Source organism: Rhipicephalus sanguineus, chromosome 4 (genome assembly GCF_013339695.2).
Source record: "Rhipicephalus sanguineus isolate Rsan-2018 chromosome 4, BIME_Rsan_1.4, whole genome shotgun sequence".
Lineage (NCBI taxonomy): Eukaryota > Metazoa > Arthropoda > Arachnida > Ixodida > Ixodidae > Rhipicephalus > Rhipicephalus sanguineus.
This window is the reverse complement of record NC_051179.1, coordinates 123,094,901-123,166,989: the sequence shown is the minus strand read 5'-3', so window position 1 is coordinate 123,166,989 and position 72,089 is coordinate 123,094,901. Positions and strand designations below refer to the sequence as shown.

Below are 72,089 nucleotides of genomic sequence, written 5' to 3'. Positions count from 1 at the left end.
GTACATGTTCCATCGTTTCCTTAGTTCCCCCGCAGCATGTACATTGTTCTTCTTCGTTACTGAATCTCGCTTTATAACTACGCGTTCTAAGGCAGCCCGACCTGGCTTCAAACAGTAAAGCGCTTCCCCTTGAATTATCATAAAACCTTTCCCTCCTTATTTCGTTTTTTCCCTTTCGGTAGTTACTCAGAGCCGGCTTCTTTTCCATCGCTGTCATCCAATAAGTCCTGTCCGCCTCTCTGACCTTCCGCCTAATGCTCCTTGTTGCCATATCGCCCGCACTGCTAGCCGTATATTTACTGGTGAGCCTCCTAGCTCTTCTTCTCCACTGCGTGTCAACGCTTTTTCTATACAAATACCTGAAAACCTTCTCTGCCCATCTACTCTTCTTCATTTTCCTCAGCCTCTCTTCGAATCTCATTTTGCTCTGAGCTTCCCTGACTTCAAAGCATGTCCATCCCATATCTCCCTTTACAGCCTCATTTGTCGTCTTTTCGTGAGCGCCCAACGCGAGGCGGCCCACCGTCCTTTGATTTACATCCATTCCTGATTGCACCTCTGACTTCATGCACACCACTGAGTTCCCAAATGTAAGCCCCGGGACCATCACACCCTTCCACAGCCCTCGAAGCACCTCGTACCTATTGTATCCCCATAAAGCTCTGTGCTTCATAATTGCAGCATTCCTCTTTCCCTTTGCTACCGATGCTTTCTTTTGTACCTCCATATATCTATCCCCCTCATTTACCCATACTCCGAGGTACTTGTACTCGCTTACCCTCGGTATTTTTTGGGCCCTGTATGAAGACCGCATGGTCTTCGTGATCATTGAATACCATCAATCCACATTTTGTTGCACTAAATCCTAGTCCTAGAGCCTCACTTCCCTTCCGCATATATCTGCCAGTCGCGGTATATTATCTTGACTGTCCGCAAATAAGACAATATCATCAGCATAAAATAGACCTGGAAGCTTCTGCTCAACCATCGTGCCGACCTGTTTGTGCAACAAATTAAATCCAATTTTGCTACCTTCTAGCGCTTTTTCCATCCTCACCATGTACAGCATGAATAACAGCGGGGACAAAGGACATCCCTGTCTCAGCCCCTTGCTAATTTCAACGCTGTCCTTGCTACGTATTCCTTCCCATTCTATACAAACTGTATTTTCTCGGTATATTTCCCTCAAAAGCTGTATACAGTCGTCCCCTATGCCCACTTCTTTCAATATATCCCACAAAATTTCCTGATTAGCGTTGTCATACGCCCCGGTGATATCTAGATAAACTACGTATAAGGGCCTGTTTTCTATTTTCGATATTTCTATACACTGGGTAAGAACAAACAGATTATCGTCTAACCGCCTGTCGATTCGAAATCCATTCTGAAGTTCTCCCAAAATATTTTGTTCTACCCACGCTTCTATTTTTAATTTTACTGCCTGCATCGCCAACCTGTATAGCACCGATGTAATGGTTAGCGGTCTATACGAGCGAATGTTATCCTTTTCTCCCCTGCCTTTATAGATTAAGTTCATTCTACTTTTTCGCCAACTGTCTGGTATTTCCCGCTCCTGTAAGCACTTTTCTACGGCTTTCAGCAGTGCTTCTTTAGTGTTATGTCCGAGTTCGTTAATGAGGCTGACGGGAACCCCATCTAAGCCCGGATTAGTGCGCTTAGGAATTTTTCCTTCGGCCTTCTTCCAATTGAAATTCTCTAGTACTACATCTTCGGCAGTTGCACTCCTTTGCGTACTTTTACTCACCGGGGGAATCCCCTGGGGGACCTTTTTAAACGAATAGGCTGTTATCTTTCGGATGCAACCTAGCGCTTCATGCCCTTCCAATTGATTTCCTCCTTCATCTACCAAACGTTGTTGCATTGTGACAGACTTCCTACCTAGCTCTTTTAGGTGGCTCTAAAATATCCTAGGCGCGGACTTCTTCTTTTCGCGAATCTCTGTCATCCAGCGTTCACTTTCACCTTTAATTTTTGCCTCGACTAATTTCTGCACAATAGATTTTTGCTCTAAATATATTTCCCATATTTGGTTGACTTCGTCCTGTGGCCGCTTCTCCTTTTTTGCCTGTCTGTGCTCCCGTGATGCCTCACGTCGCTTCTCGATCGCCTCCCGGATTTCTTTGTTCCACCAACTTTTTGGCTTTCTCTTTCCTTTCCAACAAATAGTTTTCTTCACTTTTTCCATTTCTTTCGTGATTACATGTAGCAGCTCACTATACTTCCAGTCTTTGCCTGGTAGTTCGTCTACTTTTTCCTCAACTCTTGCGGCTATATTTGTTATTTGTTTGTCATTTAGATACAAGCTGCCAAACTTTGATTCTATGTTCTTATTTTCAGTTTTATATCCCGTTTGTAATATTATGCGTTTATGATCACTACCCAAGCTGTTAATGCCTTTCTCGTCTATTCTCATCTCTCTAAGTTTGTCATATATTCCTTCTGTCATGAGAAAATAATCAGTGCTCGATTGCCTGTTTCCGACTTCCCACGTGATCTGCCCCTCACACTTAGGCCCCACGTTAACTATCTCAAGGCTATGTTGCTCGCAGAGATCTAGCAATAACTTGCCATTGGTGTCTGAATATCCGTCAAGGTCATGAATGTGAGCGTTCATGTCCCCTAGAAGGATTATTTCGGCATCATGACCAAATTCTTTAATATCGGTGCTTATGCATTTCACTATCTCCAGATTCTTTTCTCTGCAGTTATTCCCCGTCCACAAGTAAGCTACACCTAGCCACGTTTTCTTTCCACCTACTGTGCCCGAAACCCAGAGGTGCTCTGAACACGTCTGTTTCACTCTATCCCATTTTGTTCTGCTATGAATTAGCATTCCAACACCCCCACCTCTCCTTTCTGATGTGATCCTGTTACATCCTTCCCAAATATAATTGTCAATATGTGGTGGCTCTTCCAAGTCTCTAAGGTGTGTTTCTGTAACCGCATAAACACCTATCTGTTCCTTGTTTAACTGTCCCTCAATCTCTAACCATTTTGCCTTTTTTCTGCCACCCTGCATGTTAATGTAACTAATTGCAACACGCGCCTTCTTCCTTCTTTTACCTTTTCTCTGGTTTTTCCCTATACTGCCTGTCAAAGAGTCCCCCTGGTTGTTTTCCTCATTACAAGCTACCCCGGGCACCGAAGGGCCCGCGTGCCCCCCATAAAAGCTACTGCGCGTCCCGCAAGTCGCCAACCCACCTCATGACCAAGCCTCCTATCGAAGTGTATTCCGTCCCTTCGAGAACCACCCCACCTGTGCACCTAGCTCTCTGTTTATTTCCACTGCCTCGATGCCTTTCTCTCGACTCATCTGCCATATCTCTTTGTTTGCCTCGACAACCGCTCTTTGAAGGTTGCCGTCACGCACCGGTACCTCCGGTATTGTGCATACCACTATCTGCACCTGAGGGGAAATGGCGCGCATGTCATCTACCCCTTTCGCTAATGTGGTCGCTAGTTCGGCTGATTCTTCATTCAAGACGTCTTTAGACCTCCCGCGATTATCACGAGGTTACGTCCATTAGCCTTAGTTGCGAGTTTTGTGCTAGCTTGTCTCAAATACGGCTACGTTAAACTGCCAATAGACTGGACGCAGCGCCGCCCCGCGGCGGCCGCTTGCCGCGCGCAAAGCCACCCCATAGAGTTTCGGCGAAGCTTTACGATTAGTAAAAGTATTGAAAGACTCTGGCACTTATGAACCAGAAGTTCTATGAGTAGCGCTCCTGGTTTACATAGAAAAGCAGCTACAGTGGTGCCCTATTTCTAGGCATATTTCTTGGTATTATCCTCAACACTTCTTTGTCTTCATTCTTGACAACGTACTGGCGCGACCTGATTATCATAAAGATGCGGGAGACTGTGGCACGAAGGTCAGATCGACCGGTATAAATACCAACTCACGTGCAGTGCCACAACAAAAACCGGCCCATGAAAGAAGCAGCAACACCGTAGAGTTGATTAACTTCATCAAACTGCTTTCCAGCTATCAGTGGAAGGTAATCGAGAAAAGAAGAGGAGAAAGTATAAACCATTAAAATCGAGACAATATGTAACACCTGGACCATGTATTACCTATTTGTTTTAGTTCATAGAACGTAAATTGCTTCATCAGCTACAAATACGGCTACGTTAAACTTATGCGACGGACCCATCGCGTTTTATCTAAGAAATCACAAGGTTTTACTGCAGCAGTACATTCGATAGAGCAAGTTCGAGAGACTTATTGGGGTATCACTGTATATTAAAAAACTAACTCGAGCACACAACAATGTGGCGATCATCAAGGTGGCTTTCGTGCATTCACTGTATTTTCACGCTGTAATAATTATAGTTGTACAGACGGGTCCACTGTTAAAAGGAACACTTGCGTGCAGGGCATGTTTCGATTTCGCTCTCTTGCGGAAACATAGTTTCTTATATTTGCATAAAACTACTGGTGGTTCATAGTTCAGCCTCTTTCTGACAGACTGGTGCATTGTATGAACAATGTTTCCCTGTCCACTTCCTGTTAGATGGCAAGCAAAATGAAAGGTGCTCATTCGAGTGTTCCCTTTAACAGTGGACCGCACTGTACATGATGCTACATGGAGATACCTAAACCGTGACGATGGCTTCCGGGTTTATTAAGGCGAAAGCCTTATATGCCTCACTAAACACGCAATTTTACGTCGGGGACGAGTGGTGCAAAATATTATGATAACGTGATGACGTCACCATATAACCTCATCATGACGTCACAGATCACACAAATTTGTGACGTCATCATAACGTCACAAATCCTGGCGTGACATCATGTCACGTGACGCCACATAATGACACTCTAGTGCCCTCGTTTGGGCGGCGAACAAAACCAGAGAGCGCGCGACATCAAGAGAAGAAAACAAAGACGGTGCTTCGCAGTGTCACATGAATTCAGATCTTGCTTCCTCCCCCCTTAGGTGGCTAGGTGGGGGGGGGGGGTCAATGTATGGAGCAGATTTTGCGGTGACTAGCGTGACAATGCGGTGACAATGCATACGAGCGCGACGCGTATGCGTGTCGCAATAACCAGTCGACGAGCTGCGCTCTAGTGACGAAAGGAAAACTCCCTTCTTTATTGTGCCGGTTGATAATATACACTCCGGGCAACATCACGTGGTAAAGGTAGCTTGGCGCACACAGTTGTCGCCCCGCTATCTGTTCTGACGTCACACGCCGAACACGGGCAAGCGGTACCAGCACATCCCCCCTTTTTTTATTCCAAGCATCGGAACATGCGCACATACATGATAGAGAATATCTGTTGTACAAAACAAAACAGAATATATGTTATACAAAACAAAACACCAAACCACTACTCATCAATGACCAGTCGAATGGGCTTCTTTACCACTCTACCAAACCGCGTTACAGTGGGAGTGGGTTCATTATTGGCAACAACGCGAGTCGGAGGCACCGCTGAATCTGTTGCTGTCGAGCCATCTGGGCTATGAGCCATTTGTGCCGCGCTTGGCTGCTCCGAGTTTTCTGGAAATTCGTAAGTTTCCGTGTGCGCCCTTTCTTTTGGGAGACGGTTAAACATTCTCCTGTTTCGGCGGAGGACAACACAGTCGTCTGTTCGCACTACATATGACCGCGGTTTTGGTGCTGGTGCGAGGACTGTGGCCTTGGATTGCATGTCTGTCACCCAGACCAGGCCCCCTGCTTCTAGCTTGGAAAGCCGTCTGGCACGATGGCGTTGGTTGTAGTAGCGGCATTGCCGCTGCCTGACCTCCTGGTCGCGGGCCACGACTTCTTTCGGGCCGCTTTTTCCCGGATTTTGATGACGCGGTAGCATTGGAACTCTTGTCCTCAATCGCCTACCCATAAGTACTTCAGCAGGACTGACTCCAAGAATGCCTGGCGTCGCCCTGTAAGCCAGCAATGCCAGGTAAGGGTCTTTCGACTTTAGAATGAGGTGCTTAACCGTCTGAACCATTCGCTCTACTTCCCCGTTCCCCTGCGGGTACCTCGGACTCACGGTGACGTGGCGAAACCCGTATGACACAGCGAACTGTTCAAACTCGGTGGCCACGAACTGAGGACCGTTGTCGGTCACCACACACTCAGATATTCCTTGCCTAGCAAAAATATCTTTCAGTCTATCAATGACCGTTCCAGACTTTGTGGAGGCAAGATTGGCTACCTCAGGGTACCATGAAAGATAATCCACTGCGACAAGGTATGCCTGGCCGTTGATTACGCACAGATCTACTCCCACTCTCTCCCAAGGAAACGATGGCGTTGCGGTTGCTATCATGGGCTCGGCTAGTTGCTGAGCATGCTGTGCGCAAACAGTGCACTGATTCACGAACTGTGCCAGTTCGGTGCTCAACCTTGGCCACCAGACAGAACATTTAGCCACACTGCGACAACGCCCAATACCCTGATGGCCATTATGCAATCTGCGCAGCACATCTGTTCTTAGAGACAGTGGGATTACCAGCCTGGTTCTTTTCAGCAAGAGACCATCAATCATATTAAGGCATGATCTATCTTGCCAGTAAGGCATGATGAAAGAAGGAACATTCGGTTTCCTTGGCCAATTGGCCTTACACAGCCTGCGCAGGTGTTTACAAATGGGATCATTCATTTGACATTCTCTCACTCTAGACAAAAAATTGTCCCCCGTTTACAAGCCAAGCAAACATGCCTTAGAGTATGCTGTGACATCTGACACACTCAAGCCCTTTTCAAAATTGCTGCATGCAACTGGGGACCGCGAAAGGGTGTCGGCTGTGACTAGTGATTTGCCGGGAATGTACTGAACACTGAAAAGATAGAGCATTAGGCGAAGCCGGAAGCGTTGAATTCTCGGGGGCATATCATCAATGGCCATCTGGCCTAGTAAGGACACTAAGGGCTTGTGATCCGTTTCGAAGGTAACGTTTAGGCCACGGATGTACTCGTCAAATCTTTCGGCTGCCCACGTCAGTGCTAGCGCTTCTTTTTCTATCTGGGAGTATCGCCGTTCTGTGTTCGTGAGGGATCGAGATGCGAAAGCTATTGGTCTACGGTGACCGTCTTTCTGCGTTTGAAAAAGTACAGCTCCCAGTCCGAAAGAGGATGCGTCCGCTGAAAGGACGGTAGAAAGTGTTGCATCGTACACGACCATACACTGCGCAGAACAAATTGGCCCTTTCAGCTCGTTCAGCGCCTTTTTTTGGTCACACCCCCAGACCCATTGGCTATCTTTGTGCAAAAGAGCACGCATCGGAGCAGTAGTCTGCGCCAGGTGAGGCAAAAAGCGACCTACGTGATTAGCCATGCCGAGCAAGCTTCTCAGTTCGGTGACATTTTTCGGGGCGTTTAGATTCTTAACAGCGCTAACCTTCGCTGGATCAGGCTCATTTCCATTCTCATTCAGAATATGGCGCAGAAATTTCACTTTATTAACGCCAAACTGGCACTTTTCCTTGTTCAGAGTCACATTTGCGCTAGCTAGGCGTGACATAACCTCTGCTAAATGTTCGTCGTGCTGGGATTTCGTATCACCAAACACTAGAATGTCATCCATGACGTTGACAACACCTGGCAGGCCACATAGGATTTCGGACATCCTTTTCTGGAAATACTCCGGAGCGGACGTAATTCCGAACGGCAAATTTGACAACACCGAAAGCCTCTAAGGCTGGCAGCCCAAGAAGTACGTCGTGAAGAGGGCTAACGACATAGCACGTTTGACGGACAGTCCTCCCTTTCCACGCAATCAATGTGGTACGTACATTGAGAGCTGTGGCGAAGCGGTAGTCATCGAAGTGGTCGATCCACGCCGGCCACTCCGACGTTTTGTCGAAGTCCAGCGGTGGTGCCTGCTGGAGCCCCGGGATTACCGTTGTGGGTTTGTGCGCCTTTTTGTGGGAATGCTGCCGTCCACGGCCTCAGCGAGATAGTTGACCAGTCCACACTTCTGACACCGTGTCCACACTTCTGACACCATACGAGTGCGACGCGTACGCGTGTCGCAATAACCAGTCGACGAGCTGCGCTCTAGGTGACGAAAGGAAAACTCCCCTCTTTATTGTGCCGGTCGATAATATACACTACGGGGAACATCACGTGGTAAAGGTAGCTTGGCGCACACAGTTGTCACCCCGCTATCTGTTCTGACGTCACACGCCGAACACGGGCAAACGGTACCAGCACAGTCTGAGTATGCGTTGAACTTTACTTGCCTTTTATGAAGTGGCAGAACAAATCTACGCGCTCTTTGTGGGAATCCAATTTTGGCCGCCTGATCGCTGCAATCCAGGCGCTTTTTCTGACTTTATATGTCGGGAAACAAAACGTTTTGACTTGCTATAGCAAATTAGTTGTGGATCGCAGACTGCATCATGGCACTACACATCAGTGCCCGAGTTGCGAGCGCTTCATCGGAATAATTCTATCCGTAGAAAACATCGAAACAAAAGCAGCTGCGGCCAGCAACGCTGGCTAAAGCCACGCTAAAACAAGGTAAACAGGAAGTTTTTTAGGGAGCGTTTCCGGTGAGGGCACAATATTGCCAGAGAATGGTAAGCGCTGGTGAAACCGTCTATATACCCACAGCCATCGCAGTCAGAATCATGCCCCCGAGTTAGTAGCGTAACTCACTGGGCTGGATGGCTTTGAAATATCCTGTGTGAAAGCGCGAACGTCTCGCCAAGCGAGTTAACGAGAGTCTATACGGTGGTTTGGAAGCGAAGTGCGAAAAATTTTAGGGATTATTGGCAAAAGTTACCGTTGTGTAAACACGAAAATTCACACTTCACTCCCAATTGTTGTCATATGGAGCTGTGTACACAAAACGCTTGCCAACAAAATCAATTTGATAAATTCGCCGACCAGGGGGTGATTAGGTCAACTAACTTGTTACACGCACTATCGGCGCCGAATAAAACACCAGCAGTGGTGCGCGTGGCACAGTTCGCACCCTTATGATTAGAGATCAAGGACGTAGCCAGGGATGGGGGGGGGGGGGGGGGGGCGGGATAGGGTTAGGGGGTTCAATGCCCCCGAAATTTTCCGATTTTGCATGTTGTATATATACACACATATACAAGCGGAACAACGGAATTGAACCAGGGAGCAGGCATGGCAACCGAGCACGCGCAGCGCGATGTATCACACATTGCGATATAACGCAGACACGGAAGCCGAAGGCCAAACGGTGAAGTCAGTGCATGAAAATGGGCCGGAAAGTCATTTTGAGTGCGCCAAATCCATAGAACAGTCACGAAACAAATCCTCGCCACACATTCAGATGTACACATTGATAGCTAGCAGACGACGCCAGGAGCAACCGACACTGAGTGTGCTCCTGAAGGTAACTACGCTCATTTTCGCGGGGCATATTGCTTGAAAATTCAGTAAAAGTAGTTGTATGAACTTACCAATTAATGTTTCAATAAGTCGAGTAGGATATACTAAAAGGAAATGAGCGTGAGGAGGGGAGCGAGTAAAGCGTAACACAGACAGAATGAGAAAGAAATAGAGAGAAAGAGATAAGCTCAACGAAAGAGAGAGAAAGAAAGAAACAATGAGAGAGAAAAAAACATAGAAACAAGGAGGAAGCAAGCGTCGATTCGTCTAGCGACCAGATACCGCACCACCTGGCCAAGCCGCGCACGCGCAGTAGCTAACTCTAACCGAAGGAGACATCGCGCACAACCGACGCTCTACAATGCATAGCCCGGCTGCGCCCGATCGTGTCCAGAGAGTCATGGGGCGTCCTAAGAAAGTGCACGCTCCCGAGGAGGAAGCCGTACATCTCGAAGCTAGACGTGTCGGTCGAAGGGGAGCACGAGCAGCGACGGGCCCGTGCTTTACAGTGCCAAGCTTTGCGCTACTCAGTGCAAGCTTCGTGCATATGTTTTGCTATGTGCACGCGATGACATGGAAATTGGTTTTAAATCCAGAAGTATTGTTATCCGCGAATTAACTGCACTCGTTCGACTAAACGCTGTAGTTAAATCGTCCTCCTGAAAATCGATTTATGTTGAACCCACACAAAAATAGAGGTGTTTTTCTTTTCGCATATACGCTACGGCTTATACCAGACCCATCTGTTGAGCGCTCTGGCCGTACGTTATTTCCATTAAATAAGCTCTCATACTGGCAGGTTTTTACAGCGCGCAAACATAGGAAAAAAGGACAGAGTAGACAGAAAGAGCGCTGACTTCCAACTGACTTTAATTTCGCAAAGTGGCAAAACATATATGTGCGGAAAAGGAAGATAAAAAGCAAGCGTAACAGCCTAATCAACAAAAATAAGCACTAATTTATTGGAGCTGGAAAACTGAATTCCCTTTCCTATGTGAAACGCGCAGCAAGTGAATGTCTGGAAACAATCAGCCTATTAATGCTTGCATGAAGTAAAGCATAAGGTATATACTATTCCTGTTTAGTGTGCCTCATCTTTGTCCCGTTTTCGCGTGGTGTTCGCAGTAGTCTGTGTGCAATAGACCCGGATAACCATCATCTGGAGGGTAGTGGCGAGTTTTTCAAGGATCTTTACAAGAGCCTGACACGCACGCGGTTAGTTTGCTGTACCATAGTGTATGAGTCTGCAACTACCAAGATGCTCGGTCTTGCTCACCGTCTACGTACCTGCTTCGCAAGCGATGCCTTCCACAGAAGCCCAATGGGAAGTCTCGATGTATGATGAAACGAGTGCTTACACCATTTTCGGAGGGCTTATCGCCCTCTTATATTCGAAAATTTATTAAAGGTCTGACCATCCTTTATTTGTCATTAACGATCCAGCCTCCACATATTATGCGACGTGTATTGAGATAGCGCCGCTCAGTGCATGTGATTAAACACGCAAAACAATGGCTTTTCTGATCCCAAATGATCCTCATCGAACAGGTCCTTCAACGCTATTGCCGCCGTTTAAATGACAGCTTGTTAAATGTCGCAAATCGTTTTTGAATGTCAGGAATGTTCCATGAAGACATGCTCGTGTGTATTTTAATAAATATCAGGCGAAATACTATGCTGACGCATAGCGGTGAGCTGATTCAGCCGCCGTTCCATCAGTATCAGTATACGATGCGGTACACCGAATAGCAAGTACGTTTACTGCTGAGTTCCGCTTGAAATTATCAAATATGAATTACATGGATGAACTACAACAGGAAAATCTAATTATAACCTCATAAAGTGCCATGAGCGTTAAATGTCTCTACCAAAGCGTAAGGTTCGTAGAATTGGTTGAGCTTGTTAGCTAACGAGCACTATACACGCTACTAACGATGTCCTTGTGTGAGTCTTAATAATATAGCTTGCTTAGTCACTTGCTGCTCATTACCTGTATTAACGACTTAAAAGAAATAGACACTGTTAATCGATGCATTATATACGCAGACGACATGAGCTTGCTTTTGTCATGTACTAATGCGTGTGATGTAGTCAAACAAGCGAATAACATATTAGATTAGTTGCATTCTTGGTCTGTTAGCAATTCTCTTATTATTATTCTCAATAAAAGTAAAGCCACAATTTACAGAGCGAATATCAAGGTGTTATTTTTCAGTCAGCACAACCCTTACCTTCGAGGAAAGGCCATAGAAATTACGATCACCGTCAACACACTCGCAGTGTATTTCAGTGAAGTCATGTTCTAAGGCGCTTGCCCGTGTAACTTGTAAACTTGCCCGAGGTAATTTCACGATTCATTGCAACTAACAGGAAATCTTACGCACTACTGAACCGCATTTAATATATTCTGCTTTCGCATGGGGTAGTACAACACAGACTAACATGAGTAAGCTGTTAGTTATGCAGAAGAATGTGCTCAGAGTCATTGCTGACGTACCTTACAGAACGCATTCTGATTGACTGTTTACAGCCTAGAGGATCATTTATTTATACAACACGTACCCTCATCGTCTTGCACAGCTATTCGCAATGCCCACGAACTATAGGTGGCGCGCCGTGCTTTTCAAGATGGCGCCAGGAGGAGGGTCAACCCGTTTGTTAGCATAGGAACAGATAGGACGTGCGGACGTACGGATCGTGCCACTTTCACCGGATGAAGTCACGAGCTGCGCTGAAATGGATATGAGACTAAAATACTTTCCCAAACCATGGAAAGTGCTAAGTACTCGCCACCTAATTATTTGCTGCGAAGTGAAAGGTTATATTTCAGCTCCGTTATCGTGCATAACGATGCTTTGCGAAATCCTGTGCGTGCTATATACATAAACATGTATGAACTAGAATTGACGTATGAGCTGAACGGCACTCCGAGGTAGTACGTACCGAGCCTGCCTGACGGATTTGCCGCAGTAGTAGGCCGCCAGCGAGTAGCGCCATCGCTGCTGCGCGTGATGATGGCTTGCAAACATAAAAGTGTACCCCGTCGTCATTACTTGCGCAGTCGGAAACGTGGAGTTACGTCTTCAACGGAACACAAGCATTTAACATGCCATTCAGTAGCGCTTGTGTCACAGCCATGCTGAGACTCTAGCCGTGTGTACTTCACTCGCATGTTGCAGGTTCGATCAGCACGATCGAAACATGAATATCGAAAAGAACGCACACGTATGCTTTTCGCAACGTCGAAGAAGTTCGCCGAGAGGCGTGGATTGTGGCTGTGACTGCACGTTCCATCGCTCTAACCATTTCGCTTCGCTGGTCGAGCTCGAGCGTGTTGGCGGCATGCGGCGCTCCATAATATCCACAATAATTGTGATACATGCAATGCACAAGAGGAACATTGCTTTTATTTTGATCTCGCTCAAGGATATTATACATTAAATACAATCAAAGTGACTTACGAGCGTGAAAGAACATTAGCGCTCGAGGGGACGTGAAGTGCAACTCGCTCCTCGTGAGTTAGCAGCTGGTGGTTCATCGTCGCTGTCACTCTCGGTGCTTTCACAGTCTTTTACGTCCAGTGAAAAATCCTCGTCGTCAAGATGGTTTCTTTCAACATCACTGCTGAAAGCAATCTGAAGAATTTCCTCCGCCGAACGACTTCGACCACTCCGCGTCACCACGTTTACAATTAGAGAGACGTCTGGGCGCGGAGAACGTTTTGCCAGTTTTGCTCTCAGACCGGTCAACAAGCAAATCGCTTGCAGTGTGCTGCCACCTATCAACAAATGTACAAAAACAAGCGGCGCAGCGGTGGCTATGAAACCCAACACACTGGCGAACTACGGACGGCGTGGATGAAAAGCGTTCGCTCCATGAAAGGCGTCGAGCAGACGCGTCCTCGAATGATTGAAACGTCGCTCGCACGATTCGTAACAGCGCTTTGCTGACAAAGGATAGAGGCCCTATTTTCATGTACCGCCAACTTGAGATCGCTCAGTTATACATGAGCACATCGCGAGCCCGCGCGACCTCCCTCCCGCGTGCAGTGTTATGGGACTCATGCACTACAAGAAACACTGACCAATTATATATGCAAGTAAAACAGGGTGAGCTTCAACTGAATATGTCAGACGATAACATTTACCTTACCTACGTGGCTACAGAAAGCCTCGCGATGCTGATAGTATGCGTACACTGTGGGCTAGCATTGAAAGCGCGAGTTGCCACGTATTTTCACAAAAACTTCGCGTCTCGCAAGAACGAATCAGATTTCTCGTGTCGCGGAGGGCCCGGTTTATTCACTGATGCAGGGAACATGCAAAGTCGTAGTGTTCCTTTCTTGCCAACGCGTTAACACTGAGGCTAGCACAGCCGAACAAGGGAGCGACTGCATAGTGCCGCCATTTTGTCGTCTACTAACCCTCCTCGAGAGGACGCTCCTGAATTCCGCTCGGTGGCGCGACAGTCTATGGGCATTGCGAATACAAACCACCGACAGAACGCGGCATATTACCGTGAACTGAGGTCACTCAGCTCAAAGGCCAAAATTCACTACTACACTACACAACACCACAAGTATTGGGCTCCACCTCACCCATGTACTACGTTTTTCGAGCTAAATATACCTTGCCTACCTTACCAAACAAGTTTGGCATATCTCACTCCTTTAACCGTGAAGTTTCTTACACATCACTTCGAAACATATTTCGTTAACTGTACATTGCCCTGCCACTATTTTTGAGCATATTGCATCAACGTATCCTGTGATCACATTGTATTTGTTAAACTCCTCACCTTATGGTGCACCGCGTGCTTTCCGGTTGTGAGCTTTCATGCAATGTTTTTGGTGTGCGCTCTTCTCCTTCTCTGCCTACCGAAATACCGATTTATACTTCGACAAAGGCAGCACCGTCAGTCCGCAACTGGGTGGCTTCTTACAGCGAAAGCTTTTATGAGACCACAACAACAACCGATTTTGGCGGTGTCGTTGTCCGCCACTACCGCTTTCGGTAACCCATATCACACACAGTGAGAAAAAAAAACACGCATCTCCACAGAGTGGGCGAAGCTCCGGGTATCGTATGAGTGAGTAACCGAACGTTACCCGAGCGTTGCCCCATATAATTTAAATTGAGTTACAAACTGACATGAAATGACATAAAGAGTCAACGACAAAGCTAGGTCATAAGGTCCATAAGATCTACGTTGAAGTCGCCGACTAGTATAAAGGGTTTGTGCTTTTAGGTGTTTTATATTATTCTGTCACAATTATGATTGATGCTCGTCTATCGTAAACGTTTTTTATTCACAGGCACGCATATATCTTTCGACTATAGCAATGGTTTCCTATATACCATGACAGCGGACAGTGAGAGGCGACGACAAAGCTGCGTCCTAAGGTTCATAATATAAACGTTGAAGTCGCCGACTTGTATAAATGGTTTATGCTTGCAGGTATTTTATATTGTTTTGTCACAATTCTGATTGATGTTAGTCTATTGTTAAACCTGTTGTTAAAACCACGCATCTCCACGAAGTGAATCATTACGAGTGGGCGAGTAGGTGTGTAAGCACGAACGCCGACATGCGGATGGAAGGGCAGGCCTCGGCCTTAAGGTGCTTCGCCCCTAAAAAGATATTCAGGATCGGGAGCAATTTCAACAAAGGCCCTCTGCTTGGCAGTCTAGTACTCTACCACAGAGTCACGCTGGTGCTCGAAATTCCTTCGCAAAAAGACCTTATACAGGCGTCATGTCGGGCAGCGAATCACATTAACAGATATAATATGGCGTGGTAGAAGAGTAAAATAACAACGAGGCGTCACCCAATGCGAATTGCGTAACGAGAAGCTGGTTTAAAGCTTCCCACCCATTACAAAAAGCTCAGCCATTATAATTGATCTTCATCAGCCACAGCCAGTGGCGTAGTCAGGGGGGGGGGGGGCTGACCTGGCTACAGCACCCCGCCCCCCAAAATTTTTTCGTACTGTCATGCACCGCCGACCAAAACAGCCACCTGAGCCGGAGATTATCTGGATTTTTTTCTAGAGTTCTTTTCCACAGTCGAAAAGACACTTCTGTGCGAACATTGCTGATTTGGGCTGGCTGTCCTCGCTACGCCCCTGTATGTGGCTGCCAAAATGCTGTCTGCGCAGCGCATGACCGTCAGAAATAACCTGCAAACAGAGGTGCAGTGCCATGGATTGCCATTTTGCGACGTAGCGACACGCTAATTAACGGGTTCCGCTTCCACGCTGTGCCGTGCTACCGCGAATGGGTAACTATTGTTACTCGGGATTATTCTATAGAGAAGGTATTGCGAATACACCGTTGCGGCGGGGACATCTTGAGCTGAAAGGATTATATTGTGCTAGCGGAGGGCCTAAAAAGGGAGTGGTCATCTTTGACAGCTGTCCAGGGACGTGTCGTTCTCTTGGCCCTGTATGGAGAGTGGGGAGCCGTTTTCGAGCCTTCGTCTTTTTAACTACTGCCCCTCAAATGCGGGCGAAAACTACAGTACTTCACAGTACGCTCATTTTGTTGCTCTTAAGTACCCTTTGCAGAAAAGTTGAGCCGTTTACACACGGCACCGCACTAAATTAGTGGTTCGGGGCCCCCGTGATTAGTTTCTCAGATAAACGCCACAAAAAAAGAAAGAGTGACAGAAAAGAAAAAAAAGCCAGGTCTGCGCGGAAGGCGCAGCACAGTCACAGCGAAAGCTGGAAGAGCGGCATTTCTGGAGCCCGTTGTCAAATCTCTTGGGGCTACTAATACAAGTACACTAGCAAGGTACCCACTACGCCATAAATCACAATTTTTTTGAAGTTGGGAAGCACCTACTACGCCATTATTCGTCATTCTGTGGAGAAGCGAGGCCCTATAGCTACACATTTGTAAGGCATTATGTGCACTTCGTTCACGCGACGACTGATGACGACGAGAAATTATGGCTGAGTCCTTTGTAATGGGTTCCAAGCTTTCGACGGCCCACCAGTTGAGTAATTCGCATTGTGTGACAACCGGTCGCTATTTCACTCTCCCACCATGCTATATAAAATGCGTTGACGATAGAAAGGAAGAGAGAAAGGGGGGGAGGGGGGGGCAGAACGATATTGAGGCCCTGAGGAAATGGATCGTGGGCTTATGGGCTTCCTTGGCAACTAATACAAGGGGCACCTGCGAGGAACACACTACGCTATAAATCATCATAATTCTTGTGAAGTAGGGAAGCAGCCACTATGCCATTTTTCGTCATTCTACGGAGAGCAGTGGTACCCGGTAAACACATGTAAAACATTAAGCGTACTTTGTTGATGCTGTGCCTGATGACGATGAAGAAATATGGCAGAGCCCTTTGTAATGGGTCGGAGACATTCAACAACCTACTCGTTGCGCAATTCGCGTTGTGTGACGCCTGCTTGTTATTTTACTCTTCTACCACGCTATATTACATATAGTTATGCGGTTCCTTCCCGACATGGAGCCTGTACAGCGTCTTTTTGCAAGGCAGATTCAAGCACCAGCATGGCTCTGAGGTAAAATACTGGGCTCCCACGCAAAGGACCCAGGTTCGCGCCCTGTTCTATCCTGGAAATCTTTTCTTATTTCGTTTTTATTTCGCGCGATAGTGGTTACGGACACGGGCGGCGGCGGCGGCGGACAACTACGGCGACAAAAACGGCCATTGAAATGATCTCATAACAGCTTTCGCTATAAAAGACGCTCTGCTCGTTAGATCAGCAGGAGAGGAAACAATTTTTAAAAATACGCTGTTGTAGTGGCGGCTTTTGTTAACGGCCCCCACTGTGCATACTACGACGCACCACACTATTTACAAAGCAAATGACACTGCCGGTATTACATGACGGCGCTAGCGACTTGATGCGGGCGTAAGGGTGACGTCACTGCCTCTGCAGTGCATTTTCGGGGGGTCACGCATATTTACAACATCACAGAGGGGATTAGGCGACACCCACGAAGCTTTCGTTGAAAGGCTGCTTTGTTGAGGTGTGCACGTTGCGTGCGAGAGCACCCTTTACGTTCGAAAAGCCGATGCGAGATCTGCTTTCCCGAAAAGGAACATTGGTGGAAGGGAGCTACTCCTTTGCCGTGTGCCTGTCACGGATTGCGATTTTTGCGACCCGGCGCCACGCCGATTAACGGATGCCGCGCTCCCCCGCTGACCGGCGGGACCGCTTGACCACGAGAGGGTTGTCTTTAGAGCCGAAGGAGTATTCTTCTTCGAACGTTCGCCGCTGACGTTTGATCCATTGTACCTGTACCGGCGGCGACGGCGGGCTACAGGTGGCAGCACCGTCGCCCCGCTAGTGTAGATAGGCGGTTGTCGGCGCGTATACAAAAGTGCACAACAGCGCTTCGTTGTTGAGCGATGTCACCCGATTTCCGGCAAACAAAATGCGTTGACTGCAGCTTTCTGGTAATATGTGCGCTCTTCATTCTCGAATTAATGAACGAAGCACGCCGAACACTACAGTTACTTGTGAGAGAAGGTCATTCTGCCAACGAACGGGTTGCTCGCCTTCGGCGATAGTCGGCGTTTTTGCAATGGGTGACGTTTTCTTGTTGGTTTATTTCTACATGTTTACCTTGTGCTCCACCCACTACGCACTGCTGTATTGCGCGACTGAATTAACTATTTACTTCTTGTTCATTTGGATGCCCCTCAACAAAAAGAAAGCCCGTATTCCTGCACGATGAGTTGAAATAGCACTTTGTGCATTGCGTGCTCAAATATTCATTCGCATTTCTTATTCAGTTCTTCATGAAATATAGGACAGTAGATAGATTTCCTGAGGAAAGCTGCGTGGCTGACAGCACTTTAGCGCTACGGAGACGTTTAACACGCACACGCTTGTTTTTATTCTAGTAACATTACACAAAGGTAACTGTACAGCACGGAGATTTCTTCGATTGATTACTTGCATGACAGTAATGGAAAAAAAGGTCCGGTTGTTTCACGGGACCTAAGTACGTTTTTTCATACGAATAATGTCCGCTGCCTTCCGTCAATCTAAACAACGCAACACAAACGCTCAAGATAACGTAAAGAAAAAAAAGATGTGGCTTCGCGTAAAATTACTACGACATAAATGTAAACTACGCCGTTTGGATTAATTTTGACCATCAGCGCTCTTTAACACGCATCTTAATCTAAGTACACGGGTGTTTTTGTATGAATTTCGCCACAAGTTAAAATTGCGCAAGGCAACTAAGTTTTGCGATGTCCGTGTCATTTCATTTTCTCTTCTTTTTAGGGGACAATTTAAGTACCGAAGTGTCAGACGTGAGTTAACAGAAATATTTCTCTCTAGTGAGACCACACTCTAAGAAAAAAAAAAGCGTATACGTGCCTCTTTTCGGAGAGTTCTGACTTGCCACGTATACGACGCTCTTTAAAGAGTCACGGTGACTCTCTTGGTGGGTCAGTGTCGGCGCGCTCTAGGAGTCCCCTGACCCTCTAGGCAGAGTGGCAGGACTCTTATCCGAAGGATCACGTTACCACCTATAGGCAGTCAGACGACTCTTGCCGGTAACACTCCTACGGGGGTCAAGTGACCCATACCGAAGCGTCAAGCGACTCCACAACTATTTAAGCTACTCATTTGACCCTTGCTCTACTTTTGCGTGACTACTGTTGAAAATAGTGAAGTATTCATTTCAAGCAAATCGAATAATACTTACCGTTCTACCCAGCGACTGAAAAAAAGAATAGTTCAATTTTAGCATTATTTTAATAAAACTCGTCAAAACAACGCATATTTTCCAGCAAAGTTTTATAGAAAGCGCGAAAATATGGTCAGTGATTTCCAATTGAAGAGTTAAGGTATTCCTCATTTACAGTAAAACCTCGGTGATACGATCACGGCTCGTACGAATTTCGGGGTGATACGAATTTTTCTGTGGTCCCGGCCAAGGGCCAAGGCCCATTATCCTGCACTGTATTGGAGTACGGTTGTTGCGAACCGATTTCCACCTTGCGACATTTGATACGAACGTACGCTAGCGCACAGGTACGAACACGTGCTGCCCGCGCTGTCGCGGAAGACCCGGCAGTCACGCGCGGGCGCGGGCATGCGGGTTGCGCGACCATGAACGGTGCGTCGTTGCCTCCCAGACAGTGCGCGCATCTTGGAGGCCTTTAGGCGCCTTCGCGCTTAGGTTACATATGACGTTTTTTTTCCCCAACGCGTTGACTCGTGCTCCAGTGCTCGAGGCATTGTACTGTGTTAACACGTGCCTGCCACGTCGATGCAAGCCATGTCCCCGGAATCAGACGTTCTATGAAACAAGACTGAAACCTGGGCTGCGGGTCCGTCATGAAGTCCCATTAAAGGTGGACGAAGACCCCAAGAGAAGAAGCGCAGGGTCTTGGCGAAAGAGCTTGGCCTCCATCTATCGTGTGCAAAACGCTTCTTAAATCACTTTCGCCGCAGTACTCTGGTATCATGCGGAAAAGCGTAGTAAGATTAGGAAGGGGCTACTAACGGTCACGGGGTACAAGACATCTGGTTCATCAATTACACAAGCGCGCATGCACCGTACATTTACGAGTGCAACTATGATCGTCGACGTCTCAAAACTTTACTGGTAATCATTCAGAGCTGTTCATGACGTCGCTGTGGCCCTGGAAAACACTGAGTCAAAGCGTATGCCAACTTCCTTTTGTCGCATACTGATTTTCCATGTTTTCTGGTGATACGAATTTCGGATGATACGAATATTTTTGGCAACCCCGCGAGATTCGTATCACCGAGGTTTTACTGTACATGCTTGCATGAGTATAGCCAACTAAAATGTGTGACTGTGATGTGCACAGTGTCATGTGGTGCTAAATAAACAGCAGAAATCGGCATAATGTTTCCATATTTATTCTTTATGATTAAGAATAAATCAAAAAGTGGTGACGTCTGGAGGCATCAGACTTGTGACTTGCTAGGTTGTCGCTCCTCTTCAGCGTGAGCACCATGAAAAACGGTATCTGAAAAGCAGAACGTGACATTATGCGTCTTTGCAATTACAGACTTGTGATGTACAACTAAAAGAATGAAAATTGATTGGCAAACTAAACAGACCAAGGTGAACCATTATTGATTCACGAGCGGGTACCTTAACACTCGGGTGCGTCCAGGGCCGTACCCAGGAATTTTTTTCGGGGGGGGGGTTTGCGTGTAGAACGGCTGCCATTTTTTAAGATTTATACTGGCTTATTTTCGTGAATAAAACAAGTACATCGCTTACTTGTAATAATTCGATGGTACTTTTCAATTATTTGTACCCAAATAAAGAAATTGGTATGTCAACCTCAAATTCTGGTTAAAGCAAGAAATAAGTTTGGACAATAGCACCACCAAAGCCGGGGACACCGCGACCAACGGCTCCTGATGAAGTAACACAATGTAACCGCGGTACAAAAACGGTATGTATGTGTTACAAGCTGCCACTCTAGCGTCGCCAGCGCGAAGTCGGCGACGGGAATGGCAGCAGGTTAGGTCGTTCCGTACGTAAGCAGAGACAGTGAAGAGATCAGAGACGTGTGAAGGGAGGCGAACCAGAATGTGTAGGTGCCATGCCACTCACCTTCCTTGGGCATTGCCCAGTGGTAAAGGCGTCACTTTGCCCAGCGTTGACTGTAGAACAAAGGTCACTTGGAGTTGCACTGCGGCCACCATCATTTCCCGGCGGCGCATGGGTGTCCTGCTTGTGTTCGTTCTCAGGTGATTCATATAAACCGGTGCATTCTCCTGAGTCGCTACAGAAGTTCGGACGCGCTTGGCTTTCCACCAGTGCTGAGGAGGGCGAAGTTTTATCCTTCGAAGGAGGCGGTTCTTCTCCGTCCGCTTCATCGGTTCGAACTTTCTTGAAGTAAGACGCAAGACTCCTTTGCTTCGTTGTTGCAGAGTGTCTTTTCATTTTGCTGCCGCAATCCTGTGCACGCACACAGAAGTGGCCAGTGGCTCCAAAAAGACGTTTGCGACTGCTTCGACTGCCTGGCGTGAACGGCGGGCGATGTTTTCTTCCTCTCTTATCCACTTTACAGTGGCTAGAATGTAGAAGTGTGATGAACGCGCCGGCTCCCGCGTGGCGCATGTGTTTTCTGAACGCCGCTACAGCTGGTGTGCATGCAGGCCCATTATTGTACTCCAGCTGCAGCAAACTGGATTAACGCTACTTAAAGACCTTTTCACAGAAGACTCCATGGGCACTGCATACTCCCCTTAATATACGTGAACCCCCAAGAATGCACTGCCGAGACATTTGCACTCCCGTGGTACAGTCCAGAAAGGAGGTGTTGCTCCATTCCTGTGAAAAAGTCACCTTTTCACAGACGGCTCCCTGGGTGCCTGCATAATTCTCTCTGGGCTGCGCTAATTAAATAGCCGTGACCCCCCAAAAATGCACTTTGTAGGCTGTGACGTCAGCCTCTGTACTCCCGCGCATAGCCCAGCTTGGCGGCGTTTTTTCTCTCCTGTGAAAGTTGACCGCTGGTGCCGGATTGTGTGCCGGCTGTATCCTCGCTTTGTGCGCTTTGTAGGGAGGTGCATATACCTTCTGTGTACAGAAGAGGTAGATTTCCTTGCGTGTGGTTAAGGTTGTTCGAAGTTGCTCGGATATGCCAGTCTTTCAGTAGATGTCATCTTCGATGATTCGTTTCGGTGGCGAGGACTACAGTTTGAGAAAAGTTTACCCTGCAGCCTGCGTCCTCGGAATGCGCCGCTGAGTTTTTCCGCTTAGGGGTTTCGTTCCCTGGCAAATTTGCGCACGTCGTGTTGGTGTTGCCGTTGCTGTCGAACTGTTTACCTTCACAGAAGGAGATGCGCTTTTCGTAGGAACCCAAAGCCGACACGTGCGGTCCGCACAGATGGATAACTTCTCCAGCGGCAATGGACAAGGAAAGCATCTGGAATCGATAAAGGAGCTGCTACGGGGTGAAAGACGAAAAAAAAAAAAAAAAAGACTCGAAGGAACGCGAGGGCAAAGTGCAAAGCTGTAAAAATAGGGCAGGTGCGCGTGCGGGGGAGGGAGCGCTGAGGTGTTCTGGTAAAAGGGTAGGTTTGAAGAAAGGAAGAAGAGGGAAGCAATGCCAGGAAAGTTGCAGTGTAACTTTGGCAGCTGGTGGTCGCTGTGAAGGCGTGTAAATATTTTAGTATCACCCGAAAAGTTAAAGCATCAAAAAAATTTCGGGGGGGGTCAGAACCCCCTCAACCCCCCCCCCCCTAGTTACGGGCCTGGGTGCGTCGTGAAACAGTATGCTAGCTGTGCCAAGACTCTGTCGAACAGGGTGGTGACCCGTGGTTTCAGGAGGCGTTGCCCGTGGCGTTCAGTGTCTCAATAAATTGCATTCAGCAGTACGAAGATACATTCTCTTCTGTTTTGCTGACACCCCGTCAACCAAACATTCGCGATTAAATCATTATTCGGAAAATTGCAGAGTATAAATTTCCCCGCACAAAGTACTAGTAGTGGCAAAAAAATTCAATTCCAGCACTTGTCAAATGGGTGCCGCAGTGCCACCGTCGGACTGCCCAGGGGGGCCGGGCCCCTCCTTAAAAAATAGAGGGGGGGGAAGGCCCCCCCGGGGCCCCCCTGACTTTAAGCCCCGCCTGTTGTTTTCCTGGTGTGAGCGACGTATCCCACACTTACAAACGCAATTACAATGCGGAAACGCTAGGTTTTTCACGTTGTCAAACAGGCCCCAGACCCGGAAAGCAGTTCGCGAGTAAGGTGCCGCAATGGGATTTGTTATATATAGGTCCAGTGTGCGATTTCACCCCACAAAACCAGCACTAACAAAGCTGCAAAAGCACACGACTGAGGCAGGCGTCTCCCCGCATCCCAACCGATCTCAACGCTACGCTAGCGCCAGTCCCCCACGGTAGTGTAGCGGTAATTACGGTGCTCGGCTGCTGATCTGACCCGAAGGTCAGCAGCCGAGCACCGTAACCGGCTGCTCCTCGGGTCAACACGGCTGCTGACTCGAGAAATGCTAGTAGAGGCCCGTGTACTGCGCGATGTCAGTGCACGTTAAAGGAGCACTGACACAAAATTTAGAAGGCGAGATAACCTGTGGGATGGATTTGTGTGGACACACACGCATCATCTACGAAATGTCAACGGATAACATATTCTAGAACGTATGTAAAATCACGTTTTAAAGTGCGCGTCGCGCCACTCCACGCGAAACGCGCCTTTGGTGTTCTTGTAAACAACCAACCGCTACCACGGCCGGTCTGGAGGCGCGCGCTCCTCTAGACCGGCCGTGCCGCCAGAGAACACCCATGGTAGGGTGGCTAGAAGGGGAGGTGTGCTGAGCGCAGCGGCCAGCCATAGGAGAGGGTGGTCCTCTTTCGCGTGATCGCCGCTAGGGCACAACATAGCGCTACCGTCTGGGGCGCCGCAGAGCCGTCGATGGGGAGAGTCTGGCGAATGGGCGGGGCAGTGACGTCGCGGCGCGGCGATGACGCTGTTCACGTCACCGCCACGCCTCCGCTCCGGCGGCGTCCGCCATATATAGTCTTTCCGCGCGACGGGCGCACGGCTGAGGCTATGTACGCGCTGTTCATTCGTGAAATCTAGCGCTCCTAAACAAATTGCGAAAGCGAAATTTTGCAAGAACATTGTTATACAAGTTTAATGAAGAATATGGAGTGAATTAGACGTGTCCAAATCATCGTTAAACCGAGTTGTGCACGCCGATTCGAGTCCGCACTGTGCCTTTAGAGCGGTTAGGCGTCTGTTCCTGCGTTGTTCGGCATCGCCGTTGGCGTAGTCGGCGTAACCGATAGAGCGAACGAGGACGAAAGACAGCGAACGTGGATTCTGTCGATATCATGAGCCACTGGCCTCTAACATCGCTTTCTTCCTCCGTCATGCGTGCTGGCCCTTCGGTCGGAGCTCCTGCGCATGCAGGGCTGGTGGGTGCGCTGCTACTGTCTTGCTTCTCGTGACGGGGATGTTGATGCATGACGCCTGCAATGCACAGAGTGGCGTGCCTAGCACTCGAGCACTGGCAGTTTCTGTGGCAATATGTAACGAATGTTCCAATGCGCATAGCCAGGAATTCAAACACAGTTCGCGTTACCTCAACACAAAGCTGCGCTCAGAGTTCGCATGAGGGAGTATCGTGATCATCGGTGACTTTTCGAGCTATGGAGACCTTTGGGATTGCGTCTATCTTGGTTTTTTTGAAATGCGAAGCATTTCTTAGCGAACATCTGCGACTTTGAGCATATTTATCTGTCTATCTACCTATCTAGCCGGCTAGGACTTTGTGCTCTCCTGGCCGTTTCGTTCATGGGGTGTATGCCAAAATTGGTATGGCATAATGTGACTGTATGACAAACATAATTGACTGGTCATAACATGAAAATCATGACATGCATGTCATGTACAGCATGATTTACATGCCACAGTCTTGGTGCTCTTGCGGCCGTTTCGTTAATTTGATATATAACAAAATTGGTATGGCTTGACAAGAGTGTATGGCGAACATAAATAGCAGGAGTTATGAAAATCACGACACGCGTGCCATGTACAGCATGACTTACGTGCCACGCTCATGGTGCGCTGGCGGACGTTTCGCTAGCTTGATATACACCAAAATTGGTATTGCGTGACATGACTGTATGACGAACATAAATAAAGGGAGTTAATACGAAAATCATGACAAAAAATCATGACACGCGTGTCATGTACAGCATGACTTACGTGCCACGCTCATGGTGCGATGGCAGCCGTTCCGCCAGATTGATATACACAAAAATTGGTGTTGCGTGATGTGACCCTTTGACGAGCATATATAACAGGTGTGATTTTTGGAACATGTCACGTGACAAGTGTTACGTGAGAATCATTGCGTACCACGCCGGAAAAGTCTGTGCACGTGTTCTGGCAGCAAAGCAGAAGATAAAGAAGAGGACGGATTGCGTGCCGGTTCATGATGATGACAATTTTTATTCGCCACTAACGGGGATTCTCCAAGCTTAAACAGCTCTGCTTTTAAAAGAAACAGAGATACCAGCGCACGTAATTGTATTAAGGCCACAAAAGCGCAAAAGCGGGCGTACACAAGCGGCTTGGGGATCTCGAGCCCTAAAATTCCCTCTCAGAGAATTTTAGTGCCGGGACCCCAAAGTGCCTTGCGTACGTAAGCCCCTTACGTTCCTTTGTATAGTCCATGGGTGCAGCTGAGAGTACAAGGGAACGTAAGAGGGTGAATAAGGAAGCGGCTTGGAGTCCCCGGCATTAAACCTCTCTAATAAGAGAGAAAAACTCACAGGGTTCCTTATGCATTCGCCTAAGACCACTCGAAGGCGAAAGCCGTCTTCCTTTTCTTCAGTTGATGTATTGTTCCTCACGCCTCCCCCCCCCCTTGAAAGCTTTGTGACTTAACATTGTTTTGCACTGCCTCCAAGATCGGAGGCACTGCAAGCTTTCTACACCACATCTGGTCATGGGCTGACGTCATCGTGTGAAGTCACGTTATTCGGCGTCATGATGACGTCACAATCTTTGGTCGCATGGTCACGTCATTACGTGATGATTTTTTACATCCCTCATGTTGACGCCGCCGACGCCGCGGACGCCGGCGGTCAATTTTCGCGTTTCTAAGGTTTTCGTCAGAGCAGGTGCAGGGCCCCCAGTAGGCGCGTGTTAAATGAAAACAGTACCTCGTTTGGCTAGTCTGATAGCGGACATCCTGTTGGTTTACTTTTTTCTGCTCAACTTCTTCGCGCTCTATACTTCCTAATCACGAAATTTCATCGAGCACATAAGGGCCCCTTGCTATAATGGAAGAGCTTCCTGCACGAGCACAGACATCGTGCACTATACGTGCATGACTAAAAAGCGCAAGGCACATTCGCTTAGCAGAGGCACAGATTAATTTACATGCGCGAATTAAACGTGAAACTGGTAGCATGTACACAAGCGGCAACACAGCGGTAAATGACACCATAGGCTGACAGCCACAGAAACGCAGACCACATAACGCACAGCACATGCCAAGTAACCGCCGCAGCTGACGCGCGGCGGCACTAAGCTGCGATATCGAAATAAATCTTCCCCTCACAACATCACGGTAACATCCCAAGCTCGTGCTCGGAACGCGCGATAAATTACGTAAACGCAACACATCACGCTTGACACTTATAGCGTGATCGCTGCAAAATTTCAATCTGCCCAAGCGATCGAAACGCGAACCATAAAACTCCCTTTTTTTTTTTCAGCGTGACAAAATTATTTTTAAAGTTTGTGCGCCTGAAAGGGCCCCATTGCACAACCAATAATAAGATTGTGTTAATGGTACGCTGTTTATAATACCAGCAATATTCAAGCTAAATACTCAAGTACGTATCTCGCATAGCACGGAGCAGTCGGTCGGGGTGCATTTGCTGCGTTTGATGTTTCTGATCTAAAGGCGTCGTCGCTTCTTTTCCATCGGAAGCCTAAAAAGGCGGAAACCCTGCGCGCTGCTGTTTGAACAGCCAACCGCGCAACAGCAGCAACAGCAGCCCATCTCAAGCAACAAATTCACGCTTGAATGCGAGGAGCAGTCGCCATGAATACGCGCGGCTTCGCACAAGAGTTTCTTAACCTACGCGCGCTCCTCAGCGATGTGCGGCGCGCCAGCGTCTCTCCATCGCGGCAGCGCCGGACTCCGCGCCGCGCTGTCGCCACTGCCGCCCGCCGCCGCCGGCGAGGAGAGAGGGTTTACGTCACGAGAAGAGGGCGGCGCTGGGGCGGAGCTCGGAGAGCGGCGAGATGAAACAATCGCCAAACTCTCCCGAAGGGTATATATGGCTCTGGGGCGCCGTCAGCGTTTGCGCGGAGAGAGGCGAATCCGGCTGTCAACGCCTGGCCGGCGGTTTGTAGTTGTGTAATTTGCTGCGAACTGTTGGCGTGTGCTGTTGATTCATGAGTGCTGTGTGCTGGCAAAGATGCCGTCTGCCTCAAAGAAAAAAACTCAGCGTTGGTGCTTCGTGCCAGCGTGTGAAGTGTCCCTTTTAAATGCGAAGCATTTCTTAGCGAACTTCTGCGACTTTGACCGTATCTATCTATCTATCTATCTATCTATCTATCTATCTATCTATCTATCTATCTATCTATCTATCTATCTATCTATCTAGCCGCCTACGACTTCGTGCTCTCCTGGTCGCTTGGTTAATCGAATGTGCACCAAAATTGGTATGGCGTAACATGACTGTATTACGAACATAAATGACAAGTCATAACATGAAAATCATGACACGAATGTCATGTACAGCATGATTTACATGCTACGCTCATGGTGCGCTGGCGGCCGTTTCGCTAGCTTGATATACAACAAAATTGGCATCTTGCGATGTGACCGTGTGACGAACATAAATGACACGAGTTATCATGAAAATCATGATACGCATGTCATGTACAGCATGACTTACGTGCGACGCTCATGGGGCGCTGGCGGCCGTTTCGCTAGATTGATATGCACCGAAATTGGTATCTTGTGACGTGAGCGTGTGACGAACATAAATAACACGAGTTATCATGAAAATCATGACACGCATGTCATGTACAGCATGACTTACGTGCCACGCTCATGGGGCGCTGGCGGCCGTTGCGCTAGATTGATATGCACCGAAATTGGTATCTTGTGACGCGACCGTGTGACGAACATAAATAACCCGAGTTATCATGAAAATCATGACACGCATGTCATGTACAGCATGACTTACGTGCCACGCTCATGGGGCGCTGGCGGCCGTTTCGCTAGATTGATATGCACCGAAATTGGTATCTTGTGACGTGACCGTGTGACGAACATAAATAACCCGAGTTATCATGAAAATCATGACACGCATGTCATGTACAGCATGACTTACGTGCCACGCTCATGGGGCGCTGGCGGCCGTTTCGCTAGATTGATATGCACCGAAATTAGTATCTTGTGACGTGACCGTGTGACGAACATAAATAACACGAGTTATCATGAAAATCATGACACGCATGTCATGTACAGCATGACTTACGTGCCACGCTCATGGGGCGCTGGCGGCCGTTTCGCTGGATTGATATGCACCGAAATTGGTATCTTGTGACGTGACCGTGTGACGAACATAAATAACCCGAGTTATCATGAAAATCATGACACGCATGTCATGTACAGCATGACTTACGTGCCACGCTCATGGGGCGCTGGCGGCCGTTTCGCTAGATTGATATGCACCGAAATTAGTATCTTGTGACGTGACCGTGTGACGAACATAAATAACACGAGTTATCATGAAAATCATGACACGCATGTCATGTACAGCATGACTTACGTGCCACGCTCATGGGGCGCTGGCGGCCGTTTCGCTAGATTGATATGCACCGAAATTGGTATCTTGTGACGTGACCGTGTGACGAACATAAATAACCCGAGTTATCATGAAAATCATGACACGCATGTCATGTACAGCATGACTTACGTGCCACGCTCATGGTGCGCTGGCGGCCGTTTCGCCAGCTTGATATACACCAATATTGGTCTCTTCCGACGTGACCGTGTGACGAACATAAATAACACGAGTTATCATGAAAATCATGACACGCATGTCATGTACAGCATGACTTACGTGCCACGCTCATGGGGCGCTGGCGGCCGTTTCGCTAGATTGATATGCACCGAAATTGGTATCTTGCGACGTGACCGTGTGACGAAAATAAATAACATGAGTTAACATGAAAGTCATGACACACATGTCATGTACAGCATGACTTACGTGCCACGCTCATGGTGCCCTGGCGGCCGTTTCTCTAGGTTGATCGACCCCCAAGTTGGTATTACGTGACGTTCTGTGTGACGAACATAAATAATAGGAGTTAACATGAAAACCATGACACGCATTTTCCTCAGTTACATACAAGACGATGTATGCAGCTCTTTGCTGGCTGCTTCGCATTACATCGATTCCCACAATGCGTGGGATCTGCCGGCTTTTTTGTGCACCGACTTGCCAAGAACTGTTCTTGAAGTGGGCACGCGCAGTCTTTGGCAGTAACTAGTTACTAGTAACGCGTTACCGGTAACTAGTTACTTTTTAAAGTAACTTATGACTGTAACTATTTGCTTTTAATTTAGAAGAACTTGTAACTGTAACACTGTTCCTTTTTGCACAGTGTAGCGAGAAAGCAGCAGCGCGCGAAACTGATGAGAGCGAGCAATATCGTGCACTAGCGAAGCAATTTTTTAAAACCTCTTTGGAACTGATTGTAAAAAGTTGACTCCGACTCGACTGCTGGCGTTACATGGGTTGCTTTAGCAACATCCCGTTTTCCTGCCTGTTTCGCCGATGTAAGTCGCGTCGCAATACCCGCATTTTACAGATATATAACTCCGCTCTGATCGTCCGCAGGTGTGTGGTCTGGCCGCTTTCGCATGAACACATGTCCCAAGGTATAATGGGGCTTAAAAACGGTTTGTATGCCCAGCGGATGCAGAGCTCTCCGAACAGGGTTTGATACACTTTGAACATAGCGAATACACACAATGGACGCAGTCTTCACTCGTGACGCACTCCCAGTTCCTCAGGAGCGTAGCCAGAAATATTTTTCGGGGGGGGGGGGGGGGGGGGTTCAACCATACTTTATGTATGTTCGTGCGTGCGTTTGTATGTGTGCGTGTATATATACGCAAGCAAAACTGAAAAATTTCGGGGGGGTTTGAACCCCCCCCCCCTTGGCTACGCCCCTGCAGTTCCTCATGGCATCCATTTCTGGGTATCGTTGATAAGCGTCCTAGGATACTGCTGTCGTACCAGTGCATCAACCACGTTTTCCAGTTACAGTATTCTAGGGCGTTTTCTGATGCGGCAACATAAGGCGTACCAACGATTCCTTTTGTCCGCCCCCCTTTAAGGTTTGCTTCGTCTAGGGTTTCACCACGTGCACTTTTGACTACCCGCATGCCTTCGTCTGTTTTTATTAAATAAATAAAAACATTTGTTTTGTGATCTATTACTTATTTTATACAGCAACGAAAAAGTAACGACGTTACTTTTTCACAGTAACTGTAACAGGTTACTTTTGGAAACTCTAGTTGTAACTGTAATTGTAACAGAGTTACTTTTTTGGCTTAGGTAACTGTAACTGTAACACTGTTACTTTTTACTGGTAACGTGCCCATGACTCGCGCCATTCCGAGGGCTGACAAACCGCTTCAAGAGAATTCCGCTGTTTGCGCAAAGCATTGGCGCAAACAGCGGAATGAATGACAAAAAGTCAGAGAAATGAATGACAAATAAGTCAAAAGAATAAAGCCTTGCGTGAAGTGAGACAAGCCAAGGAAACAATCAAGTGCATTCTGTTGTACACAATAAAGTTTCTTTACCTAGTAACATTTTGCATTTATTCGAAAAGACTACCGAACGTTGTATTACCATGAATGCCATGGTTTAATCCTGATTTGGTTGGCGTAAATCAAGTTATCTGCTTTCGCACGTAATGAGGCGCACGACTAAACCGATCAGAGCGCATTGGAGCATAATTAAGCCCCGCTCTCCCAGTAGTAGTGCTTCAATATGGCTTTCCAAGAAGCCTGCTTGCTTTCCGTCGGAACAAAACTCGGCTCTGTACCCCGTATTTCAAAACCGCATGATAACAGTCGCGCAATGCAAGCTGTGCACTGACTCAGGAACTGCATTATCAGCTAAAGTTTTATATAATTTGGTAACGCATTTCCAGTGAAGCATTCTCCCTGCCGAGAACGGAGAACGGCCACGTTCGCTGACGGCGCCCCCGACGACAGTGCCGCTACCTGCTTCACGAGTTCGTGTTGGCTGCCACGATTGTTGCGGGCGCTCTCTCCCACTCTCTCCTACTCCCACTCTTTCACATAGCAGACCTTTTCAACGGAAAGAAGGGGAGACTTGCACGGGAGTACAAAGGCTGGTGTCCTCGCCTCGGCAGTGCATCTTGGGGGGGGGGGGGTAACGCATGTTTACAACGTCTCAGAGGGCATTGTAGCAGCACTAGCCACTGTAGCAGCACCCAGGAAGCCTTCGTTGAAAAGAGTTGTCGACGCGGTGCCAGGGTTGCCAGGTACTCGGAGAGCTACCCGCCAAATTTCCGCCCGTTAATAGCCCAAAAGTAGCCAAATGTAATTAATAAAAAATAGCCCAAAATAGCCAAAGAGAGCAAATATAGAAAAAGGTTTCTATTTATTATAATTTATACACAGAGAGTTTATACATGTCTCCAATTGTGCTGCTGCTTGCAAGATCGCGTGTGTGGTGCAGGTAGCAGAAATAGAAAGGAAATGTCACTTTATTTGCTAGAATTTCTGTTTTCTTGTTGCTCTTTATTAATTTGTTTTCTTTGAAGTGACGACACAATGTGAGGATTGTAGTCAAAGGAATGGAGAACCCCATGGAGGAGATGAATGTTTTTAGTAATTGCTCGTTTGGTATTTCACTACGTTTTTTTTATGTAGCGGCCGTGGTTTAAAGCAAATAACTAAAGCTAAATGATGCGGATCACATTCAGAGCATAAGTTGGAATCCACATCAAGTTAAGCTAAAGTAAAGCGGTAAACTATAACCTTTGAAATCAACGGTGATGCGTAAAATCTGGTGATAGTAGGCATAGCACAGAAAAACGTTACGAGGGTCCAAGTTACTTCTTGCGTGCTATCATGTACACTTTATATTTAAATCCACAAATTTATTCGCCATGAGAAGGAACAACTTAGCACCATCGCGAAACCCGGCAAAAGAAGCTTCGCCTTAAAAGGCAGGGAATATATTCATTATTACTGACTACCGTAATTGTCTGGTGGAGGCTGCTGATACCTAAAGAATGCAAACACACAGGTAAAGGATAGTAGAAAGAGTGAAGTAAAGATAACTGTGTACGTAAACACTTGATTCACAACGAACTGGAGGCACAAAACCACCACTAAAGAGGAGAAAGGGCACTGAAAAACAAGCGTTTGAAGCGAAGGCAGGTAATAGCCCAAAAGTAGCCAAATAGCCAACGACAAAAAATCCCGCCAAGTCCACAAAAATGTAGCCCAATTTGGCTATTTATAGCACAACCTGGCAACCCTGCGCGGTGCTCATATTCACGCGGTTTTGTGTACTCACGCAGCCAGCTATGTTTACATAGCCACCACTCTGGGTCCCGCCTCCCTCGGCGCTCTCTGAAATCGAAACTGCGACTGGGCGCAATAAAAACCGTCTCCAAATAATTAAAGGTCGCGCGCTCGAGCAAACGAGCTTTCCAGCCGTGATAAGTGGGACGTTAACTACTTATCGCCACAGAAAAAACAAGATGCAAAATTTTGGTGTCAGTGCTCCTTTAATGACCACCAGTGGCGCGATCTTGTACAGTCGGAATCACACTGGTCTAGAGCGGTCGAGCGCGAGCGCGTGGCTGTGGACGCTGGCGCCGCCCGCAGCTGCTACCTTGCGCAAGCAAGAAGCATCCGTTCATGCTTTAATTACAGCAGAAGGGCCCAGCATGCGGTACGACTATGTTTGGTATCGTTACGGCGTCGTTCTCTGCATAATGTTGCAAAAAACTGCGGTTGAAGCAGCCGACTAGCCGCTCCATACAAGTCTGAATCCGACTGTACGTGTTCCAAAATGGAACGGAGCGATCCGTTATAAAATCCCTAGAATTGAACAGGGAAAAATCTACGAGACTTTAATCCGTTCCATTTTTGAACGCGTAGTGCAAGAACGCGCCACAGATGGTCCAAATTTACGGAGCCCTCCACTACGGCGTCCCTCATATTCATATCGTGGTTTTGGGACGTAAACTCTCAAGAATTGCTACCTTAATATTATATTACGCTGGCACCACTGCTCGCAACGCCGAGAAAACGGTGCCGCCTCTCGAAGATTGCTAACTGAAAGTAATCTGAAAACGTGGAATTCAGTATAACATATGGCCCCGGAGACTTGGCGCAACAAACTCTAAGCTCGGAGGCTGCAATGGCGCTGGTGGCGCAACTTGACTTCTTAAAGCGTCGATATTCCGCCTCGTTCCTTCCAACATCTCTCTTCGTGCATTGTTTAACTTGGCACATGGCGCGGTGCGCTGAGCTTCATACCTGTTTTATTTGCCGGCGGACTGATTGAGAACCAATTTGCGTGGTCCCTCGCCTTCACTTTATCCGAAAAGTGCGAAAGGTTCACATATTGACCTCTTTCCGGTATGCGCGTGCTTACGAGATCCGTCCGTTCGTGACATTCTACGCAGTGGCCGTGTAGTTAGCACGTGTGCAGGCCGCAACAATGCCTCTCCAAGGAAGGTTGGACTGCAAAACGCTGCTATTCGGGACCGGGAACTTGGCTTCAACGCATAGGCAACGAAGCATGGGGCGTTGCCTTCGCAGGTATTCTTTTTAAACGAGGGTGTCATGGAAGTGCCGGTAAGTATGCATATATATTTTCTTATTCTTACAAAGGGATCCTAAAATCGGGAACCTCGCTGGCCCATCACGCAGATCTTGTCTCCGGGTCGTGTGTTTGTTACACATGCCTGTGTGCACCGAACTAGTGCCAATGTTCAGGTAGTGTAATGTTATTTGTTTTAATATTCTTCTAACTTTACCATAAAACGGCGCGATAACGACCTGCTCAGCTTGAAACACCGTAGAAACGTTCCATTCCGCTCCATTCTTTGAGGCAGAGACGCGTAGAGAGCCTCGATGAATGCGATATCGTGCTGAAGATGTTCCACTCTTCTTCTATTGCTTCTCATAGTCGGTCGGAGTTCACTAATTGCAAGGACAACTTCTAAAGGTTCACTTGCATGCGCGCTTTGTAGTTGGTCCAACTTTTGTTGATGTGAGAGTGACGAATGCGGCAAACCACATGGCACAACGCCCGTGAGAGTGACGAATGCGGCAAACCACATGGCACAACGCCCTTCCGATAACTCTTGCGTCCTATTGTCTTGGTTGTAGATGACACTGCATAAAACTTGACCCTGTTTCTGTTGTCGCTGTTTTTGCACCACAACATATTGCTGCATCACTAGACTGCACAATTTACCATGATTACAGCGACTGCAACAAAGTACGGTCAGCTGCTACTTCGCGAACTGAGGCAGAGAACATCCACACGCACCGACAGAGCTTCACAACGTGACCAGGATCACGGCTGAGCAGAAGCAGTTTGCGCTCTTCCCATCAGCTCATGTGGCAGTGTTAGCGTGTCGTCAGTGATTACAACCTATACGTCCTTCGTCACGATAAGCCTGGACAATCCAGTTCAGGGTTTTCAATTGGCAGCCTGTCACGAGAGCTGCATATATCGTCTTTTAGACATATCTATGATATCTTCCCGCTGTTTGAGACGCTCAATGCATCTTTAGAGTAAAAAATCACAGCTGACTGCAGTGCGTGGGCCGCTGCAGTGTGCTGCGGGAATTTTTCTGAACGAACTTAGTGCAACAAAGTTGCACGACAGTTTACCCATGATTATTTTCATTTTTCTTTATTCTATTTGTCTGTCATCATTGGTTCGAGTGCCGCCACTGTTCAAGGTGCCATTGACAACGGGGTGTGTCAGTTAAAATAATCTGTTTGAAATATAGGGCAAGGTCTAAGAGTACTGTATAGCGGTCGTCGAAAAAAGAAAATGAATAGAAGAAAAGAGAATTAATTGGTGTAAGTCACTGCGAAGACTGCCATCTTGTCAGCTGTTGGACAATACCATATTATTGGCGAAGTGACATGAGCTGCTGCTTTGCAGAAATGCCAGCATGGTGGGAGTGCCAACAGTTAGTCGAAGAGCTCCCTCCTTTGCAGTTTTTTTTTCTGCAGCGCCATCTGCATATCGTTCCAAATCTCTTTCAAGGCTGTTTGCCATGCATTTATTTCTGTGTTCCCTTTCATATTGCTCATGATAGTAAATTCCCAAGCACATCATTCATGTAACACAAGTTGTGTTAGTAACTTGATATATGCAGTGATTCCACTCCTGCGCCAAAGTGTGCCAAATTGTATTTACTGCGCCATCGTGATATTATTGACGAAAATTGCGCCAAACTGCGCCAAAGTCTCGCGTTTGAGGGCGTCTGTCACCGGCAATCGCACCGCCGGCACGACAGAACATGTGCAGCTTGATCATGGGGTTGCCAAAGTTGCAACCACCCAGACAACGCAAAGGCATCCTAGGGACATCCAAATGACATCCCTTTTGGGAGTTCGGGACATCCAAAAGACGTCCCACACAAGGTGGAAAAACATCCCAAGTGATACAAAAAAAGACCTTTTTGGGATGTCCCAAAACTGTATGCGTGTGGGATGTTATTGGGACATGTGGCCACTTTTTACTGCAGGATTATTTCAAAAGGGTGGGACATCTGCTCCCATAACATGTTAACTTGCTTCATCGCGCTCAACCACCCCCTACCTGACAGAGCCAGTTGCCTCTCCAGGAAAGCATATTCCTCGTCCAACCAACCCACTTTTTTTCATATAGATAACTAGATAACTTAAAACCAAGTCAAGTGTTCAGAAACCAAGCAACATGCATGGAACATCAAGTGACCAGCAAAAATGATTTATTGCCTGACTATTATATGGCACTACAATCATGCCGAGAAGGACAGAGAACTTGGTATTGATGAGCGTCTAGTCTAAGGTGCACACTTTCGAGTGGAGGGCCTTCCATGGCGTCCAGCAAAAGGGCTTGCAGAGGCAGCTGAGGACAACAAAAACAAAGCCTGCATGTATGTATACAAACTGCACACAACATGCATGAAAATGGTGAACAACAGGAACATAGCATGACTATATTGTCTTATGTCTCCTGAGACAGGGTTAAACCTCATTCCAGATGCACAAGTGCCTGCTTTTACTTATTGCTTTGTCAACACTAGAATCATGAGAACTCTGTATTTATGAGCACGACATCTGGGGTGCACGCTTTCAAACGCAGAGCATTCCAGCTGCCGTCCAACAGCAGGGCTCGCAGAGGCAGCTGAGAACAAAAACAAAGCCTTAATGTACATGTCCATACTGCACACACAAACGCACAAAGATGGTGCACAACGGGGATATAGCATGCCTATTTTGTCCTGTGTGTGTGTTAAGAGGTTAAAGGGACCGACAACCAACTTTTATGGTACCTATTTCTTTAACGCGACAGAAAGCTTACCAGTCAGAGTGTATAATCAAGGAATGGTGATGTGGAAAATGCCGTGAAACATTTGTAATTCGAATTTTTCTATCTGCGACGGATATGAAGTCGTATACACACGTGACAAGACATGTTGCAAACAGTGAGCGTGACAGCGGTTCGTGTTCGAGCGCGGCAGTTTACTGCGTGTGTGTGTACTCGCGCGCATGCGCTGCGGCTCGACATGGTCCACTGGCTACCGCGAAGGCAGCGCCGTTACTTGTCACCGTGCAACTCCTTTTACCTTATAAGCAGCAGAGAATAGAGCGGGGATGGATAGTAATATACATACTAATATTTTTAGGACCAATAATGGCACACATGACGGTATCAGACTACGTGACTTTGTACAGCAAAGTGATCAACTCCGCAACCTAGCTTCAAGGCTCTTGCGATAGGTTGCACAACATGCCTTTTCTTTGTTACTTTTAAACACAATTTAGAGATATAAATCCTACTCACAGCGCGAAAAGGATGCTGGAATATGTCAGTATATAGCGCGGTCTTTTCATTTCTGACAGGATCTAATCACAAGTTCTGGCCAGTTGTCGGTCCCTTCTCCTTTAAGCCTGGTTCATACTGAAGTGCTTGTAAACAACAATGCACAATTTTACTTATTGCTTTACCAACGAAATTCATGCCAGGAATGACAAAGGAATTGGTATTTACGAGCATGACGTCCAAGGTGCACGCGTTTAAACACAGAGCCTCCCAGCTGTTGTCCAGGAGCGGGGTTCGCAGAGGCAGCTGAGGAAAACAAAAACAAATCCTTCATGTATATGCATATCCACTGCAAGCACAAATATGCATGAAAGTGGCGCACAAAACAAACATAGCACAACTGTGTTGTTGCATGTCTGCTAGTTTAAGAGGAGTAAAACCTGCTTCATAACTACTTGCTCATAAGCAGAAATTTCTCCTTTTAGCTTACTCTAATTATGTCGGTTACGACTTTCGCATTTACAAGCATGAAGTCTAAGCTGCACGTTTTCCGTCTCGTAACCTGCATGCCTATGTCCAGGAAGCTGAGCACATTTTATGTCATTACCGGTAGGCAAAGGTGCAGACATTTAGGGTAAAGGTGCACACCAGGGGCACCGCTACTAGAAGCAGCTGAAAAAAAAGAAAAAAGATCATGTAATATGTGTACACAGCTAGCACATGCAAAAAGAATATCATTGAGCAACAGTGCATATCACAAATGTGCTACATTTGTTTGGAAGTAAAACCTACTTGACAAACAGAGTGGGCTAGTTGGTCATTTCGGTTGTGTGAAATTACTTGACTGCTGGTAAAGGATGAAAACAACATGCACTAAAAAAAGGCGGAGATATCGGGAAGCCAGACAAGGTGCCAGTTGCTAATATGCACCAAGTGACTGAGCAACAGGTTCTGCTGCTTCATAGAGATGTAGCAGAAACACCAACATACATGTTTCAGTTTCTTGTTTCAGTAAGACAAAAATCATGATCATAATCACAAACGATACGGTATATACCAGTTCAAAACTGGGCTGTGCCCTTTTCTTCTGATAACCGGCTAACTGATGGCCAGCAGCAGGACTCACACGTGCAACTGAATAAAAGAATAGCAAGAATATGCGCTGTTTTGAACATAACTTCTGGCTTTTCTTACAAATGGTGTCATAATGAGAGCAAAAAATTTGGTACTGGGCATAAACTGAGGGCAAGCCAGTCTTGTGTGCAGCAATGCTTAATTCATGTCCACAGCCCACTACAAATGGTTAAACTTGACACATGCATTTGACCATTCCAATTTTTTTTACATTTATGTCAGTTGCCGTGTAAAACATGTACAACAAACCTTTGAATTTTTTTTCTTTGTCGTCCAGGACTTCTGATTGTTCTCCACGGCACTACGCACGCGCCGGCTTGCAGTTATTCGAGGCAGAACAGCCATGTGTTCCACGATCGCGGTGTCAATCTACACACGTGGCCGACAACAACAACATATCAGCATTGTGAGCTTAACAGTTTCTTCGGAAGATAAACCAATCGCGTCACAAATAAAACTTACTCCCACGTGCCATTCTTGCTGCGAGGGTCCAGTTCAGCGTACGCCAACCTGCGCGCCGTGGGGAGCCAAACAAGAAAGTGCTAAGAACGTGCTGATTGCAGTAATCCAGGCATGTCAAGTACTTACCGAAGAGGTGGAAAAACGTTGAAATCGGCAAGATCTTGCAGCCAGGCAAACACCTACGGCATGCGCGCTTGTGATTTTTCGACGAAACGTCACGGATCAAACACCTAAAAACGAGGCCAACGAAGAGTCAGATCTATCCGAACTCCAAACACGCCGGGCGCCATGATGGCGATGGCAATGTCTGCGTGCAGCAAATCGTCCACTATTTGAGCAGGTGTTGGCTCGCAGTAAGCGCAATTAAAGAACAATTGTGTATTAAACCTAAGAAAGAAAACAATAAAATAACAATATTTCATTCAATTCTTCTAAAGTTAATATGTCGGTGTTTTTATAAATACGACACCACCACACCACCGCTCGTGCGGTGCGGCCGCCATTCTCTGATCTTTCACGAAAAGCACGGCGTGCGTGGCGCGAGTACGTGCGCCGTACCGCTGTACCGCCTTTACCAAGTGCAACACTTGCTCACGCAGACAGCAATCGATCCCTCGTCCTCATAACGGCGCGACATTTAGAAAGAAACAAAAAAAAAACAAACGAACACTTTCACAAAAAACGCGGATATATTGTTTTTCATGTCCATGTAGATATGCAATTGTGCACGCGCGCCAACCATGCTCTCCGGCGGAGTTGCTGTTTCCGATTGTTTAGGATCGCCAATTTTCAACACGGTAGCTTATTTCACCGTTAACTTGAAGTCCCAATCAGATCCTACAAGGGATGTTTTAGGAATGATCCCTATGCACATGTCTAAAGGACATCCAAACCACCTTGTTGGGATGTGGGACGTTTGGACTTTTTTGGGAAGTCCCTGGGATGTAGTGTGTTGTCTGGGCATGGACCAAGAATTATTCCGCTGAATAAAAAAGAGCGCTCGCGCGTGCGTCCAGAGTAAGCCACGATGCCATGCACGGTGCCGACGTAGCTTCTGTTCTGCAAGTCGGCTCGACAGCAAAACGCGCTCTCCGCAGAAGCTCGTGACGTCTAGGCCTATCGGTAGCGAGAAAGTGCGACGGCGATTCATCGACGGACGTCATCTGTTCCAGAAACGCTGCTGATAGCTCGTTTCAAGCGTCACATGGCACGCAAGGAAAGCAATATTCAGTAATAACTACATGTGTGCCGTTAAAATGTCTGTCACTTCTGTTTCTGGACATCGCGAAATGAAGTACGGGATCTCTAGCAAAATATATATGGTACAATATCAAATTTTCCGTGCTTCGCGTCTATGGAAGAGCACGCGAACGGTGGGAACACGTTGACACTTTTCCTCAGGTATACTTTATCCATGGATCTTCATCCAGAAGAGCTTTTTCGTAATTCCTTCCACCGGCACATCCGATTTTGTAATCACTCTGCGGTAAATACCCCCTTAAAGGCCCTGCCCTTTCGAGCTCACGTGCTAGGGTTCCAATTCAAATTTTCGCTTGCTTTTAGAAAATGTAATCTCATTAATAAAAGCATATCTGCTGGTCGGAGCAGCCGCAAATGCGCAGCTGTCAGTAGCGGGCCCGTCGCTCACTGCCCACAGTGAAGCGGCTACGCCATGTTACACGTCCGCCCCTCACTTTCGAGGGTCAATAGCTGACGGTTAAAAAAACTCAGTTATGAATGCGATACCAACAGATTGTATTGTTATACGAAGTAAGGCTAGCAGCTAACTCTTTTGGATCCGATCTCGCGTAACTCAACAAAACGCTGGTTGGCTCCAGGAACCGAAGCGTTTTCGTGTTCTGAGTTCTCTAAACGCGAAGTAAGCATTGAGAGCACAGCAAGTTTACAAACGGTCTCCTGATGCCTCGCGCAAGCGACTGCGCCCTTCGAACGATGCGGTCCCCCCCCCCCCCTCGCTCCCCTGGCGTCCCTTCGTGCTCCTTACGAAAGACGGGCGGGGCGTTTCCTCTCTGATCAGCAATCGACGGCAGGCCCGCACGCGGGAAGATGTTATCTCATGCGCTCTCGGTGCGACGGAGACAGACAGCCGGCTAGTTTAATCTCCGCTTCAGCCGCGTTCGTCGCCAGCGCTCGCGAGCTTTTATCCGCGGCTAGAATGCGCGTGGTGATGTTATTCATTTGGACTTTATACGGAAAATTACGGCAACGGCAAAAATCCGCCAAGAGTGTCCATATCATTGCTATCACAGTAAAAATTTTTTAAAAATGAGGAGCCATTTCACTCTGTAAAGTGGATGATAAGCGGAACTGTTTCGCGCATGGCACAGAGGTGACATGGTGGAGGACAGTTTGGTATGTAAGGCCAGGTTGTTAACGGCCAGGCTGTTAACGTTGAATTTGCAATATTAATGCGAAAGCCTTAGATGCTTTACCAAACACGAAAATTGACCGTTGGCGGCGTCAATCGATTGATGCAAAAAACAATCATGTGATGACGTCATCAACACGTCATAGATCGTCAAAACTTCTGACGTCATCATGGCGTGATATATCGTGACGTCACGTGATGACGTCGTCACATGACATCGTCACTTTACACTGCTTCTGTGATCGGTGCACCGATCATGGAGCTAGCGCAAAACCAGGTGAAGTGCAGAAAGCTTGCAGAGAGGAAGGGGGAGGATCTACCCGTCGATCGAGAAGAAAAAGAACCTAACTTTCGCCTTGGCGTTTTCTTAGGGGAATGCATTAGGGACAGTGAGGCTCTTTGCCATTGAGGCACTGCTGTACATCACGGCGTTTGTCTACCACATCTGCTGATAACCACATAGGTGTATTTAGAGTGTTATTTCATAAAGTACAATTTTATTGATCCCGTATATTCTATTTGTTTGTTAGTGTCGAAAATAATTGCCAAAGAGGTCAGTCCAGAACACTCAACTGCATGAGCCCTTATTTTTTCATTAGCGAGTGAAGTATGGAGTTTCCCTGAGATGATTTTTTCCATGAGATTTTCAATGAATCGAAATATTTCTAGCCTTCATAAGAGTCCCATAATTATATTCAGGGGCTTGAATGTTAATGCAATATGCTTCTGTAATGCACTCCAGGATGTGAAATTTGCTGCTCCAGAGTGCTTCCAGATGCAAAATTATCTGCTCCAAAGTACTCCAAGATGAAAATTTTTGCTGCTCCATTGTGCTCCAAAACGGAAATTTTGCTGCTCCAAAAATTGCTCCAAATCAGAAGTCCTCGGTAGCATCACTGTATATGCATAACTTGAAGCAGTCAGAATCTTCATTTTACCATGCACTTTGAAGTCTTTAAACAAAGTTTGACAGTTTTCAAGACTCCGTGCATTTTGCTGTATTAATGCTTCGCTTCATCTCTTGATAAAACCTTCGTTGTGCATTCTATGTCATGGCACCAAGTAAGTCAAAATTTAACCACACTAAACCACTGTGACTGTCATTTTTATTAATAATGGAATTTGAATCTCACTGTGCTGTCCAGGAATTTTAAGGTATGGTACCAGCTTTTTGTAAACTGTTACATTTTAACTTTCAGAATTTTGGTTCACATTGACATTACAGAGGAATGTTTTATATATTATTCAGATGAAAGAAAAAGTGAAAAAGTGGTGAAAGGGTTGTCGGCGTACCCACTGCCGACAACCTCCGCAGTTGTCGGCAGTGGGTACGCCATCTTCTTGACCAGCGCGTTAGCCGTGCTCCTGTAATCTCCACAAACGCGAAATGTTCTATCGTTTTTGTGCACCCACACCAAAGGTGTGGCCATTTCGGCATGTTGCGTCGGCTCCAGGATACCCTGTTTTTGCAGGCGGTCGAGCTCTTCCTCCATAGGCTCTTGGTAAGCTAGGGGCACTGGACGTGCCTTGCAAAACTTGGGTGTAGCGCCTTCTTCCAAGTCCAAGTGAACCAGTGGACCCACGTAGCCGTCGATACCTTCCTTAAATACAACAGGATGGTGTGCGAGAACCTCCTGGATCTCTTGACTTGGTTCGGCAACCTGGTTTATTCCGTGAACATGGATGTTCAGTGCTGAAAACCAGTCACGTCCGAGCAGGTTGCACCCAGTCCCTTTCATTATCAGCAGGGGCAGCACGTAGTCCTTTGACTTGAAACGCACACGAACTTGTGCCGAACCGAGGGTGCTAAGTTCTTCCCCTGACCAGGTACGCAAGTCTGGGGGTTCTCTCGAAAGCTTTGGGGCGTTCGATGGCCACGTTTGGTGGTAGGTAGCCTCACCGATGAGAGAACATGCGGTGCCCGTATCCATTTCGAATTTCAGGGGCCTTCCCTCGACTTTCACGTCAACGAGGAATTTAGGGCAGGGTTGTCGATCACTCACGGCATGTAGATCATAGCACCTATTGGTGTCCGCGGGGTCGTAGCTCACAGGTTGGGCGTTAACCATGTGAGTTCCCTGCCGGGCGTTGAGGTTGCCTTCTTTGCTTTTCTTCTTTTTGGAGATGCAGGCGTTCTCGATGTGACCCTTTTTGGAACAAAAATGGCATTGCGCTGTCCTGAACTTGCAGGTGTCAGCCTCGTGCCAGCCGTCGCATCGGTAGCAGCGCCGTTGCTGAGCCGAATGTTTGCTTTCCTTTTTAGACTGCGAAGTCTTATGCACCTCCGCGAAGCTCGTCGCTCCCTTAAGCCCTCGTTGCTGCTTCGACGCACTTTCGGACGACAGTGCCAAGTCCAACACGCGTTGAAAAGTCAAGTCTTTCTCCGCGGACAGTCGCTGCTGGAGGTGCTCGTTGCGGATGCCGCACACGAACCTGTCGCGAAGCATCACATCTTGGAGCAGCATGGTGGGGTTCGCCAGAACGGCTGCGTGACCTTCTGCCAGTGGCGTCGATGTAGCAGACGTTGTCGCTGGCACTCCGAAATTACAGTCAGCTGACAAGCTTCTGAGGGCTGCAATGTAGTTGCTGATCGACTCTTCCGGTCGCTGATCGCGTCGCTGGAACACGTACCGGCTGTACAACTCAGACTGTCGTAGATCGAAGTGTTTCTGCAGAAGGGCAACTATGTCGGCATAGCCCACGTCTCCAGGAGTGTTCGGTGCGACCAGAGCGCAGGCAGTTTCAAAGGTGTCTGCTCCGCATAGCGTCAGGAGGAGCGCGCGCTTCTTTTGTTCGTCGCAGACGTCGTTCACCACGAAGTAGAAGGTCAGGCGCTGGATCCAGGATGACCAGTTCTTGCCACTAAAAGGCTCAATGGCGGCCTGTATTCCTCCAGTAGCCATGGGCGTAACCTAGAGAGCTGCGCACTTATAAAATTCCACTTCTCGTCACCAGTGTTATGTTGAGGGCTCAGAGCCCAGCAGCACAGGAACCTCACGAGACAGGGGCTGGCAGGAGACTGTTTTATTGCTTTCTTTTAGAAGCGGACGAGAGGAGGTTACAGCGAGGGTAGAAGAGTAACACGATATGCAGGACCTGGGGACGAGAGTCCGAGGAATGCTCCGTGTGCGTGAGCACATCGGGCAGCACCAGCAAACGAGGCACAACACCTGGAGTGGCCGTGTGTCGGTTGCCGTGCGTGTACACGACAGAGGACATGCTCTCCACTTGTAGCACCACATGCGGTGGTAGAAGGCCTCGTCATCGCGAAACACCTCATTGTTTGAGAGCACAATCACGGGTGTCCTTGAAATGGTCTGGTCAGCAGGGTACTTGACCGCCACCGAGTCTACGTCACCATCAAAAATATTTTTGACAGTATCAAAAGCAGACGACTCAGTTTGGCTCCTTCCATACCAGGATGCGACGGCCTACGGTGTCCTGTAGTGGAAAGCTAATGTAACGGTTGATGTTACAGATCATACCGCAGTTAATGTAAAAGGAAAGAATGGGGTCAAGAAAAAGTTTTTTGCTGCACTCGGAGGGGACACAATCTCCTTAGTTTTTCTTCGGGACTGCCTTCTCAACCAGGCTACATAAGTTGTTTAGAATGGCCGACACTTCCTCATGGATGCCATTAAACTGAAAGTTTAATGGTTACATCATGGCATCAAACGATGCGGGCACATCTATGTAAAAGGTAGCGAGGTCAACGTGTGGAGCATCAAAGAGAGGATGGGTGTTCTGGTACATTTCAATAAAGTCCAAGGTAGTGTACGAGCACATTTCGTCATTAAACGCCTAGATAGCTCGTTGGAGGAGCTTGTCGTTTAGGCGAATGAACCGAAACACCGGGTCTGCCAGCCACTTGGGGGTGCACACAATGTTCGTCAACGGCGATACGGGGTTTTCACGTAGCCACTCTTAAATGGATTCTTCTGTCACTTGAGCATTTTCGCCACTTTGCACACTTTCTTGCGCGTACCTCGTCAGTGTCTCCACCGCTCGTCTGACCTTCATGGGTGTCGTCACGTGCAACTGAATGTGGGAGTTTCCGGTGCAGTATTTCCAAAACTCGCCCGGGCTCGTGTCCAGAACCTTCGAGTTGTCCCAAAACTTCATCTCTAACGTCGTGACCCCAATCATTTCCTCCCATTTTAATGTATTCCAATACTCAGGCTTCACTATTGAAATACTCGATGAGATGGTAGAGGTCCCATGCACTGGCACTTGTAGACCAAATTGACGAGCGATTTGGTCGTCTGAAGAAGCCAGCGAAGATCACACATCGGCATGTGCCGTTGCTCCAGCTGCAGTTGTGTAAGACATGGACGTGTGGGAGTCTAGTTCGTGTGTGGAGTGTGACGGCAGTGATTCCGTACTGGGTGGGCCCTTGCTAAAATCCTCTGATAATGTCATGGCAAATTGTCTCAGCCTTTCCATCGTCTCTCTCTTTTTTTTATCTTTGGTTTAACGTCCCAAAACCACAATATCATTATGAGAGACGCTGGAATGGAGGGCTCCGGAAATTTTGACCACCTGGGGTTCTGTAACGTGCACCTAAATCTAAGTACACATTCCTCAAACATTTTCGCCTCCTTCGAAAATGCAGCCATTGCAGCTGGGATTCGATCCCACGACCTTTGGGTCAGCAGTTGAGTGCCATAACCACTAGACCATTGTGGCGAGGCCTCTGTTGTCTCTAGCGGGAAACACATTGTGCGCAAGCTTTCTTCGTTTTTGAACTCACTGTAGCTGCAATGCCCAGCATGGAGGGCATTGTAAACTTTTTCCTTTTCCTCCAATCCCTGTTCCAGGTTTGGGCAGTTTCCATCTGATGCTTCTCCCATGCCTCGATCATGTTTTTCTGTAAATGCCGCCATGGTTTCATTAGTGTCATAGGCACCGTTCTCGTCGCTGGAACCACTAAACTTTGTAGTTTGTCCCTGGGAATATAGATGGTGTCACCAAAGAATAATGCCAAATGGTAATATAGGGGTATCTCGTCTTCTGTCCCTTGATCGTCAAGCTGACGTTTGATTCTACCATGGTCTCTATTAAAAAGCAAAAGAAATGGAAGAATTCAGAGTATAGCATAGCTAGCTGAAAAAAGAGTTGGAAGTCTTATCGAAGACGTCTTGAGTGTCTGCTTGAGGCCCTCTTGAGTGGACAGCCTGTTGAAGACTGAGTTCTGAGCTGCTGCAGACCTCTTTATATACCCCTTATGGCGGCTTTGGAAGCCTTTTGTAATTAGTGTAAAACACCCGTCAAGAACTGGTTACGATTGCGCGACAACAAATTCGTGACGTCGGACAACAGGGCTCCATCACTTTCTACAGCTTTGATGGCCTTTGCAATGCGTTCCAGCAAAATACAATGATGGTTTCGTTTAAAGGGACACTAAAGAGCAAAACGATTTTTCTCGCGTTAGTAAAGTAGTCTTCCACGATACCAGAAACACCACGCTTGCTGCGAGAAGACGCTTAATAAGCGAGAAAACGCGCAAAAAGAAAATACAGGTGGCGACGCCACGTTGGAATTCCCGCACCATTTGCCATAATGTCGCATATTTTTGACGGCGCCTGCTTGGGCCTACGTAGTTCCTAATCGGTTAAATCGAAGTACATTGTCCTCGGAGGGGGCCAGAGACTTGACATAACGAGTTTGTGGAAATTTCGTCGAGCCAGTGGCGCCAAAATACGTTAAATGCTCTTTGAAATCTCTTACGTCACGAATTACAAAGTTCGGCGTGAAATTTAAAAATGAAACTTTGAACTTTGTTTTCTCCTTTAATAATAAACCTATGGTGGTGAAATAAACTACACAAGAGTTCTCCGAGCACACTTTATCAATCTAAACCAATTCATTGTTTCTCTTTAGTGTCCCTTTAAATATGATGGTTCCGTTTAAATACAATGAAAAGTGGTTATGGCTGTCGGCGGTGCAGCAGAGCATTACCGTAAATTGGTTGTGCTCGTTGCCCGTCGTCATCAGGCGCACTTGCGGTTCACCTTCGACTGACAGTCCGGTTGCTTGACATGTCGAACCAGACGGGTCTGATTGGTGTTGGCGATCTGGCCGGGCATGAAGGCGTGTTGCGCCTTCTGTTCATTGATGAAGTTCAAGAAGGCTTCTTCTTTTTCGTCATATTCTTCGGGTGGCTTTTGACACCCAGTAGTGCGCCTCCCGAGACTCGGCCTGTTCCGACTCATGAAATTCATCCCCCACTTCTTCGAGATTTTGAAGTCACTGCAGGTGATTTCCAATCCGTTCGCAACACTGCGAGCCTTCACCTGAATGCCCTCGTAGGACACACTCAGGCCTTTATCCCGCTGTTCGTTAGCCCATTTGACGACTGGCTCTTCGATGGCAGGCCGCAGGTTACATGCCTTCCATCAAGCCCCGGAACAATTTTCGCGATCTTGCACACGCGAGAAGTTTGTACTGTTGCTGCCAACTTTGCACGCACTTTTCCAGCACGCCAAGTTCATACTCCGCTGAAAGGTTGCTTGTCGATTCGGCGTGAAGGGTCACTTTCCGCTTAAACACAGCATTGTAGCTGCGCCAATGAGTTGGTGCCATTTCGGTGTGGTTCTGTCGACGAGGGCGAAGCTACCGAGGGAGCAGAGAGCTTGCTTAGCTGCTCCCTTGGTAAAGAGAGCAGCTAAGCAAGCTAAGCTAAGCTAAGCTAAGCCTCAGCTAAGCAAGCTCTCTGCAGAGAGCTTGCTTAGCTTGTTAGGCCTGCATTGTTCAGTCTCAACACGCACAATGCATGCCAGCGTTGCCAGATTGTAAAGTGGGCACGACACCAGACACTCACTAAAATTTCCCCAGATTTCACCAGAAATTAAAATTTTTACGAAATTCATTTCTAGCATATAAACAAACATTCGCTAAAGTTTCTTTTTTTACGTTGCAACTAGGGCCAGCATGTTTATTTGGAAGAAATGTTTATGCCCCTCGCCAGACGGTGTTACGTCAAACCCCTGGACTACAAAATCAGCATTCGTGAAGAACTCATCTTATTTTTCACAAAGTCATGATGAGGAGCCTTTAAAGGGGTACTGACACGGATATTTTCATTTGTCGTTTTTTTTTTGCGTCAAATGAAAGGTCAAGCCCTCAAGAGCCTAGAGAAGGTAGTGCTAAGCGCGAGTGCGCCCCGAAAAAGTAATTACAGTGAGTTTTTAAAAGCTAGTTTCGGTTCCTACTGTACCCTGACGTCACAACACGGTATGAGCTTCTCGTCACGTGCTCGCACAATATATAGTGACGTTTCCACGCACAAGCGGCCATTTTGGAAGTTTTAATGACGTACAAGCGGCCATCTTGGAAGTTTTGGTACCTAACGTCATCACAACAAGCCAAACTGCTGCGTGAAGTCACCAGAATTTGTACTGTAGCCTGACGTCAAGCTAGTGTCGATGTCAGTAGGTGCGCCATGGAAAAATTGACTTTAATATCAAATTAAAGTATCTTATCAGCATTTGCTGAGCTTCACACTTGGTCAGAGCAGTCTCTGCATACAGGAGATATGTATGGCAGAGTAAACTCGCCTTCGAAAAAAGGTGTCGGTACCCCTTTAAGGTATGAGGCCAAGTGTTGGAAAAAATTTTTTAGAAAGCAATAAGCACTAGAAATTATTAGTCTTCTTAATTAGGAATTTTATTAAAAGTGGTATTTACGCGAACACACCTAACTGAGATTCCACTAAAAAAACTAATTTTTTGTAGAGAAGTAAGAGAAGTTTCGACCTGTGCAATGAACCAAAACAAATGAGAGCTGATGAACAATAAAACATAGTGATTAAGGGGGCCTTCTAACGCTTTTCAACCCCCCATTTTTTACTCGTGGATTGCATAGACTGAAGTACGGACAAACTAGTGCAGCAAGAACGGCAGCAATAGCGGCACGCAGTACGAAGTTATTCAATTTAGAAAATTCAAAATACAACCAAAAAATGCCTACCCTCAACTCTATTTTCGCGGGGTCACGTGGCCCCATTTCACTTTCTGCTGTGACGTCCGATGGCGCTCCAATGAAATGGGCTGAAAGCTCTTACGTAGCGGAAGCTTGCACACCATTGTTGCCTGTTCAGTCTAATGTATTAGTGACGCTGTTGCTATAGCAACAAGCAACGTGGTGCCTGACCACGCCGTTTTGTTTACACGGTCGAACAGCTGGGTGAGGCTGGTAGAAATGAGCTTCCCAGACTTGACAGAGTTAGAGCAGGCGCTCTTGCTTCGAAGCGAGGCTTTGCGCGTCGTTCCATACAACGACACTCCAAGGCAATCAGACTCCTCGGACTCGCATTCGACACCAGCGAGAGGTGTTGACGACCGTACCGCATCGCTGCCGCCGCCACCTCGAAGCCCACCCCCGGACGGTGATGCAGCTGGCTGGTAAGTGAAAGTTCACCCTTTCTTTTTTTTTTTTTTTTTTTTTGCTTTGCAAGATGGATGTTACATATTGCGACGCGCGTTCTTGTGTTGATCCTGTGCTTTGCAACAATTTTCTGTTGGCGCGCAACCACATGGTCGGGAACAGATTAGTGCATGTCTTTGGAACAGTTGGCCCTCTACAGCACATCAGGCCGCGCTCGAAAGCTTCCCGCGGGTTCTTCTAGTACGGCGCCGCACCTATAAAATTATGGACAGGCCAGATTTGTGACCTTGTCAACCTTGTTTGGGCGGTCACCGAGCGCTTGGACGGACATCGTCGCACCGACGGCGCTCGGGTGACCGCTCTCGCCGCTTCTCGAGCCTTCGCTGCCACCGAACTTAGTCCTGATGCAAGCTTATCTAGTAAGCTACGGCATTTTATTGCTAGCCGAAACATCGCTGTTTTCTGCTTACGTACGAGCTGAACGATAAAATAAATGTGTTGCGAAACATGGTCTCCTCGCACGCGCTGCGCCAACAGTGCGCCCGTGCCGAAGGCGGTAGGACAGCCAGTAAAGAGCCAGGGTGCATGTGTAGTGTTCATTTGCTATCGATAAACATAGGTGCACACAAACTGCACTTGCTACGTACATGGTTGATTGCATGCTGCATAATGATGGTCTGGTAAAGGTAATAACAGCTCACGGATGGTACACAAATGCCAGCATGGCGCAAGAGCCGCAGCGCTTTCTCTGGGCTTGCGCCTGCAAAACACAGAGCAGCACACAGCAATGCATTCCCCGCTGGCTTCTTGTTTATCACTGGCTGGCTCTGCCATTTGTAGGTATGCTGGTCCCGGTAGACTGCTTCAATGAATACCATTGAGCCACAAACTTTCGTGGTGACCTTACATGGCAACTGGCAAACTTTGCACATTTTGAAGAGTTCCTTGAGGTTATCCTCGAAAACAACAAATTTGCGAGACTCTTGCAGTGGAACATCTGCAGCTTCGCAGTCCCTGTAGAAAAGCATGAGCAATTTCAGGAGCAATTTCAGAACATACTTGACAGAGTTCTAAAAACAGAGTATCAAAATAATCACTGCAACACGAATATAGTGACGCTACACAATGTTGGTTGGGAGGCTTTCATACTTATTTTCAAGGCTTCCTACGAGCTTTTACATGTTTCTTCAGGGGGTTCTAGCCTAACACGAGAAGCAGGGCTAACAAATGTGGCATGTATAATTCGCAATCAGATCTGCGAAGAATACACAATCAAAACAAGCATTCACTTCTGTTACTGAATTATAACTACATCAACAGTGAGCTGAACGCTTTCTATCATGATTCACAGGTTGTGAACAAGAGAGCACGTTGTGAAGGCTGCTTTTGATTGTAATAACAAATTCAGTAATTCAGGAATTGAAATTCAGTATCTTGGACGAAGAAATTAAAGGTTGTACAGCCATGAACAAAACAGAAGCCACAACATGTTTTTCTTAGTGTACAGCAACTTATCCTGGACAATGCACATGACTGGTGCACGGTTTAGCAGCGTTACGAATATTCCGAACACTCGTGCTATAAAGAGGTTCCAATGAGCACAGATATGGTTAGGTTTATGTTGCATTATTCTAGATTTATATTAATAAAGGCCTTTTGTTTCAGTGAACATTTCCATGATGACGTTTATGCAAAAATGCTTCACGCAAAGACAGGCATCGAGGCGCAGCATAATAATTCAGTACCAACATAATGTGACAGAAGCAGAATAGCAACTGCCAAATTGCCAGAGAAAAATCTCACTCGGATGGTATCAGCAAACACGCACAAAAAAAATTGGGCTTATTGTAATAAGCTTCCTGTAATTATACTGAATGACAAACATGCGAGACATTCAAAGAAGCAGGTATCACTTGCAGCATTTGATTAAAATCAGAATATTTTGCTTAGCTGCTGCGAGAGTATTATTAGAAGTACAAGCGGCTTAGATATTAAAAACTTCTTACTCGAGTGACTCATCAAATGATGGACGATATGACTCGTCTGCATCCTCTTTGTGTAATGTCTCCATGGGAGGCATTTCATCCATCTCGTCCAAACACGTTGATGAAGTGGGCACTGGTGTTGAGCTTCTTATGTCCAATGTTGGACAGGTGAATTCCACGGATGAGTTCAAGTCAATGTCTTGCACATCCACTGCTGGTGAAACAAATTCTGCCTCTGTCCCCTGACAGCCTGTAACCTTGCTTTGAAAGCCTGGTTTCAAATCTACAGCTGGCCAATCTGTTTGGGTACCTTGGTATTTAAGGGCTTTCACACAGACAGCAGTGTGCACGCCTGTAATCAAATCGAGACGCTGCGGTTAGGTGCGTACTATGATTATCATAGACTTGAGAACAACTGAAGTTTCTGGCTGACTTCACATTCTCAACAACAGTGAGGATGAAATAACAGCAACGAAAAAAATTGTAGAGCAGCAAGCATCAAATATGCCCCTATTCAAATAGCACCAGTTTTATTTCTGGAGCTGTATGACAAACCATTCTGCTTTAGAAGATTCCTTTCATGGCTAAATGTTCAGCAAAAAAAAAAAAAAAATGTTGGGTTCTGATGACCTTTCTTTCGGTTGTTAAGCCCCAAAGATTCAGGCTATGAGAGATGCGACAGAGAGTCTGGAAATCTCAACCTTTTAGGGCTCTTTGGTGTAGACCTAAATCTAAGCACATCGGCCGTCATCATTTTCACATCCATTGATGATGCGACCACAGCAGCCGGGAATCAGTCTGCATCTTTCGGGTCAGCAGCTGAGCACTGAAACCACCGCAGTGGCCAATTAACTTGCTTTGTGATTACACTGAAAGCAATATATTTTGCACTAGCACCAGAAACTCAAATTTTGGACCCGGCTTGGGCAACGTGCAGAGAGGCTTACTAGCAATACCACAGACGTCCCAAATGACACACGTTGACATCCTGACCCTGTCAATGTGACAAGAATAATAAAAGATAAATGGCCATTTTCTTGCTGTGTTCAGCTCGCAATGCTACCTTGTGACACTACGTGCTTAATTCACATGATGAAATAACGTTATTTGCACATGCCTAGGCACACTGAATTGTTGGAAGCTGAGCGCTGAATGCCAACCCATTTGACAAGCTCTCTAAAGAATTCTAACCTACCACACATATGAGAACTGTTATCCCAACTTGCATGATTCAGGCACTTCACGGTCCAATGAATGCACAGTCGCGCTCAATATGAGTTGCAACACGCTGGCTGTGGTTAAAGTGACCTCAAGCCTGAACGATGACACCGGCGCATGTTAAATTGGTTCAGAAAGTACCACTAACAGAGAGTTTGAATTCACTGTTTTCCTATGTTGACGCTGCTTTGCAGTGTTGGCGCCATTTTGAGCACAGACAGCGTGTTGCAACCCATATTGAGCATGACTATACACGCTGTCAACTTAATGAGCATTCACACAGGGTTGGTTTTGGCATGTAGTAACCGAGCACATGACAATTACACCCAAATGAGTTTTTTAAGCATGTACTTAATAGCAATGTTTTCACAGTTATTCTAAGTCAGAGGAAAAGCTATTTCAAGATAGCTTAAACCTATTTCAAGACTTATAAGTGGCAAAAGAGGTTTCTCTTGGCAAACTTGAAAACCATGGAGTGCAGAATACCGTCAAATGATGTGGCTAGATTGAGTAGCCCCTGTTTTGTCTTTTGTTCATAGAAATGCAATCATACAAAAATGAGAAAAAGAGAACATTGTGACTTTGTCAACTTGCTCCAAATATTTGCAAACAGATCACTGCATTGACGACATTTAACAAACCATCAGTTAAGTTTCAGAAGGTTAGTGGTGCTCAAAATAGCACACCTTGCTCACCTTTTGACTGTTTTTTTTTCTCCAGAAGCCTTGTCAGTTTGTGTTGCAGTGTGACGCTTGCCACAGTAGTCGTGGTCCGACTCGTAGAAACCACTTGTGCGGATCTGTTCATGATGAAATAAAAATAAAATTGCTGTCTCTGCCCCACAAGCAAGATACAATCTTCAATATTGCATAGCACCACAGTAAGCATACCTGTGCATCGTTTTGCGATGTGGAATATGTCACATCAGTCGGTAATACTGGCAATGGTCCGATCTCCACATTTGCTGCAATCTCGAGCACGAATGCTACTTCAGAACTGTGCTGCTGAAAAAAAAAAGAAAGAAAAAAGAATGGAATGTTTCGTCAGTTTGTTCATTTTGAGGTGAGCAAGGTTTCTCTGAAAGGCGCCCACGGATTCTGTATGGCAGCAATAAAGAAGTATGCGGCAATATGCAGTTTAGTATCACTCAGGCAGTGACAAACTAAACCTTCAGGGCTGCCTTTTGCGATGCTCTCGGACTGTCTTTCGCGATGACTGTCTTTTGCAGTGCACTGCAAGTGTACTTACAGTTGTGTTGTCTTGAGAATCCTGAGGACGGTGGTCAGCTGCAACTGCAGGCGCAGCACTACAATTCTGAAATAGAACGACGGAGGCGTATTTCCCTTTAGCAATCACAGTGTCATTGCGCAGCGTTGAGGTATACTCACAGTTATGTTGTCTTGTGCATCCCGAGGATCGGGGTCAGCTGCAAGTGCAGACGCTGTTGTGGAACACATCGGTATCGCATCGCAACGAAGTTGGCGCCTTATTCCGGCGCATGCGGAAGTTTCATGTCGACGCTCAAAGGCATTTTCATGGAAGTGCAACGAACACACACGACGGCTTGCGCCGCTTTGAATACCCAGTGCTTTCATCCACATCTCTCTCCTCTCATTCTGAGACGGGAATTTGTGGAACGACACGGGCGAAGCAGCGTTGTGCGTGCCGGTAGAGCATCCCGGGACTACGCAAAGCTTTCTCTGTTTCTTCAGAGGCTTCATGGGTGGTTCGGTACAACCGCTCGACCTACTATGGTGAGGCGGTGGCATCGATGCATCGAAGGGGTACACTCAAGCCGGATAAAGTTTTCACCGCACGCACGACCACTATTATAGGTACGAGCGCGAGCAGCACAAGAACCCCGGAGAAGATTGACGAGAGAGGATCCTTTGGGGGGGGGGGGGGACTTTCAATCCGCACAAGCGCAGCATCCAGAGGAGAGATGGAAGCCAGCGCCTCTGTCGCGCTTTGTGGTTGTGGTTGTAGTGATCTTTTTTTTTTTAAATGCGAAGCATTTCTTAGTGAACTTCTGCGACTTTGACCGTATCTATCTATCTATCTATCTACCTATCTAGCCGCCTACGACTTCGTGCTCTCCTGGTCGCTTGGTTAATCGAATGTGCACCAAAATTGGTATGGCGTAGCATGACTGCATGACGAACATAAATGACAAGTCATAACATGAAAATCATGACACGAATGTCATGTACAGCATGACTTACATGCCACGCTCATGGTGCGCTGGCGGCCGTTTCGCTAGATTGATATACACCAAAATGGATTTCTTGCGACGTTACCGTGTGACGAACATAAATAACACGAGTTATCATGAAAATCGTGACATGCATGTCATGTACAGCATGACTTACGTGCCGCGCTCATGGTGCGCTGGCGGCCGTTTCGCTAGCTTTATATACATCAAAATTGGCATCTTGCGATGTGATCGTGTGACGAACATAAATAACACGAGTCATCATGAAAATCATGACACGCATGTCATGTACAGCATGTCTTACGTGCCACGCTCACGGGGTGCTGGCGGCCGTTTCGCTAGATTGATATACACCAATATTGGTCTCTTCCGACGTGACCGTGCGACGAACATAAATAACACGAGTTATCATGAAAATCATGACACGCATGTCATGTACAGCATGACTTATGTGCCACGCTCAGGGGCGCTGGCGGCCGTTTCGCTAGATTGATATGCACCGAAATTGGTATCTGGCGACGTGACCGTGTGACGAACATAAATAACACGAGTTATCATGAAAATCATGACACGCATGTCATAACACGAGTTATCATGAAAATCATGACACGCATGTCATGTACAGCATGACTTATGTGCCACGCTCATGGGGCGCTGGCGGCCGTTTCGCTAGATTGATATACACCAATATTGGTCTCTTCCGACGTGACCGTGCGACGAACATAAATAACACGAGTTATCATGAAAATCATGACACGCATGTCATGTACAGCATGACTTACGTGCCACGCTCACGGGGTGCTGGCGGCCGTTTCGCTAGATTGATATACACCAATATTGGTCTCTTCCGACGTGACCGTGCGACGAACATAAATAACACGAGTTATCATGAAAATCATGACACGCATGTCATGTACAGCATGACTTACGTGCCACGCTCACGGGGTGCTGGCGGCCGTTTCGCTAGCTTGATATGCACCGAAATTGGTATCTTGCGACGTGACCGTGTGACGAACATAAATAACACGAGTTATCATGAAAATCATGACACGCATGTCATGTACAGCATGACTTACGTGCCACGCTCATGGTGCGCTGGCGGCCGTTTCGCTAGCTTGATATACACCAATATTGGTCCCTTCCGACGTGACCGTGTGACGAACATAAATAACACGAGTTATCATGAAAATCATGACACACATGTCATGTACAACATGACTTACGTGACACGCTCATGGGGCGCTGGCGGCCGTTTCGCTAGATTGATATACACCAAAATGGATTTCTTGCGACGTTACCGTGTGACGAACATAAATAACACGAGTTATCATGAAAATCGTGACACGCATGTCATGTACAGCATGACTTACGTGCCACGCTCACGGGGCGCTGGCGGCCGTTTCGCTAGCTTGATATACACCAATATTGGTCTCTTCCGACGTGACCGTGTGACGAACATAAATAACACGAGTTATCATGAAAATCGTGACACGCATGTCATGTACAGCATGACTTACGTGCCACGCTCATGGTGCGCTGGCGGCCGTTTCGCTAGCTTGATATACACCAAAATTGGTATCTTGCGACGTGACTGTGTGACGAACATAAATAACACGAGTTAACATGAAAGTCTTGACACACGTCATCTACAGCATGACTTACGTGCCACGCTCATGGTGCCCTGGCGGCCGTTTCTCTAGGTTGATCGACCCCCAAGTTGGTATTGCGCGACGTTACTGTGTGACGAACATAAATAATAGGAGTTAACATGAAAACCGTGACACGCATTTTCCTCAGTGACATACAAGACGACGTATGCAGCTCTTTGCTGGCTGCTTCGCATTACATCGATTCCCACAATGCGTGGGTTCTGCCGGCTTTTTTTGCGATGGCGTCTGTTTGAGGACCTTGTGAAAAGCTAGGAAAAGAAAAATTAAACTCAGTAATAATCTAAATTTTGATGCTACACCACGATTGCTTCTAACGTTACATTCGTCCTCTGATAGGCTGCGCCCATCTTCGTCATTTCCGCCCACATAGTTCTAGCGAGCGCCACTATGCGCTGATGCGGTCGGCAGCGATGCGGTGACTTCATTGCACGATTAAAATACTAAATAATTTGATATTGTTGCTTAGACCTATGCTAAAATTATTCCCAGCCATCTGTCTACGCAAAACACAAACAAAAAATAGGTGCTTCAAAAGTGTTGGAGGGCCCCTTTAAATAACCAAAATAGTATGCACTAGCACTAGTGGCACCTTCGTATGACAGGCAGGCATAATAAATCTTGTCGCACAATTTTGCTTATTGAGGTTCTTTGCACACCCACTCATTTGATAAGGAAGTGTGCCAAGTTTTAATGGAAAATGTTCATTAGCAAAAAGTTATGAGTGTTCGCGTATGGAAAAATGCCAGAGATATAGGTTCTGAGGAAAAAAAAAAAAAAGGATTGGACACAGGTGCAGCGCTTACACAAGAGGATCAGGAGCGCTAAAATTCTCGATATTTATAGCCGATACCATCCTAGACCCTATACTCTTGTGTGCCTTTGCTTGACAGCGAACCCACTATTTACTTTTTCCAGATTGCCTTGCTGCATGAGCGCCGTGACGGGATGTTTTCACGATGCAGTGCCGATCACTTGCGCGGCAAGCACTTGCAGTATAGAGGCCAGGCTCGATGCAAACTTGCCTTAAAATATCAAATGTATTTTGTTGTCATCAATGCAATGACACACAGCGTTATACAAAGCAAATTTGATGACTGACAGGATCACACTAATGTCCTTGAGCGTAAACACACGTGCAACGTTCGGCATACACTTGGCGAGAAGTTTATCACTTTTATGATTAAAAACGGTGTTGATAATGCTATCAGGACACTATCACAGCTTTGCATGGGATATGATTGTTAAATAACAAGAAATACTACATATCAAGCTAATCTTAGGATGCACACAAAACTGGCACTTTCAGTTTTGATTTCATAAACGATGGGTGGCCTATTATTTTTGCTTGTATCTATTTAGAAAAAAACTGCATAGACAGAAGCTTTATGCACCAGAACTAGGGCTCTAAATTATGCATTTATCATGGCCAAAAACAAAAAAAAATGACACCTCTGAAAAAAAAGAATCGCGTTTTCCACTTGGTCTTATACCTTAATCATCACTTGTGGCATTGTAGATGTCTGAACCAAATCTGCTCAGCATATCGTTTGTAATATTGAACTTCACACGGCACCCCTCTCTGGTATGCAACGCTGAGCGAATTTGTACGATCGAATGCAAAGTTTTCAGACACATTTTGTTTCGGTACTTCGTCTTCACACAGGTAACTTGGCTGAAGACACGCACCACCACTGCATTGGACACGGGGCACGAAAGGCATGCCAGCGCATACAGCGCAAGTTACTTGTAGGCAAGGTAGCAGTCTCATGCGCAATTACATGAATGAGAGTGCGACCTTGCTAATGGAAAAATAATGCAGATCGAATAGTCTAATGTCAATGTTGCACTTGAATGCTTCCATTATTTGATTCGTATGTCTTTCATTTATGTCATAGTTGTACAGTCCCATCAATTGATGTATTCCAAGGGGCTTACCTACCTGAGGTATGTCTGTGCGGTGTCTCAGTGGAATATGAGTTTTTTCACTTTGTTTTTCCCAAAGTACACAAAGAGAATGAAGACTCCAGATGGGTCAAATGTATGAGCAGGGCTATCCTGGTGGCCAAATACGGCGGGCCCTGCAGGCTCAGGTGGCTCTGTCTCGTCGCATTGGGCCAGGCTGGTGATAAGATTCCACGAGAGGGAACCACACAAAGACCATAGAAAAGTAAACTTCGGAAAAGTCGTCAGCAGACACGTAGGTTAGCCTAGATCAGTTGTGTTTCGAGCTCAGGGTTGGTGCCAGTCTTGAGACCGCACAATGACCTTTGTTCCCTGTGCACGACTTGAAGGCTCTTTATCTTCCTCCCCTACTGCCCTCAGAAATCATCAGCATCGTATTTGTTTTCTACGTGAATCTTTGTTTCTGAACTTCTTTAGTAATGCTAATTTCACCTTTTGTTACATCCTAGTAGTGAAGCTTGCTGGGCAAGTTGGTGAATCGTGATTGGCCAACATTATCGTGGCCATTGCTGTTTATGTTCTGTTGGATACTGCTGACAGATAGACTTGTTCTTCACCAAAGCACTGGGAGAGATACTTGGCAAACATTTCTGCCAAGTATCTTTCCCTGAAATGATAATGCGAAGTGGGCACTGTTCTTTTTGCGTTTTTGCAAAACAGAACATGTCTAAGCGGAATTTATGCCTGGAACTTTATTTGCGAGGGCTTTCATTGTTGAGGGTTTCAACTTTCAATACAGTTTCTTTCATTGTGCACTGGAATGCACAGCCTAGCCATGGCATACCACTAGCTACAGCAGGCATCTAAAAATGCATATTTAAATTGTAAAGGTCCCAATTTTGCAAATGCAGCCCACATTTTCTCATCCCTTGCACATCCCTTTCTCATCCCATGCACATGCTTGCACATTGTACAAAGGCTGCACAGAGGTAGTGGCAAGATGTTATGGTTTATGCACCCATGGCTGCTTGGGATTCTCCCAGAAATTGTCCCAGATGTTGTGCAAAAATGGAAGCAGCTGTTATGGCTTGCTTAGTTACTCTGTGCACTGTGGTGTACATTTATTAGTACACTGAGGGCCCTCTCGATAGCAAAACAAAGATTTGCTCCATGCTGCTACTTAGATGCATGAAACTTGTTGTAGCATCCGTGTTTCAAGCAAAGTGTTACATTGCACTTCACACATGCCCACGTTGGTCTCATCTGGTGAGACTGGCACCGCAGTTTCTTTTCTAATTTGTGCGGAAAGTGGCCCCCTTTGTCAAGTGCAGTGCCCCTCGCAATCTATGCTGGCTGTCTGCGGGTGCTGTGATTTCTTGTGCCAAGGCATTGGTAGTATCGTGTGATATTTCATAGAAACATAAGGAGGTCAATAGGCTTATCTGCAGTGACTTGATGAATTTTCCAAACATTCACCATGACCATGTTCCGTGTTTCCATGAACAAAGGCCACCACCACTTTTTGGCGCAAATACAAACTTTGTAGTTGTTTATGGCTTGATCTAAAAGGTCCACCCCTCTCATACTGCAGTGACAGCTGCTGAGCAGTTTTGGTTGCCGAACATTCACCTTCTCGTGGGCTGTAGACGACCATTGCTTTACAAAGGACGTGGGTTCAGTGCGGTCGTAGTTGGCGTCCGTTGTTACAACGCTGCTGTCCTTCCATTTTACGAGGAGAACTTCACGGGCTTGGTCGATACAATGGCGAAATTGTCCCCTTTGTTTTTTTCTTTCATTCTTACTTGCCAAAGGGCACTTCATGTGCAGGTTTTTGCGAAGAGTGTCTGTAGTCCTAAATCTTGTATTACAAAGAGTAACAACGAGACTGTGACTAGTAAAAAAACAAATTGTTGAAAAAGACAATGTAATCGCTGGGATTGGAAGTTGCCTCAAGAAGTGAGAGAACTACGCAAGTGCCTAGAAGATTCTTATCTGTTCTTGCTGATTTTCTGCAGTACGTGTCAAAAGGATTACAATAACTATCCGCACTGCACATCATTCAATTCTTGTAGCCAAAACGAATCGACTTTCTGAGCATAAATTGCTTGCGAGGATTGTTCCCGAGTATTTCATCATAGACTCATCTACTGGAAGGTTTTGGTGAAGGAGTCCATGCTGCTGAAATCGTGCGTAGCGGTTATAGCTTCACAGGTCTCTGGAAAGGTCGTCAAGAGGGCCGGCAAGGCACAGGAGAACATGCACACCACAGACGGGAAGAAGTGCTGCAGGAAGGAAGCAGAAGGTTCATGAAAGGACGAATTTAGAGCGTACGATCAGAGCATCATTCGTCAGATAGAACTAAGAGAAGTCCACTCCACCTAGAAGTGCAAACACGTTCTCATGATTTTGGGGTGTTAGCTGTCCCCCAGATGGCAAAATTACGTACTGAAGAAATATTCAGTTCGCGTTTTCTAAAAATTAAAACAGTCGCTGTGCTTTTAAAAGTACAGCGGTTCTTAAGGGGTTTAAGTTACTGCAGTGTTGTATCTCAAGCTGGCTGCTGCATCAGCTCCTTTTCTCGTAAAAAAAAACAAAATACTGCAGTAAACTTAGAACTTAGATGTCATGCTTGCTGTTTAATCAGACCCTCAACTTAAAGGACTCTACAAAATTGGTGTGGTATGCCTTTAGCCGCCTTCACCAGTGCTTTCAGTGAACCATTGCTGGCTTCATTTGGTATGCATAGCGCGGCCACAGTGGGCCTCAGTGCCTCACACTTCTCGCAATGTGTGTCAGTTGATGAGAGTTAAATGTCATGCACATTTTGCCATAATTAACTTGTGTAACTACATCAAACTCTAAAAGGAACTTTTCTATTCGTAGAAGGTCTGACAAGGTTATGCTTCATGTTAGCAAGATATGCAAGGTCTCAACAAGGCAATTTCGGTGCCTAATAGCAAGATTTATGTAAAATTGCATGTAACACAGGAAAACTGTGGAAAAGAACCCAATTTTCAAACTCCTTTGCCTTCCACCATTTTCTTTCCTTTGTTGCCTTCCGTGTCGCCCAACCACATTTACAAAAACTGCCTTCCCGTTGTAGGCATTGAACTGCATAGCACCTTGCATTGGAGCTCTCGCAACTGAATCTACTGTACAGGAAATGCAGTATGTCGTGAATAGCTTAGTGTGCTTTTATTGCGATAGCAATTATATGGACAATCTCGGCTGAATTTTGCTGTCACCGTCGCCGTCATGCACCATATATGTATAAGTATGTATATATATATAAAAGCCCCAAAGAAAAATAATTCAGAAAAATGCTTCCGAAGCGCGGAATCGAACCAGGGACCTCTTGCTCCGCAGCGAGTGACGCTAACCACTGCGCCACGAAACGCAGGTACTCCACGTATTCATGTTCCAGGATAAAGCCATTCTGTGAGAAATCATCCATTCTTTCCACAAATGCATGTTGAAAGAGCCCATATGAGGTTTTTTTCTTTCTGAACAGAAGAGCAGCCATCATGAGCACGCTCCTTGCATGACAGGCACCTCATTGTCTAATAATTGTACGGGCCAGTTTGAAGCATGGCTGGTCGAGAAGAGTGGTGTGCAATCCACATAGTTTCAGGCCCCATGTTTGTCTTAGTGGAAAGGAATGCACGACATAATTCGCTATCGTAAATGTAGGAGAGATTGCTGCTTGCACTTAGGGGCCTCGTGGTATCCAGAAGACTAAAAAATGATACGCTATTTACTGAAGAAGCTACGGCACAACCACATTTTGGACACTGCAAGGAAGTATTGGATTGAGCATAGGAGTGCACTTCCCAACAATTGTTGCAAATGTATTAAAAAAGTCATGCAGGTACCAGACTCTGAAAAGAGTTTATCAACCTTGTATTCGGAGAGTGACAGAACAGACCTTTAACAATGTCCATAAACTTATCACTCTAAAGGACAATTTTTTTATGGTGTGCTTGAGTACCATTAGAAGCATATCTCCTTTTGAAACTGCAAGCTTTTTATTTAGGACCTCCCGAACCAATTCACCAAGTTGCATTTGGCTTGTAAGCTGTCCTATTATATGTTTGGCTCTGTCTGTGAAATCAAACATGTTGCCCTGTTCATTGTCACCTTCGGCTGGAAACGTGCCCTATGTTTTGCGGCCCGGTGTGTAATGTGGAGTGTTGTGCTGGTGAAATTGATTGAGAAGTTTACCTTTCGTTAGGTTAAGCATGCCATCGTTATTTGGGTAGTGTCAGTTGTCATCATAACTGTCAGAATTCATTGAATGGTCATCACCACTGATGAATTTATATATGGGACCTGAATCTATCACAAAGGCTGCATGTTCTTCAGTGTGATCACGTACAAGTTGTGCATCATCTGTGTCATGCAGACGTCTTACTTGTCCGCGTGGATTACACAAAATAGCAGGTTGTGGAGATGCCTGGAGAAAAATATACTGCATTTTAGATTCATTGAAAAACAAAGCAAGGCCTGCCTTGCTTGATGGAGGCACTTTTCAGTATCACCAATGTTCTTGCTCTTGACACCGATGCTGATGAGGCATTCTGTATTCATATACATTTCCAAAAATATTTGAGTGCAAACACACGGCACATTCACTCACGCACACATGCACGCACCCAGGCACCACACGTGTATGTTTGGTGCCTGGGTGAGCGCACGTATGAATGTGGTGTGTGTTTGCACTCAAATATTTTTTGAAATGATGTACCAACTAGCCCACAACAAGTTCTTTTACATTCATCTACATTTTCTTCACTTTTGCTATCTCCAGCTGGAAGTTTTGGTCAGCATTGCTTAGCGTCGTTTTGGGAGTACCAACTCACTGCCATTAGGCAGCCTGCTCTCCTTAATAAGCTGCCAAATGTTCTCTGTACCTTTTGCTTGCTCCTCTCACAGCTCTGACAGTGTCAGATGTGACACAGGTGACTTCCAAAGCGTTCGGCATGTGAAACAATGTTCATGGCGTTTACGGTCTGAATAGTCGAGACCTTTCATTAAGCTGCTGGCGGTTCACAGTGAATCCTCTTTCTACGTCTGCATTTCAGTGTGGAATGCTAATCACCGCTTTCACAACCTTGTTCACGTGAAGGTACCTGGTCCCGTTGTTGGGTTTTTCCTGATCAAAAGTGATCTGCCAGTGGTTTTCAACAGAAATGGAGGCATCTGATTCAGTGTGCTGCAGCTGGAGGCAGTTGTATTCATCCATCAAAGCAAAGATGTCGCGCGGTTGTATAACTTCTCGAAGCTAGTTGACTCGGACTATTGCATGAGGATTCCTTTTCCCTGGACTCTGGTTTCAAGAAGCGTATTCAGCAGTACGATATCAAATGTCTGGGGTGATATGCTTTAGACAGGTATTGGCTGGCCTCTGTGGCAACAGCGATGATGGAGATGCCTTCTCCATGTTAGCTGGGCTTGAACAACGCAAGTCGCTGGACTTTTCTGCTCACGAATGCATTGCACGCATGGGTTATCCTGTAGTTATTGAACTGTTCTCTGGTGTAAAAACACACACCCTCCTTGTAGTAGAAGAAATTGTCTAGTGTTGTAGCCGAGGCAAGGCACATTTTAGAATGTGCTGACCTTGCGTGAGCAGCTAATGTGTAAGGGAGCATCCCGTCAATTCTAGTTGTAAAGAGCAGTTGCGAAAAAAACCAGGGACATGAAAGAAAGAAAACACCAGGCAAGCACAGACTATCAACTGGAAATTTTATTGTTTGAAACACATATATAGTGCAAGAACATGTGGTGAAAATTGACACGTGGTTCTTCTTAGTCAATTTTGGTTGTTGTGTGATTGTAGTTTAGCAACATCTTTTATTCAGAAATGCAAGATGCATTAACCCGTTCCGACACGCATTATGTTTTAGCAGTCGGAAAAATCTCAAAATTGGCAGGAAGTAGCTTTGGGGTGAATAAAACAATAATCAAACCTTGGATCTACTATAATATCAAAAATTAAAAATATGGGTCGCGTCCTCATTTGTGGACGCTGTGACTCAATGAACCCTAAGCCGTAATGTGAACATTTTTTTTATTTCTTTGAAAGGTGGCACATTTTAGTGCAGTGTTATGCGACATATTGGCTCATTAAAGCAAGGTGTGTAAAAAGCACATGACAGCCGTAATCTACTTTTGGTGAAAGTTGAAGAAGCAGTCATTTGTAGCGGAGAGGCACAGAAACACTCCACACTTCCTGCAGCGCACACGCGTCTTGGATGTGCAGTCTTGTTTGCGACACCGCTGGGAATTTGCGGACGCAACATGCTGAGGCCAGTGTTCCTTCCCATCAAAGCGCACGGACATTGTTGGAAGAGGCGCCGCGTTATGCACAGGTTTCAGTACCTTCTGCAGAGATTCCAAGCTCGGTCTTCCTTTTTCTTTTCACCTGGCCGGTTTGAATGAATTAGACTGAGAGCAACATCTGCCACGCGTCAACCCACCGCGTGGCATGTAGGAACAATATGTGTCCTTCGGGGTGAAAGGTCCTGTTTTCCATGTCACGGCTTCTTTCTTTTTCTTCGGTGCTGGCTTTTCATTCTCGTTGTCACTGGCCTCTTCGTCAGAGCACGCTGAACTGAATTCACCTGTAAGCTCATCCTCCACTGCCGCAACCTGAAAAGCAAAAAATTTTAACAGAAACCCAACCAGCCCAAGCCAGAAGTCTAACAGCAACCCCAACTTTCAACTCACCGATGCGACGTGATCCTCTTCCCCCAATTCGTCGTCGGACAACTCCGCCTCGGACACGTCACCATTCAAAAATGACTCAAAAACAGCGTCAACTGATGAATTCGGAAGTTTACCGCGGTTTCTTCCATGGCGTCCAATATCTGGAGCAAGCAAAATTGTTCCTTCATCAATCATATTCATCCACGGAAAGTTGTGAAGAGAACGAAGCTAGTATCATCTCGTGGGGCAGTGAATTAGTTTCCTAAGCAAAGCACCGTCCGCTTCATGGCCTATCCCCCGCAGTGGGTTGAGCCAAAGTACTGAGGAACCAACCAACCAACCAACTTGATGCACGGTGTCCACAAACGAGGACGCGATTAAAAACACGTCTCGACTGAAGCTTTAAATGCTTGCATGCACACAAATTTGGTGCCTGTCTGTTCTTCAGCTTTTATAGAACAAATGACAGAAAGTATTTCACATGTTAATGCTTTTTGAACAAAAAGGAAGCTAAAAAAAAACGGCACTTGCCGCACCGTAAAAGGAGGTGGCGTCCATTTTGAACTGAGCTTGGACAATACAATTCGCGACGCCTTCGCCAGATGGCAGCACTGTTTCGTTGAGTGGGAAATTACAATTCAGCGCGCCAGATTTGAAAGTGTCGCGGTGTACCAGGCTCCTGCAAAAAATTTCTAAAAGTCGCGTCCCCAAACGAGGACGCCGTGTCGCAAAGGGTTAAGTCCCATGGGCATTTTTTAGGGACAGAAAAATAGTTTGTTGTCGCAAGAATTTCATTGTACCACAATTTTGTTATTGCGGGTTTCGACTACCGAATTTTACGGTGTATAAGACGCACCAATGTTGTATAACACTCGCGTGTATTCACTAACTTTCTGCAAGGAAACTTCATAATGTGCAGTTGAGCGAATATTGTGAAATGCCGTACTTACGTCTCGAGCGCTAGTCTGCAAGCAAACTTATAAAGCACCAAACTTGTGAGAAAAATATTGCAAACCCACTGAAACATCCCGCATAACTGCAGGAAGAACATTTTATTAATCGAAGCCACCAAAGTCTTCATCTTCAGACACGCTCTGAAACAGTTGAGTGAGCTCTAGCGGCAGCGGTGCTGGGGCTTCCTCTTTGGAATCGCTCTGCTGCTGCTTTTGTCGAGCTCAGGCTTCTGAGGTGCTGAAGAAACTAGTAGGCCTGCCTTGCGGAACCCCACTTTTACCGTGGCCTCTGATACCGCACACCCACTTTGTAACTTCGCGGAACGAAGCGCACCTCATGTTGCCGGTTGCAGTATAACTGTTCTCGCCTTCAGTCATCCACGACTCCCACAAGCGCTGCAGAATAGCTTTAAAACTGCAGTTCACCGCAATGTCCAAAGGCTGCAGCATTTTGGTCATTCTGCCTGGGATAACTGCAGCAGTGCAGTTTTTTCCTTTGATTCGCTTCAGCATCATCGCAGTTATGTGCGCCTGCATGCTGTCCATGACCAGAAGGCCCTTCTTGGCACGAAAAAAAAAAAAAACACATCTCGTCGCTTCGAAAAGCACTTCTTGAGCCACCTGCCCATCATGTCTTTGTCCATCCAGCCCTTGACATTTGTCTCTATGGCAACGCAAGGCGGGAAGGACTCTTTGGGCATCATCATCCTTTTGAATATTTGATCATAGGCAGAAGCTTTTGCCTGTCGGCGCAGCACGCGAGCACAGCAGTGAAGTGCGCTTTTTCATGGCCTGTAGTTTTGATGGTGATGGCCTTGTCACCTCTCAGTTCCACGCTTCTTTCAAGAGGAATGTTATATGTCAGTGGCACCTCATCCATATTTATAATATTGTTATGTGCCGCTTACCTAGAGGACGAAGAGGAGGAGGACGGGGGTCGTTGCTGTTCCGCCATCTTGGTTGTTACCCCGATCACTGCGGTTGTGTGAATATAGGGAACCCAAGCTCAAGTTTGCAGCGCGACGACAGCGCCGCGCCAGCCGCGCTGCAGCTCTGTTCGAAAGCTTTGAACCTTCTGCGCGGCCGACTCAGCCCCTTTCACGGTAGCGGTAGCGCACGTGTGCACGCGTTCTTCTCCCGGTGCGGGTAACTGGGGGGCCGTCAGCTGGGTACGTTGAACCGAGAGGCTTGCTGTGCGAAGCTGCGCATTTCCGCGATGGCAGAAGCGACCCCGCGGAAGCGCAAGCTTGGTCCGAAGTATTGCGGTTTAGCGGCCAGCCACAACAGTGCAGACAACACCAAGGCACACGATTCACGTGTTAAACTATATCGTTTCCCGGGCATGTCGTACGAGAAATAAAGGCGGCAAGCGTGGATAGCTGACAGCGCTGTCTCACCTTCTATTTTGGCTGTCTGAGTTCATCGCTTTCGTTCAATCCGAATGCCTGAATCGGTAAGTAACGCGGTGCATGCACGCAGCGACTACATTAATGATTACTCGCTGTCTTCTCGTATTGTTAAGTTACGGTTGTAGGTGAAGCAACTTTGTGTTTTGATTCCCCGTGTTCGTGAGACCTACCCGTCGTTGTTGAACGTTCATATTCGCATTATACCGTTAGCGTTGCGCGGTTGGTTGAATTCAACTGAACTCCGCCATTGTCAGAAGTTCGGCGCCTGCATTTCACGCGTCGGGAAGGCTGTTTAACACGCCGGAACGGACGTCTCTGCATTTGCAGCAAGCTTTGACATCGTTCTGCAGGTTTGCTTTGTTTTTGTCACTTTATTAGTGTTATATATATTTAAGCCGCTAAATATAACTGGCACTTAATGCATGCTTTGCAACTGCAACCTTGAAGTAACCACCTTCTGACTTTGTGCGATTTTCTAGCCGCGTTCACACAGCAGGTTTTATACGCCTGTCAAGTCGATATCCTCATAAAAAGAGAGCGCAAGCATGACGCGAGAGCCGAAAAAACGAGGCGAGCAGTTCATCTTGCTTCACATTGGTTAAAGCTCAGCTAGCTGCCTCGCGTCTTAATCGGCGGGTGATTCTCCAGTGGCACGGAGGACTTGACTCTAACCTTCTCAGGAAGCAGTGCCATGGCCGTATAATCTTTATTTCGCACTCCACAAACGTTTGTTTACGAAAGTACACGGCTGTTACTGTAAGCATGCCATATCAAAACAACAATCATATGATTCGTAGTCCACGCCGCAGAACATCGATAGCGTGTACGGCTTCATTTCGGAGTGCATGTGGACCATTATTCATCTTTAACATGACAGAATGAGACTTACCTCGAGGTATACGTCCTACACGGTGTAATCGCGACTTGGGAAATGCATTTCGCTTTCAGTTGGGCGTCGTTGTCGATCGTCTGCTCTTCACCATTAACGTGATTGACGAACCTTTCTCATTTTATCAAGTTCGCTTTTCGGAAGTGCCAGTCAAGCTTGAAAATCCTTTTGAAGCCGCACTGCAAACGGTACATTGTGAGGCGGCGCAAGTGCACCGTGAGAGCTCTGCACGTGCAAAGCGAGCGGCAACGCGGTGGAGAGAAGGGAAAACGCGCGCTGCTAACACCCCAGTTTCTCTTTTTCTGCCAGAGATGGCACTGCGTGTCAAGAGCGGCAGCGCCGCTAAGCGTTGCTTGGGAAGCATATTGTAAATACAGCCTTCGTCTGTCGTCTCCCCGTAACAATATGCCCTTTGCTAATGCTGTGATTTTCAATTTCTTGCTTTGCGAAGGCTTGAAATCTCTAGCTTCTTCTTGAAGTCTGCCAGCAGATTCTGGCACATACTTGGGCAAGCTTGAGCCGCAGCAAAAGCACGCACCCGCATGAGCCGACGATATACCGGGCGAGGAGGCAGCAGGCCCCCCTGCAGGAGAGGAGGCACCATCAGCAGGAAGAGAGCCGGCGCCATGTTGCTGAGAAGGTTGGGGAGGAAGGCCGCCATTTTGGCCATCTTTTTGAAGAGAACGATGCACGGGGACGTCATCTTGAACTAGCCAAGAAGAAACTGCATCTACTTGAAAGCTGGAAAAATGCTGTAGTGCGCGGTCGACACGCTCCTCGACGTGCCTCTGTTGCAACACTCTCCATCTTGTTTCACTTTGTAAGTTTCTTTTCCCGAGTTTGTTATGCAGATTTCTGTGATTCCCAAAAACTGGGTTTTTAACTTCAACACTGGCTGGTCTACCACCTCCGAATGAAATTCCACGAAAAAACATTGGAGATACTTTTTACTCCCTCGTGTGACCATCCCAAGGGATGAACATGAAGTGTGCATGGCAAATCCTGCCTGTGCTTTAAAACTTTTTTGTCCACTGCCACTTGGTGTTCTCCGGAGTCGCTGTGTCTGCACACACCTGTGCAGCCTATGCTGCTGCTGTCATTTCACTAGCAGTAGCATAAAACCGCCACTGTGCCTCAGTGAGGCCCCTTTCTGTAAGCCTCATTGTCTGAAAGTGTGTTGCATCAAAAAATGTCACGTCATGGAAAAGAGTGCTTGTGTATGGCCTTGTTGTTACAATGTCCACGTGATATGGCAGGGTGCACATAAACCGTTCATGCGCAAGCTTGCAGCGCAGTTCGTAACACATGTCAACACTGCACGGCAAAGAGCGGCACTCGTGCCGCTTTTTTTTTTTCTCGCGATAGCACACTGACTCATCGCATGCTTCTTGCCCGCTGCGAAGTGTGATACTGATTGCATCAACAACGCTGCACTATGAGCAGTGAAATTCATGAACTAATGTTTCTGCACGATGCGTGCGCTAGCGTGGACCGTGCCAATACGTAGCTAAAAGCTAGTGCCAAAGCTGCTGTTCCTTATCGGATTGAATATCCGCGGCTAAACGTACGATTTGTATCGGTTTACGACAGTGAAATTGAGCACTGACATGCATCTTATACGTACCAGTCCATGTTTCCGACACGGGTGAAGGTGGCCGGTTGGGACACATTTTCTTGTGCCGGATCATCGGTGCTGGCAGCGTCTTCGGTCGTTGCTCTAACTGTGGCGACCGGCTCGAACATGTAAGGATGTACAGCGAACTCGTTGCGACTTTCAGAGTTCGCCATAACAGCAGCTACCAGATTTCAACCGCTAAAAACACCGACAACACCGCATCGCCCGCCAGCGCGCACCGTGAGCTGCCCTCATGGTCCCTATCGTGATGTCACCGAGCTTCGCCCAATCACAGGCGGCGGCGAGACCCGCGATGCCGGCCGAGGCGCCTCTTGCTCGTTTTCGGCAAAATAAAGTGTTTTGCGTTGGTTTATGCAAATTTTCGACTTGAATTCCGAGTTCGCCGAACAAAATTACTTATCATGACAGCATAACCTCGTTTTTTTTTTAAAAAGTGCTTCAGTGTCCCTTTAAGGACAGCGTATTTCGTATTTTAATATTGCAACAAGTGCGAATACTTGTCATGCTGCTGCTGTTATTGGACGGGGAGGTGGGACCAGTCAAGCTGCCTACGAACAGCTTTTATCCCACCATTCTTGCTGTTTATACATGTTTTGTAACAATGTGGCAATAAACTTCAACTTTTAGAACGCCCTCGTTAGTGTCCGAGACAACCGCGAGATCAACCAACAAGACTTGGTCCTTCGACTCGATGATGAGATCAGGTTTTAGTCTGACTCCTTCGCCAGTAGTGAATCTCGGTTCCTCTCGAACCGTAACATCGGGATTCTTTTCCTTGCTCAATCTCGCAACCTGCCTAGCAGCGTAATTGTGACATTCTGTCCGAGAAAGGTGGACAGATTGGCATTCTTGTCGAATGCGAAATGCCGTTTAAGGCTTCTCATTGCATCGGCGGCAGAGCCACGATGCCGAGTCAGTGCTCTGTTTATTAGTTAGTGCAACTCTCACGTCAAACCTGTCTACAATTGCTTTAGGTGCATCACAGGAGTGCAAGATGTATTTTTCGCACTTACCGGACATCTCATTCGTGGTGAAGAAGCAACCAAACTCACGCACTCGAGGAGCGACGGCTCCGAAAAACACACGCACTATAAAAACAACAAGAGCTACTAGTGCCACCTACCAGTTCAAATAAATAGTAAACCTTTTAGTTGCTTCAACATTTTACGCGATGGCGCTACTCGTTTCCATGGGTCTACATATGTCCCTCTGAGCACTCGAGGCAGTTTTACTAGCGGTCGTGGGTGAGACATATATGTCCCAATGACCGACAAAGGGTTAAGCAGACTTGAATCGTGGTACAACCAAATGTTGGCGACTGCTTCATCTTGGTGTGCTAACAAATCCTTATTATTATACTTTGCTTTAAGATTAGTCCACCAATTGTGAAATCTTTGCTCTAGTGTGGAAGTAACTGCTGCAGGCTCCGTTACGCCTGTAGGAACCCGAAAAATTTCCGACAACTTGGAATCATTTTTATGTAGAATTGTATCAAATAACTTATCTACAAAAGGGCTACCTAATCTAAATAACCTAGCCAGACTTATGAAGTGGACTGCCTGGGCTACTCTGTTTAACTGGATAATCCCTAACCCCCCACATTTTGATGGCAGCCAGACATGCAAATTGGGGAATCCCCCTGGCAGGCAAAGTACCTGTTTTATCCATTTTCGAAGCAAACCATCTAACCTAAGCATCAAGAGTGTTTGAGAACCATAGAGGAAAATGGGCACTACCATTTGGTGAAGCAGGCAGCAGCAGTGTCCTGGCTTCAGTTATTGCACAGGGTTGATTGTGGTGCGTGATATCTGCCACATTTCTTTCATCCTTCTGCTGAGCTGCGCCAGTGGTTTGTAGGAGGACCATAGCTTCTTGATTTTCATGAGGTAGCTCTCAAATGGAAATGCAGTAGAGCCACCCAAGGGGCCATGGTCTAGGCACTGGCCTGCGAGTTGGATCAGTGTGTGTACATTGTAAACACCCTGCTTTTCCCCCGTGCAGCTTACCAAACTTCTGAACAAAGTATCGAAGGAGGTCATATGAAAACCCATGGTGCAGACTGTGGTGCTGAGGGGTGACAGTATTCCTAAGGCCACGTAAGGGAGGAAGTGACTAGACAGTGCGTCAGCAAGAATGGACTTTGGGGACTCCTGGTCCCGCATACAAAAGGAATGTCCTG

The 72,089-nt window shown here is 46.8% G+C and overlaps 1 protein-coding gene and 1 long non-coding RNA gene across 2 annotated transcripts; both read right to left on the bottom strand.

Moving 5' to 3' along the window:
• Nucleotides 1-36,003: 36,003 nt before the first annotated feature.
• LOC119390634 (uncharacterized) lies at nucleotides 36,004-38,628 on the bottom strand. Its single transcript, XR_007415860.1, has 3 exons — nucleotides 38,555-38,628; nucleotides 37,187-37,264; nucleotides 36,004-36,040 (listed from the first exon to the last, which is right to left on the bottom strand). It is a non-coding gene; the product is annotated as an uncharacterized LOC119390634 (long non-coding RNA).
• Nucleotides 38,629-42,184: 3,556 nt separating this feature from the next.
• On the bottom strand, nucleotides 42,185-43,846 carry LOC119391577 (uncharacterized). The gene has a single exon (XM_037659250.1). The coding sequence runs from the start codon at nucleotides 43,844-43,846 to the stop codon at nucleotides 42,185-42,187; it is 1,662 nt and encodes a 553-aa protein (XP_037515178.1).
• Nucleotides 43,847-72,089: the final 28,243 nt, after the last annotated feature.

Bases quoted from the DNA above. Each gene is read 5' to 3' on its own strand.
- LOC119391577 (XM_037659250.1), bottom strand. From the start codon at position 43,846: ATGGCTACTGGAGGAATACAGGCCGCCATTGAGCCTTTTAGTGGCAAG.